The sequence below is a fragment of the Gopherus flavomarginatus genome, chromosome 10 (assembly GCF_025201925.1).
Source record: "Gopherus flavomarginatus isolate rGopFla2 chromosome 10, rGopFla2.mat.asm, whole genome shotgun sequence".
Lineage (NCBI taxonomy): Eukaryota > Metazoa > Chordata > Testudines > Testudinidae > Gopherus > Gopherus flavomarginatus.
In genome coordinates, this window is record NC_066626.1 from 12,048,175 (window position 1) to 12,109,122 (window position 60,948).

General features: G+C 50.5%; 1 protein-coding gene across 7 annotated transcripts; it reads right to left on the reverse strand.

Moving 5' to 3' along the window:
* Positions 1 to 31,502: 31,502 nt before the first annotated feature.
* LOC127030130 (zinc finger protein OZF-like) lies at positions 31,503 to 59,755 on the reverse strand. 7 transcript variants are annotated; one of them, XM_050916143.1, is made up of 6 exons: positions 59,175 to 59,755; positions 51,143 to 51,231; positions 50,437 to 50,563; positions 47,604 to 47,717; positions 44,009 to 45,501; positions 31,503 to 34,314 (listed from the first exon to the last, which is right to left on the reverse strand). In XM_050916143.1, the coding sequence occupies exons 1-6, from the start codon at positions 59,272 to 59,274 to the stop codon at positions 34,204 to 34,206; spliced, it is 2,034 nt and encodes a 677-aa protein (XP_050772100.1). In that variant the 5' UTR covers positions 59,275 to 59,755; the 3' UTR covers positions 31,503 to 34,203. The 7 variants fall into 7 exon arrangements, with proteins under 7 accessions (XP_050772100.1, XP_050772101.1, XP_050772102.1 ...); XM_050916144.1 differs by having other exon boundaries at positions 31,504 to 34,314; positions 44,009 to 45,498; XM_050916145.1 differs by having other exon boundaries at positions 31,504 to 33,330.
* Between the last annotated feature and the right edge of the window lie 1,193 nt (positions 59,756 to 60,948).

Below are 60,948 nucleotides of genomic sequence, written 5' to 3' on the forward strand. Positions count from 1 at the left end.
TAATGTATTGATAAAAAGTCTTCTTGTTTCCCTTTATTCCCATAGCTAGTTTGAGCTCATTTTGTGCCTTTACCTTTCTAATCTTGCCTCTGCATTCCTGTGTTATTTGCCTATATTCATCCTTTGTAATCTGACCTAGTTTCCATTTTTTATATGACGCCTTTTTATTTTGTAGGTCACGCAAGATCTCGTGGTTAAGCCAAGGTGGTCTTTTGCCACATTTTCTATCTTTCCTAACCATTGGAATAGCTTGCTTTTGGGCCCTTAATAGCGTCCCTTTGAAAAACTGCCAACTCTCCTCAGCTGTTTTTCCCCTCAGTCTTGATTCCCATGGGACCTTACCTATCAGCTCTCTGAGCTTACCAAAATCTGCCTTCCTGAAATCCATTGTCTTTATTTTGCTGTACTCCCTTCTACCTTTCCTTAGAATTGCAAACTCTATTATTTCATGATCACTTTCACCCAAGCTTCCTTCTACTTTCAAATTCTCAACGAGTTCCTCCCTATTTGTTAAAATCAAGTCTAGAACAGTTTCCCCCCTAGTAGCTTTTTCAACTTTCTGAAATAAAAAGTTGTCTGCAATGCAGTCCAGGAACTTATTGGATAGTCTGTGCCCTGCGGTGTTATTTTCCCAACATATATCTGGATAGTTGAAGTCCCCTATCACCACCAAATCTTGGGCTTTGGATGATTTTGTTAGTTGTTTGAAAAAAGCCTCATCCACCTCTTCCACTTGATTAGGTGGCCTGTAGTAGACTCCCAGCACGACATCACCCGTGTTTTTTACCCCTTTTAGCCTAACCCAGAGACTCTCAGCACTTCCATCTCCTATGTCCATCTCCACCTCAGTCCAAGTGTGTACATTTTTAATATATAAGGCAACACCTCCTCCCTTTTTCCCCTGTCTATCCTTCCTGAGCAAACTATACCCATCCACACCAACACTCCAGTCGTGTGTATTATCCCACCAAGTTTCAGTAATGCCAACAATGTCATAGTTGTATTTATTTATTAGCACTTCCAGTTCTTCTTGCTTATTACCCATACTTCTTGCATTTGTATGTAGGCATCTAAGATACTGGTTTGATCTTGCCTCCCAGCTTTGCCTGACCCTCCTTTCTCTCTGCCATTATAGCCCATGCCCCCTCCTGTTTCCGACCCATCTCCCAGGTCTTGTTCCCCACTTACCTGTGGGGTTTGCTCACCTGTCCCCGTCGACCCTAGTTTAAAGCCCTCCTTACTAGGTTAGCCAGTCTGTGCACAAATAAGGTCTTTCCCCTCCTCGAAAGGTGAAGGCCATCTCTGCCTAGCAGTCCTTCCTCGAATAGCATCCCGTGGTTGAGGAAGCCAAAGCCCTCCTGGAGACACCATCTTCGCAGCCAGGCATTCACCTCCATGATGCATCTGTCTCTGCCCGGGCCCCTACCTTCTACAGGAAGAATCAAAGAGAATACCACCTGCGCTCCAAACTCCTTAACCCGTACTCCCAGAGCCCTGTAGCCACTCTTGATCTGCTCAGTGTCACACCTCACAGTATCATTTGTGCCCACATGGATGAATAGCATGGGGTAGTAGTCAGAAGGCCGGATAATCCTCGACAATGCCTCTCTAACATCTCGGATACGGGCCCCTGGCAGGCAGCATACCTCCCGGGATGAACAGTCAGGGCGACAGATGCGTATCTCCGTCCCCTCAGCAGAGAGCCTCCAACCACCACTACCCTACGTTTCTTATTATCAGTGGTGGCAGCAGACCTCCCAGCCTTAGGGATACGAGTCTTCGCCTCCTTAACTGTTGGGGGTGATTCCTTCTCTCCTGTATCAAGAAGAGCATAACGGTTATCTATTACCACAGCAGGAGGGTTCGCAGCAGGGGTGGAGCACTGCCTGCTGCCAGAAGTAACCAGCTGCCAGTGTCCACCCTGAGCCATTTCCTCCTCCACTGGTGTGTCAGATACACCCTGAGCCATCTCCTCCTCCACTGGTGTGTCGGTAGTCCTGTGAACTGGGACAGCTACGTCAGCTGTCTCCACATGGATACTGTCCAGGAATTGCTCATGGATACGGATGTTCCTCAGCCTAGCCACCTCCTCCTGTAGCTCTCCCACCTGCTGCCTGAGAGATTCCACCAGTAGGCACCTTTCACATTGGATGCCACCCCCAGCCTGGATATCAGCAAGTGGAAATTGCAAGTTACAGTCTTTGCAAACCCACACCAGAATCTGGGTAAAAGCATCCATGCTTTGGTGCTCTGTCTGGCTACAGGCGCAGGTGGAGGAGACAGAAGCAGTGCTGCCACAGGTGCAGAATTTTACCTCCCAGCCCGGGGTTGGGGGATGAGGGAGGAGTGCACCGGTGTTAAGGGGGCACCTTACGTGGTCCGAGGCCGACCGCCCCACCTCTCCATGGGGTTCTGCTGCAGCCTTCACCACAAGCCACTCCACCGGCCACTCCGCTCCACCAGCCGTCCCGCGAGCCACTCCAGTCATCCTGCAAACAGCTCTGCTCCGCTCACGGAAGGTTAGAAGGGTTTTTGGTTGGCAAGCTCCCAGCACCAAGAGAAAGTGGAAGATGGGAAATCAGGACCCTGAGACTGAGAGTATCCAGGGCCAATGGAGAGAGACCAACTGACAGGGTAAGCCAGCCAACGAGAGAGTCAGGAAGCTGGGAGGGGTCCATCCTGTGTGAGCTGGGGCTGCCTGGGCAGAGCGGGCAGAGCTAAGCAGAGAGCAGATCCCTGCTGGGAGCAGAGCTGCAGCAACCAGAGTCAGAGGGGCCAGAGGAGCAGTCCAGGGAGCTGGAGGCAGAGCAGCATCAGGGCTGTGGCAGCATGGAACTGGGGCTGGGGCTGGAGCAGTCCGGAGCCAGGTGCAGTGAGCAGCTGGGCAGAGCGAGGGGGGACCCTGGGCAGAGGGCCCAGCGCAGGGTTCTTGCAGACGAGACTGGAAGGGGAGCTGTGAGTGAGATGAGAGGTGGCTGATGCTGGGGAGAAGGGCCCTGCCATCTAGAGCCTGAGGGCGTGTGCCAGGGCCTGGTCAGGAGGCCTGAGAACAGACTGTGAACTGTCCTGACATTCCAGAGATGCGTTTTGAAACTCCCCTGTGGTCACAAAGCTGGGTAATGAGTTTTCCTTTCACTGTCCCCATTTTTCCTTATTATTTTATTAGTTGCTGTTTAATAAATTGTATTTGCTTTGAACTATAGACATTGATCAGTAGGTCAGGGAAGCACCCACGGCAGAGAGCACCATGGAGTGGGGACACCCTAGCCCCTGGGCCCAGCCTTGTTGGGGTCACAAGGACTCTGCCCCACAGGAGAGTAGAAGGGGAGCCCTTGAGGTCAGGCAGGCCTCTGGGTAAAGGGAGTGGGAGCGAGGACTCAGATCCTTTCATTATCCGATTCCACTGGGGTCGTGTATAAGCCAGGAAAGTTCCCTGTGATAGCGGGACCATCTCCCGCTTACATTTACACAGCCACAAAGCAGGAGTTTTCCTTGCTACGCAGGCTGAGGGACTGGGCTGTCCATCAATGCACATCATAGCTTTGATTGTCTGCCCTTCCCTATCAGGCAGGGGACCTGGGGGGTGCAGCATGAACTATCTCTGGATGGAGCATGTGCAGTACTGGTGGGTGGGTGCAGAGGTCGGGGGGCAGTGACAGTGGCTGTGCAGTGAGTGGGGATTGGGTGCATGGGGAGCCCTGAGGTGAGTCTGTGTCACTGCCCCCAGGCCAGGAACTGTCCTTACCCCTAGGGCTGTTGCACTGGGATCCCCACCAGAGACAATTCCTGCTCCAGGAACCATGACACCATCCTGGGGCAAACGGCCAGAGCAGGATATAACCTCAACCTGCAGCTTTACAGTCCCACATCCCCAGGAACGCTGCAGGGGGACGGACTCCGGGACTTATAAACCCAGACACCCATCTGCCAATTCATGGATTTCTTCTGCTCTTTAGATGTCAGCTCCAGGGCCTCTTCCAGCTCCTTCCTCACAGGGCCCAGGGCTTCCTGGAGTTTCACCTGCATGGGTATTGTGTGTGATAAACAGCCATTAGTCTTCATGTCTAATTGGTGGGGACTGCAGGAGACAGTGCTGGATGAAGCAGAGGCCCTATAGGACCATGTCTAGCCCTGGCTACTGAAGACATGTGATTACATCAGGATCTTGGCTTCCATGAAAAAAAAGAAAAAGAAAAGGGAAAAAAAAGTATGTTTCAACTATCAGGGTTGCAAAGAAAATACTGAAAACATGCCTCCAGTGTGGCAGATGCTGTGACACCTGCCTGAGTCTGCAGAGAGTCTGAGCCAATTGCCCTGACAGGTAATTGTCAGGGGTCCCTATGGGGTGTTAATCTGCTGTGCCAACTGCACCCCAGCAGAGGGATCTGTGTGTGGCAGGAAGGGGAGAGCTCAGTGGCTCTGTCCCACCACCCAAGCAGAAACACCTCAGTTGCTGGGGTCAGTACAACAGAGAAGGGGGCTCCCTGATTCTGTCTCTCTCTCTCTCTTAGAGGAGAGAGGACCCCCCCCCTGCCCTCAGTGTCCTCAAAGTGCCCAGCTGTTCCCTCTGTCTGCCCAAAGAGGTTTGCAGGCCCCACCCCCAGCAGACAGCTCTTGGGTGGGTGACCCCATTCACAGCCAGTGGGACAGGGTCACAGCAGGGCCCTGTGTCAGGGTGTGGAGCCTGGGCCCTGGGTGGCCTCAGTCCAGCCCTGTGTGCAATGCACATTTCAGTAACAAAGCCAGAATAATGCCCTGGGCAGAGGCAGCAGGGTCAGCACTGTAGGGCCTGGGGCATCGTCTGGCTGAAGCCCCCCAAACTTTCTCATGCCTGGGGCATCTGCATAGAAGGGCTCTAATGTTCCCCTCCCATTCCCCATCTCATCCCCCACGGAACCGGGCAGGGCTGGGAGCTGGGACCCTCTCTTCCCACTTACTGCTCCTGCTGCCCCTCCCAGTCTCTCCCCTGTCTCCCTCCTGCCCCCTCTCTCCTCCCCTCGGGCTGGGGGACTCAGGCCCTGGCCCGGCCGGGGCGGTCGCTCTCCAGGGCCTGGCTCAGCTCCTGCAAGCGGTAGGGGGAGCAGAGCCTGTTGGGGGAGGGTAGAAGCTCTGAGACTCGCAGCCCCCCCAGAGCTGGGGTGGGGTCGCTGGTGCAGAGTCACTTCCCTGCCCGGTCCCAACCCTTTCCCTTGGGGTCCCCACACCTGCAGGCTCTGGGTGTGGGGCTGGTGCGGGCAGAGCCTGGGGCTGCCCCAGGGGCTGGGTCCAGCCACTGCAGAAAGTCCCCCTGACTGAGAAGGCGTTCGAATGACCAACTCTGTGTTTCAGTGAAAGCTTGGGGGACAGGGGGTGACTCAGGGCTGGTTCTGAAGGTGGCTACTGGAGGCTGAGGAGGGACAGCAGGGTCCCATCACTGTTGTGCTGTTTGGGCAGCGGCAGCCCTGAGGAGGGGGGCCCTACACCCCAGAGCAGGATTCGAGGGAAGAGCATTCCTTGGTGCTGAGTTTCACAGGTTGACTGTGCACTGTGTGAAGAAATACTTCCTGTTGTTTGTTTCAAACCTGCTGCCTATTAACTTCATTGGATGCTCCCAGGTTCTTGTGTTATGTGAAGGGGTAAATAACACTTCCTCATTCACTTTTTCCACCCCATTTATGATTTGATAGATCTGTATCATCCCTTTCCTAAGATGAACAGTCCCAGTCTTTTCATCGCTTCTTGCATGGAAGCTGTTTCATCCCCTTAATCATTTTTGTTGCCCTTCTCTTTACTTTTTCCAATTCTAATATATCTTTTTTTGAGATGGGATGATCAGAACTGCACACAGTATTCAAAACGTGGACGTACCATTGATATATGTAGTGGCATTATGATATTTTTTGCCTTCTTATCTATCCCTTTCCCAAACATTCCTTCCATTCTGTTAGCTTTTTTGACTGCTTCTGCACGTTGAGCAGATGTTTTCAGAGAACTGTCCACAATGACTCCAAGATCTCTTTCTTGAGTGGTAACAGCTAATTTAGATGCCCATAATTTTGTATATATAGTTGTGATTATTTTTTTACCAATGTGCATTACTTCGTATTTATCAACACTGAATTTCATCTGCCATTTTTTTGCCCAGTCAGCCAGCCACTGGCTATTGGCTATAGAGATACTCCTCCCTCGGTGCCATGAGCCCCACTCTTTCTCTCTATTTGCAGCCTTCCTTTTCTACACTTGAATTCCCAGTCCCTGGTCTTCTGGACATCTGCAATGTATGCCAGTCTGCTGCCTCCACAGAAGCAGTGCCCCCCAGTTTGCTGGCTTCACCTTAATTTAACTCTCTGCCTAGCACAAGTTACTTAGGCGTGTCTACAGTAAAAATAAATTGAAGTTTATTTAACAGAGCTTGAGACAGAGGTTCTAATGAAGGCTGGTATAAGGATTGGAAACATACAGTTACAGGTTAAAGAAAAACATGAGAGTTAGTCAATAGGCTGTTTTCATTTACAAGTTATTTTCTTGTCTAATAAAGCATTAGACAGTCCAGTTTCGAAAGCTGGTATCCTCTTTCATGAGACACTTCCGCTGACAGAGTCTCTGCTCCAGAATGGGTAACATCCGGTGTCCTTTCTGTTATGCAGGCAGGCCTCGACTTTACCACGTTCGAGTTACGACGAACGGGCACTTACGCCGTTTATAAAACTGACACCCTGTTTTGACTTTCCAACGTCAGTTTTGACTTTGCGGCGCTTGAGAGGACGCAACGCAACGCCAGTGAACAAGTTCATACATGCACGGCTACGTTCTGTGCTGCCCATCTCCATAACTCAAGGTGCTCAGTTGCTGTTCTGAAGCCATTTTTGCATGGTGGATCTTTGCACTTTCAAACTTTTTCTTAAAATTTAGTGTTTCTTTGCCCATAATAATGGTAGAAAAGCAGAAATCTGGTGCAAGTGGTGTTTCTTCTTCCAGGAAACGTAGAAGAATTAGTTGGGATACAAAAACTGAAATAATTAAGAGGTCCAAAAGAGGTGAGACGCCAACTGAAATTGGTAAAGCTTTGGCTATCGCCTGATCGACTGTTTCAACCATCCTGAAAAACAAGGCACAGATTCAGGAACGTGTTAAGGGTTCGGCTCCTATGCAATCAGCTGAGACAACTAAGCAGCATGTTAATGGCCAGGTTGAGCAACTGTCATTCATATCGCTGAAGGATCAAAATCAATGCTGTGCTCCAGTGAGTTCAGGCAAAATTCAGGAGAAGTCCCGGAGTCTTTATAATGATCTAAAGAAACAACAGGGGGAAAGTTCTAACACTGAGCCTTTTAATGCAAATAGGGGCTGGTCTATGCAGTTTAAAGCTAGAACCTATTTGCATAACATGCAGGTGTCAGATGAAGCTGCCAGTGCTGATGAGCAGGCAGCTCGTGTTTATCCTGAAACACTGGCTAAAATAATTGAAAAGGGTGGATATTGTGCTCAACAAGTTTTTAATGTTGCTGAAACTAGGCTCTTTTGGAAAAAAATGCCATAGAGAACCAACATGGCTGAAGAGGAGGAATCCATGCCAGGGTACAAAGCTGCTAAAGATAGGATCACTCTTTTGCTTGGTGCAAATGCTGCAGGTGACTTTAAACTTAAACCTTTGCTTGTGTACCGCTCAGAAAACCCCAGGGCTTTCCAGGGATATTCCAAGGCATTTCTCCCAGTGGTATGGAAATCCCATCCTAATGGGTGGGTCAATAAAAACATTTTTGAGGATTGGTTTAATTATCATTTTGTGCCAAGTGTCAGGGATTATTGCAGCAAAAATAATCTTGCATTTAAAGCATTGTTGATCCTCGACAATGCTCCTGGTCATCCACCCAGCCTTGATGACATGCATCTTGACATCCAAGTGGTGTTTCTGCCCCCAAACACCACTTCACTGCTGCAACCGATGGACCAGGGGGTAATTACATCTTTCAAGGCTCACTATCTCAGGAGCTCATTTGCTCAGGCCATCAGGGAAACTGAGAAGCAAGGTGGACCAACTCTGAAGGAATTCTGGCAGAGCGTCAGCATTTACCATGCAATTAAGAACATTGATGAAGCATGGAATGAAGTCAAACAACCCAATCTGAATGGCGTTTGGAAAAAATTGTGTCCTGATTTTGTGTCTGACTTCCAAGGCTTTACTGACACTGTTGAGGAGGTGACCAACGCTGTTGTTGAAATGGGCAAAGAACTTAACTTGGACATTGCCCCAGAGGATGTTGATGAGTTGCTGGCATCACATTCTGAAGAACTAACTAATGAGGACCTCATTGAATGGGAACAGCAAAAATTGGCAGAAGAAGAAGATGCACGCACTGTTGAAGAGACTCCTCCTCGTAAAGTCTTGACAATGGAAGTGTTGGCTGAGGCATTTCAACATTTGGAAGCTGCCACGCCCCTGTTTGAGGAGCACGACCCCAACATTGAACGCAGTGCATCTGTGAATAGGGACATATACAACACATACAGCTGCTACAGAGAAATTTACAAAGAAAAGAAGAGAACATCTGTCCAAATTCCCTCGGACACTTCCTTATCTCCTTCCAAATCACCTCAAAAAACCCCTGAAAGCCCCATCCAATTAGTACCATCTGGGAGCTCAGACAAAAGTGTCCCATCTCTTCTTTCATCTCTTCAGTTGTTTTCTTAGATCAGCAGTGCCCAGGAATGATGAAGACAAGTTATGTTAAAAAAATGTTAAGGCTTTAAAATGTGTCTGTGCTTTTTAGCTCATTTGTGGGTTGGGGTAATGTACGGTGTATAGCGCTGTACAGGTACTATATTTCTTTATGTATTTTTAGTGTCTGTGATTCTTTTATGTCAACATGATTGTTATTTTCAATATGAATACATTAATGGAGCTATATTACTTGTCTATAATTGATTGAGTACAAAAATCTGGGTGAAAATAGTGTATTGGACCATGGTTTAGAAACCAATCCCCCATTTATAACATTCCTATGCGAAAATTGGTTCCAGATTACGACATTTCAACTGAAGATGTGATTTTCAGGAACCAATTGTGTCATTAGTCCGAGGACTGCCTGTACAGTTACAGTCTATTGTCTCTTACCCCAGGAGTCCCCATTCAGAGACTTGTCTTGGGGTTCTTTTATCTTTGTAAATCTCAAGCCTGCTTCTTGTCCAGACAGTAAACACAGGGCTTGGGCTAGGTTCCAGATGTCCATTGTTCTCAGTGTTTATTGAGTCAGTCCTGGGTCTCTCACCCCATCCCCAGATGAGATCTCTCATCTCCAACAGTTTTGGACACTATACCCTACATGTTACATGTTAATAATGATGACAAACATTTAGACATTAGCTTCTGCAGAGGCCACTCATGACACCTTTCAAGGAGATATTGAGAAGATCGTTGGACACAGGTGTCATTAGTCGTTTCCCCAGCTCACCAGCAGATGTCAGCAGAGAACTCCTGCCCCTGCAGAACCGTGTCCACCCGGTGCTCGGAAGCAACTTCAGCCATTCGTTCTCAGGGTGCCTTTCTCTGCAGAGCCCTTCAGAACCTGCTAATTTCTCCCTGTGAAGGGGCTTGTACACCATTGTGACATTGCACTCTATATGCTTATGAAAATATGCTTGTGAATGTGACATAATCGGAATGTGCTTTTTTGCAAAAGGTCTCCTGTCTGGTATACGTACAAAGGTTATACTCTACTGAGTGTGTTCATGCTATTTGTCTGCATGTATTATTTCTGTGTCTGGAGTTCAGAAAATAAGATATAAACTTGTGGTACGGATGTAGGGATATTAAGTAGAAGCCATTGAGGATGCTTCAGAAACAATGAGTTGTGAATGGCCTTGTTCACCTACAAGCCTTCCTGTGTACCTGGGGGCTGGCCCAGGAATAATGGTGGCTAGGGTCCAGGGGTGAAAGTAACATAAAGGATTTACCGGTACTGCCATAGTCCTGAGAGGGGCGTGGCCTCATCTGGAAAAGGTGTGACATCAATCAGAAGAGGCAGTGCCTCTCAAGATTTAAAGGCCCTGGGGCACCGGCTGTGGCTGGGAGCCCCAGGCTCTTTAAATCAACCCAGGGCTCCCAGCTGCAGAGGTGGCTGGGAACCCCCCAGGCTCACGGGCAAATTAAAGGGCCTAGGGCTCCGTCCGCCGCGGAGCTCTGGGCCTTTTAAATCTCCACCACAGCTCCAGCTGGGATTTAAAGGCAGCTGTGGGAGCCCTGAGCCTTGCCGGGCTGGGTCCAGGATTTAAAGGGCCCGGAGCTCTGGGACCTGCAGGAAGCTGCGAGCCCTTTAAATCTCAGACCCACCCGGCCGCCGAAGCTGCGGGTGGAATTTAAAGGGCTCTGGGCTCTCTGCAGGAGTGGGGAGCTCCAGGCCCTTTAAATCCTGGCCTCAGCCTGGCCACTGAAGCTGCGGGTGGGATTTAAAGGGTTCTGGGCTCCCCGCGGCTGTGGGAAGCTCCAGGCCCCAGAGTCATTACTACGTATTTTTGTGTTGAGGCAAGAATATAAAATTGCACCCTCCCACAGGGCTGGTTCTTTGCAGCAATTTGGTGGCGGGTCCCTCAGTCCCTCTCGGAGGGAAGGGCCTGCCGCCGAATTGCCACCACAGAATAAAAGAAGGGGCAGTGGTGGAGCCTGTGATTTTGGGGGGTCAGCTCATGATTTTTGACTGCTTGGGCTGGTAATCTTGTTTCCAAGATGGTCTTTGGTTCCAGTCCCAATCCAGAGAGGGACTCACAGATTAAGAGAGGAGGGAGGTGCTGGATATCAGCAGTGGCCACTAGGGATTAGCCTGTGTCCTGAGAATGCTGGGAGTTCAGAATTGCAGGGCAGGATCAAGAGTGGCAGGTTTGTAGACATTTTGGTGGTGCTCAGAACCTGCCTCCACCCAGACTCCACCACCTCACCTGCCCAAGGCTCTGGGAGGGAGTTTGGGTGAGGGAGGAGGTCTGGGGTGCAGGCCCTAGGCTGGGCAGGGGACTGGGGTGCAGGCTTTGGAGAAAGTTTGGGGATGGGAGGGCGTGCAGAGGGATGGGGTGCAGGGGTGATGGCCATGGGTTATGGCTGCAGATGAGGGGTTTGGAGCATGGAAGGGGCTCAGGGCAAAAGTAGGGGTGAGGGCTCTGTCTGGGCCTGGGAATGGGAGGTTTGGGGTGTGAGAGGAGCTCAGGGCTGGGGCAGAGGGTCAGTGTGCGAGGAGAAGAGGGCTCTGGCTGGGACTGGGGATGAGGTGTTTGGGGTACTGGAGGGGCTCAGGGCTAGGGTAGAGAGGGTTGAGGGTGTGGTGGGGGGGTGAAAGCTCTGACTGGGGGTGTGGGCTCTGGGGTGTGGCAGGGCTGGGGATGAGTTTGGGTGCAGGCAGGCTGCTCCAGGACAGGCGCCAGAGAGGAGGACTCCCCCCAGCCCTTTCCCTGCCGGCAGCAGCAAGCTCTGAGGGAGGAGCCCCCCTTTCCTGCCCTCCGCAGCAGCACACTCACCCCCACCACTGTCACTGCATGTGCTCCTAGGGCCCCTCTGAGGTCCAGGAATCTCCCTCGCCTCCCCTGTGGTGGGTACCGGGGAGTGCTGCATGCGCCTCCTCCCCTGCTGTGACGGGGGGAGCCTGTGCTGGTGGAGGGTCCCACTGGAAAATGAAAGGGTCTGAGGTGGAAGGGCAGGCTCAGAGTCAGTCTGCTCTGCAGTGAAAAGGGGGCACTAGGACCCTGCAACAGCAGTTGCTTCAGGGAGGCAACATGGAGCTGCTCTGTTCCAGGTCCGGGAATGGGGGAGGGAGCAAGTCAGGGCCCGGGGACACTCAGGGAAGGCGCAAGGGGTGTGTGTGGAAGATCACCCGGGTTATAAATATCTCTGTGCCAGCGGCTTTTTTTTTTTCTCCACCACTTTCTGTGCCCCTCGACTTTGTGTGCCTGAGGCAAGTGCCTCAGTTGCCTCGCCCTTGTTATGGCGCTGCCAGGCCCTTTAAATCCCGGCCTCAGCCCGGCCGTCGGAGCTGTAGGCGGGATTTAAAGGGCTCGGAGCTCCCCGCCTCTGCGGGGAGCCCAGAGCCCTTTTAATCCCGTCCGCAGAAGCCGGTGCGGTCTGGAACAGCGTACTGGCTGTTGCAGGGGGCCCTTCAGCAGTGGGTGGGCTTCCACCTGCCCACTACCTGGAACCCAATAGGTACAGTCCCCATCAGTGCAAATCTCTCTCTCCTCAGCCTCAGGACTCTCTGTTTTGGATGTTGATAACTTTCACCCAGTGCAGGGGGCACCAGATCTGAGCAGGCTTAGGGAACTCTGGCCCTGGGATGAGTGACACCTACAGTCAGGGCCGGTGCTACCATGAGGCAAACTAGGCGGCCACCTATGGTGCCAAGATTTGAGGGCACCAAAAAGCTGTGCCCAAAATGTCTGGGATGCTCACCCGGCGCTGGGGCTTTGATCAGCTCCAGCTGGCTGGGAAGTGATGTCATTCCTCCGCCGGCCGCCAGGGGCGCTGCGCTGTTCCCTGCTGCTCTGGCTCTGCCCCAGGGACCCGCCCCTGCTCAGCCCCGCCCCCACTGCCCTGAGCTCTGCAGCAGGGCTGGGGCTGCGCTCACTGGTGGGGGGAAGTGCAGAGCTGGCCCCAGCCACGCTGCCGGCAGGACCGGCGCTAGGGGTTTGAGCGCCCTAGGCAGACGGCAATTTCGCCGCCCTGTGCACTGGTCCCACGGCTCCGGTGGAGCTGCCGCAGTCGTGCCTGTGGGAGGTCCACCGGAGCCGCACGAGCAGCCAACCGTCCGCAGGCACCACTGCGGCAGCTCCACCGGAGCCGCGGAGCACTGGACCCTCCGCAGGCACCACTGCGGCAGCTCCACCGGAGCCGCCTGCCGCCCCCTCCGGCAAAACGGCGCCCACCATTTATTCTGGTGCCCTAGGCGATTGCCTAGGCTGCCTAAATGGCAGCACCGGCCCTGACTGCCGGGGAGTGCTGGGGGTGGTTCCACCTGCCCTCAAAGCCAGCCCCGCCCCCCCGAGGCCTGCCTCCCTCCTGCCCCCCCCCACAGAGGCCTGGGGCACCACCATGCCCATGGGGGGCTGCATAGGGCCCCAGAATATCTAGGGACGGTCCTGGTACCTGCCACCCTGCCTGCACCCAGCTCCTGCTGCACCCCCTCCCCTGCCTCCAGCCAGGCCCACACCGCCTGCCCTTCCTGCAGCCAGCCCCACACCCTCTGCCCTGCCCACAGCCAGCCCCACACCACCTGCCCTTCCTATAGCCAGCCCCACAGCCCCTGCCCTGCCCCCAGCCAACCTCTCACCCCCTGCCCTGCCCACAGCCAGCCCCTACTGCACCTCATGCTCTGCCTCCAGCCAACCCCTGCTGCACCCTATGCCCTGCCCGCAGACAGCCCCACACCCCCTGTCTCCATCCAACCCTTGCTACAGCCCCCTGCCCGAAGCCAGCCCCACGCCCTGTCAGGTTATTCATTTATCTTCGTTAAATATGTAGACTAAATAATGAAATTAATAAATTTTCAAGCCGAATGTGTATTAACTCTAATAAACAATGCCACATTATGCAGTATTCATTTTTGAAAGTTTATAATAAGCGATGCTCCAGGGGGAGGGGTGGGGGTAGGGGGGTGCAAGGTGGAAGTTTCGCCTAGGGCACAAAATATCCTTGCACTGGCCCTGGCATTCCCAGCTTTTGAGTGCTTGTTGCTGCAACCTAAATGATAGTATTTTAATGTAGGGTTTTGAAAAGGCTAAAATTAGATATAACTTTTGCAGTATGAGCAGAGTTTGACCCTGAACGTGCAGCGCTGCCTGCTACTCCCTGACCTTCCCCCTCTGTATCTATTTCCCTCTCTGCTGGCTGGGCTGTTTCAGACAATGAGGATGCACCTCTAGGGGCTCCCCAATTCCCATGGGTAACTAATAACAGTATTGCCCACTCGCTTCAAGCATTTAAAAATCATGAGCCGCCCCCCACAGGATGAGATTGCTTTAAAAATCGTGGGATTTAAAACCCTACTAATAATTACTGCAGGGCTGGTTTTGTTTGCCTGCTGGTTTCTGAGCCTTCGGGCTGCACTGGGGTCATATTTTCAGTTTTTCTCTGCAATCTACAAGGCTAGAAACTTCCTTTCTTTAGCAAACAAAAGCCGAGTCTCACCTCAGCACAGACTGGAGGGAGCTGGGGCTTTAACAAACAAATCAGCCACAGCACTGCAATCAACCAAAGCAATGAAAGATTGTGAGCCTGAGGATAAAATCCCAAGAGTCGGTGACACTGCTGGCAGGGCTCCCCCTTTCCACTGAGCATAAGTGAGAATCAGGCTTTTCAAACATTGGTTCTGCCTTACCCAAGGTTTTAGCCTGTGCATTTAATATCACCCTCAGACACAGTGCCCTGCCCCTGGGAAGCCCCCCTGACCCTCCACAGTAGCTAAGGGGCTGATTGCAAGGCCAGAGCCCTGGCTGCACATTTTTTCACAAAAGCCTGCAGAACTGAAATTAACACTGGGCTCCATCCCCTCAAACAGCCTGTCAGTTCTAGGTGGGACACGCCCTCCTGCTGCTGCAGGTGGGGCTGAGTGTGAGCTCAGGAAATTCAAACTTAGAGTTTCTCTGCCCAGAGGGAGCCATGGCTGCAGAGACCCCTGTGGAAAGTCTCCAGGACCAAGCCACGTGTCTCATCTGTTTGGAGTACTTCAGAGAACCTGTCACTCTGCAGTGCGGGCACAATTTCTGCCAAGCCTGCATCAGCCAGTGCTGGGAGGGATCCGACACAGACGCCTCCTGCCCCCAGTGCAGAGAAGCTGTGCAACAGAGAAACCTTAGGCCCAACAGGTCATCTCAAGTCTTGTGTTCTGGGTGGAAAACCAACCCCTACAAACACACAGTCAGCCCTCAGAATCAAACCACCAAATCATTTGTGTGTGTCAGGAAAAGATCCAGGCCCATTTGAAGTCTCTGAGGGAAGAGAGAGAAAAGCTCCTGCGATTGAAAGTAAATGGAGAGAAAAGAAGCCAGGAGTATCTGGTAGGTGCCCATTGTTCTTCACCTGCTGGGACATGGAGAGAGGAGGCTTGTTGATAGATTTCTGTGTGGTGTGGGGAATGTGGGCTTGTTTATGTTTCTCCATGATCATGGGATACTCTGTGTGTGTATGTGTGTACACACGTGTGCATCACAAATGTTCTGTCCTTGGAGGAGGACAACAGCATCTTCTACAGCATCTAAAATTCATTTTAATTATCGAGTTAATTACTGGCCCTTGTGGCTTTCACAAAACTTCTCCTGAACTGCCCTGACTATATCCTAGCACTGCCACGTGCCGGTGTCTGCCATCATTTCTTGTATTTTTTTAATCATTTGATTATTTTTTCTCCTGATAATTCTATCAATGTGGAGCTGAGCTCTGTTGCCTGCTGTTCTGGATCTGGCGTCTCAGGATACACCCACACAGCCTGCAGCTGTGAGCCTCTGGGCCCTGCTCAGCAGAGCTGGACTCATGGGACTTGCAGTAAAACACTAAAACTAACTGTGTAGACAGCACTTTTAAACTGCAGCTCAGGTGGGAGCTCAGGTTCTGAAATCCACCCCGCTCCCTCCTCAGCTTCAGAGCCCAAACTCCAGCCGAGGCTCAGTGTCTACACAGCTGTTGTTAGTGTGGTAGCATGAGTCCCAGGAGCCTGAGTCTGCTGCCCTGGGCTCTGAGGCTCACTGTGTGGACGCACTCTCAGAGGCCATTGGGAACACAGTGTCGGAGCCACGTCTGACATGGAGACATCCCTTTAAGGGATATTGGGGCCAAATGGGAAGCTGCAGAAAAATCCTTTCCCTTGAGATCCCAAGGGTTACTCAAGTGTCAGGATGTGAAGAATTACAGATTTCACACCCCAAACCGCAGGTCCCAGACTGTCACTGCAGCCTATCAGCTCTCTGGAGCCAGCAAGGGAGTGGCTAGTGGAACTCTGGCCTGCCAGAGGATCCTCCTACAAAGCTCCTGATTGGAGCAGGCGTTTGAATACACGACTTACGCCAGCAGGCATCACAGGAAGTTGCCCAAACTACTGAGTGCACTCCGGATCTGCTTCTGGACTGGACCCTGGCAGTGGCTTGACCCTGGCATAGTTCCTGGCTCAGGTTTGATCTGCAGTACTGCTGTCTGACTCCAGCCTGACCCTTTGCATGGCTGTCTGACTCCAACTCCAGTCCTGAGCCTCACGTGACTCCTGACACTGATTCTGGCTCAGCCTTTGGTATGACTCCTAATCTTGACTCTGACTCCAGGTTTGACTCTGGTTTTAGTTCCTGGCTTCCAATTCCAGTTCTGACCACTAGGCCTGACTGCTCATGCCCTGGTCCCTGCACGGATGTCTTAGAGATTATAAAGGAGTTCTCTCTTGTAAGACTCTATCAAAGGCCCTCAGGTGCCATCCATGTTCCTGACCAGCCCTTTCCTTATTTCTTATAGGTCCAGACACAAACTGAGAGACAGAAGATTGTGTCTGAATTTCAGCAACTGCGGCAGTTCCTGGAGGAACAAGAGCGACTCTTGCTGGCCCAGCTGGAGAAGCTGGAAAAGGAGATTCTGAAGATACAGAATGACAATGCCAGTAAACTCTCGGAGGAGATTTCCTGCCTCAGCAACCTGATCAGTGAGCTGGAGGGGAAGGGTCAGGAGCCAGCAAGTGAATTCCTGCAGGTGAGACTGAGTTAGAAACATCCCAGATCCTCACGCAGGCTCCTGAATCATAAATACCTGGAGTCCAGCAGTCAGATCTCAGTGTCTGCATTCCTGAGATGTGAGTGACTATGTTCTTTAAAGAGTTACAGACACATTGATATCAGAGCAGGGAAAGCCCCATTAGCTCAGGGAATCCATGGGCCTGGAGCCAGGGCAGGGGCTCTTTTCCCCATATTTGCAAAATCTCTTCCCTGGGATCTCCTGTGTGTGTCAGAGGGGACTGAGATTATTTTCTCTCTCTCCTCTAGGATATCAAAAGCACCTTGAGCAGGTACGTGTCTCTCTCCCACTCCCCCTCACATGTCACAATGCAGGCTTGGAGATAATGTTAGCAGCACATCTCCCCAGGGCTCTTCAGCAAAATGTGTGGAGCAGGGTCACATTTTGGATATAAATCTCTCTGATTAACTTCATCCTGAAGTTCTCACCCTCTTAGAGATGACTCTGGAATTACCCATTGAATGGGAAAGACTGACCTAAATGATATTCTAGAGATGTCACATCCCTGGGGGCCTGGCTGCCTCAGGGTTGTGGGGGTGGAATATGGGCCTGTCACTACCAGGGCACTTATTACTATTCAGCCCAGGGCAGCAGTGATCACGAGCACATCCCACCAGAGAGCTGATTGGAGACCTGTGTGGAATGAGCTGGGGAGGGGGGAGTTTATGTATCAGCATAGTTCCTAGTGGATAGATTTCTACAGCACTTCACATGAGAACTTTGTATCCCTCAGAGCATGGAGGCCAAGGAGTGGATTGGCCATGGAGACTCACATCCCCTTTTATCCCCAGAGCTGGTCTCTCCAGGCCAATGGGACCTTCAAAGGGAAGGTTTCACTGCCATGGCTTGTGCTACATCTGCTCTGAGGCTGAGAGAAGCAGAGGAATTCTAATTCCAGGCCCATTAGAGCAGCAACTTTCACAAACAACAAATTATACTGTGTCACTAAATGAAATATAAGCATGTGAAATTTTCTCTTCAGGTGCGAGAAGGGGAAGTTCCAGCAGCCAGTGGAGATTTCTCCTGAACTGGAGAAGAGACTCAGCAATTTCTCCCACCAAACTGTTTCTCTAATGGAGACTCTGAGGAAATTCAAGGGTACTGAGAAGGGATCTACAAGGGGAAATTGGGATGAGCCTCTGAGACTGGGAAGAGGTGGGCTCTGTCCAGTTGGTTCATCATTACGTGACATCTCTATTGAATGAAAGGTGGAAAGTAGGGATACTGAGCAGGTGTAACGGGCCCAGGTGTCGGGATGTCTCACATTAATTCATGACTTACCAGAGGTCATGACATTGAGGCTCAAATTTAGCAAAATGGCCTAATTTTGGATCTCTGATTTCTCTCTCCCAGCTATAGAACTTACAAAGCCCTGGGGGTCAGAGAAACAGGGGCACTAGTCTGGCTGGATCTCAGGACTTCCCTAGTCTGTGCCAAGGTCTGCACAGGCCTCTGCAGCTACTGACTAGGGGAGTCACAAACTGCCCCCTCTGTCCGTTGCCAGTTGAGGGTCAGTCTGGCCCATTGAGCCGACCCTCTCCCAGCTCGAATTTCCACAGGTATAAAATGATTTTATTACTTGTATTTCAGTTTAAGGAGGACGAGGGCCCCATTGTGCTGAGCCCTGTGGAGATGCTGAGTGAATAGATCCAAGGGGTTCATAATTAAGAGCTCTGACCCTGTAAACTCTTAACATCCTGTTAGTGGCACAAAGTGTGTGAAGTTACAGTCACACTAAAGTCTCTGCAGGATCTGGCTCTAGGGCACTGTTTCTCCCAGGCAGCCACCAGCAGATGTCTTTCTGCCATGACAGTCCCTCTGGGTGAAAACTGGGGGACCAAAGCGGCAGCAGCCGCTCGCGGCAGCACCCAGCAGTTGCTCCTGAATAGCTGTTACCAAGGGCAGTGAGATGTCCTGCTGTGGTGTTTGTGCTGGCACCTGCGCCGCTGCAGCACCGCTGGGGACACATGGGGCTAGTGAGTGAGGCACCGAAGGCAGCTGCAGTGTTTGGTTGCTGGGGTGCACCCTGGGCAGCTTCCCTTCTCCCGCCCAGCCGGGGCATGGGGTGCCTGGGATCCTGCAGGAAGCCAGTGAGTTCCTGATCCACCTTCCCTGGGGCAGGCGCTCGCTGAAGGGACATGAGAGGCAGGGGCAGAGAGACTTGTTCATCAAGATTTGGTGGCCACACTCTGAGGCCACCAAAAATTTTGTTGGGAGATCCCTTGATCTGGGGTCTGACAGAATGCAGTAGGCGACTCAGACAAAGGAGGAGGTTAAGTCCATTAATGGCTATTAGCATTGACTAAAGTGCTTTTAAAAATCACTCAATTCTCATTCACATTTGTTCCATTTAAATTCTTTTTTGAGCTCATTTGGCTCAATTCATTTCCAGTTTTATGAAACTGCCCTTTTAAAAGCACAAACTATAGGTGTAGGGAGGCAGAGGCATACCTCAGCAGTTTGAGCATTGGCCTTCTACACCCAGGGTTGTGAGCTCAATCCTTGAGGGGCCCATTTACGGAACTGGGGTAAAATTCTGCCTGGAGATTGGTCCTGCTTTGAGCAGGGGGTTGGACTAGATGACCTCCTGAGGTTGCTTCCAACTCTGATGTTCTGGGTTACTGGCGTGGCCTCTGTTCAGTGCTCACATATAACAACGTGCTCAGGTCACAAGGATTTTTACTCAGACTACCTGTGATGTTCAGTTCTGTGATCGATTCTTTCTCGGCCAGGACGAGGTCGCACAGAGCATTTGTGTGGGATGCAGCAACGTTTGAGTCGGGACATTGTCCTGTGTGATCGTTAGAAACCCCCCAGGGGCTCGAACACCAGCAGCCTCCAGCACGTGTCACTCACAACCAAGTACCCGCATCACGCAGCTTTTACTATGGCTGCTCCGAGAGTCACGCACCCTGTTCCCCGGAGCCCCCTGGGACCCTCCCTGCCGCCCCATTTGATCCGCCTCGGCAGCTGCGGGGAGCGGGAGGGGCTGGCAAGTGATGGCAGCGCGGGGGGGCGCGGCTTCAGCAGCTGTTACTGCGCCCCCACCCCCCAGCCGATCCCGGGGGGAGCAGGTTACACACACACACACACGATCCAGGCTGGAAGGAGCTGTATCCGCTACTGACTCTAGGGCTCTGCCTGTCGCTAAGGGCGGGGGCGGCTCTCAGCAATTCCGGGGCTGGACTTCCCGGGTCACACGCTGCCGCTGCCGCCGCCGCCTCCATTGTGAGCCGAGCCCGGGCCGAGCCTGCAGGTGAGAGGGCCCCGGGGGAAGGGAAGTGACTTTGCACTCACGGCCCCTCCCCGCCCTAGCTCCGCTCCGGGGGGGGCTGCGAGTCCCAGAGCTGCTGTTCCCCTCCCCCCTCCCCCGGGCCTGCAGGAGCCGAGCCAGCCCCGGGAGAGCGACCGCCCCGGGCCGGGCTGGGCTGGGCCGGGCCAGGGCCCGAGTCTCCCAGCCCGAGGGGGCAGAGACCAGCAGGAGCTGGGGCGGGAGGGAGGTTCCTGGCTCCCAGCCCTGCCCAGCCCCATTCCCTGCAGCCCCCCCCCCGGGGCAGCACCTGTCCTGGGGGGAAGGGGAGGGGCAGGGAGAAGAAAAGCCAGTTCCTGCCTCTGCGGCTGCCCTCGGGACAGGGTCAGGGGATCCCCAGAGCCAGGGGCGGCTCCAGGCCTCAGCACGCCAAGCGGGTGCTTGGGGCGGCATGCAGCGGGGGGCGCTCTGCCGGGTGCTTTGCGGGAGGTCCACCAGAGCCTGCGGGCCGGCGACCTGCAGGCCAGCGGAGCCTGCGGGCCGGCGACATGCTTGGGGGGCGAAATGTCTGGAGCCGCCCCTGCCCAGAGCGGCTGCTTTGATTCTGCTGTTTGGCTGCACAATTGTATTCCTTTCAGTTGCTTACAAAGTGCTGAAAGTCACTGGATGGACCTTGGCTCTGAGCCCATCTGGCAGCAGTGCCCATGTTCATCTTCAGGGTAGGAAGTGTCTGTCCAGAGCGAGTTTGTTTTGGAAGCAGATTAAAAAGCCCCACTTAGCCTCATTTTGAGCAAGGGGGAAATGACCCATTTACCATACGTTTTTAAAAGTGTTTTCAACTTTTGAACTAATTCGGTAGCGGAAGAATTTAAGCTGGTAACTTTTCATTTAACGCAGAGAGAATTCCTAGTCAGACAGTCTCGTCTCTCAGCTCTGGTTAAAAATGACCTGTGATGTGTGTTTGCTGAGGGTTGAATAACTCTCCTTTCTGTACACACACTGTTTTCTTCTTCCATTTGGTAAGTTTTGTTTATTAACTTAGGATCTGATTTTGCCAACATTTCCACACATGGGTGTCTTTAGCCAACTGAGCGGCATCACTGACTTTATTAAATCTCTGTTACTAGCTAGATCTACAGATGTCTTACAGATTTGTTCCCAATGGCAGGGGCAGGGTCTGTGCTATAAACACATGACCAAGGCCTAGCACTTTAATTACAGGACCCTAAAAGTACATTTCCAAATCCATATTCAGGCAGCAGAATAAGTGGTAATTGGGACAAAATACAACATGGTTTTACAAAAGGTAGATCGTGCCAAACCAACCTGATCATCTTTGAGAAGGTAACAGATTTTTTAGACAAAGGAAACACAGTGGATCTAATTTACCTCAATTTCAGTAAGGCATTTGATACGGTTCCACATGGGGAATTATTAGTTAAATTGGAAAAGATGGGGATCAATATGAAAATTGAAAGGTGGATGAGGAACTGGTTAAAGGGGAGACTACAACAGGTCATACTGAAAGGTGAACTGTCAGGCTGTTGGGAGGTTACTAGTGGAGTTCCTCAGGGATCAGTTTTGGGGTCAATCTTATTTAATCTTTTTATTACTGACCTTGGCACAAAAAGCGGGAATGTGCTAATAAAGTTTGCGGATGACACAAAGCTGGGAGGAATTGCTAACACAGAGAAGGACCGGGATATCATACAGGAAGATCTGGATGACCTTGTAAACTGGAGTAATAGTAATAGGATGAAATTTAATAGTAAAAAGTGCAAGATCATGCATTTAGGGATTAATAACTAGAATGTTAGTTATAAATTGGGGACACATCAGTTGGAAGTAACAGAGGAGGAGAAGGACCTCGGAGTATTGGTTGATCACAAGATGACTATGAGCCGCCAGTGTGATATGGCCATTAAAAAAGCTAGTGTGGTTTTAGGATGCATCAGGTGAGGTATTTCCAGCAAAGATAAGGAAGTGTTAGTACGTTATATAAGGCGCTGGTGAGACCCCACTTGGAATACTGTGTGCAGTTCTGGTCTCCCATGTTTAAAAAGGATGAATTCAAACTGGAACAGGTACAGAGAAGGGCTACTAGGACGATCCGAGGAATGGAAAACTTGTCATATGAAAGGAGACTCAAAGAGCTTGGCTTGTTTAGCCTAACCAAAAGATGGTTGAGGGGGGATATGATTGCTCTTTATAAATATATCAGAGGGATAAATATTAGGGAGGGAGAGGAATTATTTAAGCTTAGTACCAATGTGGACACAAGAACAAATGGATATAAACTGGACACTAGGAAGTTTAGACTTGAAATTAGATGAAGGTTTCTAACCATTAGAGGAGCAAAATTCTGGAACAGCCTTCCAAGGGGAGTAGTGGGAGCAAAAGACATATCTGGCTTTAAGACTAAGCTTGATAAGTTTATGGAGGGGATGGTATGATGGGATAGCCTAATTCTGGCAATTAATTTGGCAATTGATCTTTGATTATCAGCAGGTAAGTATGCCCAGTGGTCTGTGTTGGGATGTTAGATGGGTGAGATCTGAGTTACTACAGAGAATTCTTTCTTGGGTGCTGGCTGGTGAGTCTTGCCCACATGCTCAGGGTTTAACTGATTGCCATATTTGGGGTCAGGAGGGAATTTTCCTCCAGGGCAGATTGGCAGAGGCCCTGGAAGTTTTTTGCCTTCCTCTGCAGCATGGGGCACGGGTCTCTTGCTGGAGGATTCTCTGCAGCTTGAGATCTTCAAACCACAATTTGAAGACTTCAGTAACTCAGACATAGGTTAGGGGTTTGTTATAGGAGTGGGTGGGTGAAATTCTGTTGGCTGCATTGTGCAGGAAGTCAGACTAGATGATCATAATGGTTCCTTCTGACCTTAAAGTCTATGAGTCTATCAGTAGCTCTGGACACTCAGAGCTGAACCCCAGGGTTGCAGGCTCAGCATTTTTGAAACTCAATTCACTTATTGTGATAACTGATTGTTGGCTCCTAACTTCATGTTGCTCATTTGTTTGCTTGACCCCAAGTAAGAGTTCCCATTTCCAGACCTGAAGTGATCTCCTGGCTGGAGTGAAGGGAGGAGCTGTAAAGCCCCAATCTCCAGGGAGAGGAGGAAAGAGAGATACTGAGAGACGACCGCAGAGGTCAGGAATTGGCAAAAGTGGCTCAGAAACCGTGTTTTACCCCCTCATGGCAAATGCCAGTTCTGAATTTTCACCAATCCTGTGTACCCATGTAGAAACAAACTCTCTCCAAACTATTCAGATGGGAATGTGGTGACAGAATTGGTTCCCTCCTTTCTCTCTCTGGGGAAGGATTTGGGGGCAGTTGTTTGGTGTGTTTCCCCTTTCCCACTCCCCTTTTGGTTTGTCCCTTTTTTTCTGCAGCAGAGGGCGTGACTCTGAACTGGATTATCTCTGTGTCGGTGAGTGAGACCGAGGGGGAGAATCCTCAGCTGAGAGTCTGGAGCAGGGGGACCCACACAGGACAGTTTGGGGAGATCCTAGGAGACGCAGCCCAGGCCATACGGGCACCCGGGAAAAGAGCCAGGGCAGAGACAGTGTGAATCAGCTCACCAGAGCAGAGGGGTTGGAAAAATCAAAGAAACTGCCCAGCAGAGAATCCTCACGGGAGACAGACCCAGTATGTTTGGTGACTGTGGGAATAGCTTCCCTGGGAGTTCAGCCCATATTACTCAGCAGACAATCCACATGGGAGAAAAATGCTATAGATGTGCTGAGTGTGGGAAAAGCTTCTCTCAGAGTACGACGCTCATTAACCATCAAAGACTCCACACAGGAGAGAAGCCCTATATGTGCCGCATGTGTGGGCTCAGCTTTGTTCAGCTCTCACAAGTTGTTAGACACCAGAGAATCCACACAGGAGAAAAGCCCTATACGTGCGTGACCTGTGGGAAAAGCTTCAGTGATAAATCACATTTCAATCAACACCAGAAGATCCACACAGGAGAAAAACCCTATACATGTCTGACCTGTGGGAAAAGCTTCCGATACAGTTCAGCTCTTACCACACATCAGAGAAAACACACTGGAGAGAAACCTTATAAATGCCCTGAGTGCCAAAAAACATTCAGTGACAGTTCAATCTTTAGCAGGCATCGGCGGGTACACACAGGAGAGAAACCCTTCAAATGCTGTGATTGTGGGAAAAGCTTTGGCGAGAGCTCAGACCTTCTTGTACACCAGAGAGTACACACAGGAGAGAAACCCTATAAATGTCTGGAGTGTGGGACAAGTTTCAGAGTACCATCAGCACTTATTGTGCACCAGAGAGTGCACACGGGAGAGAGGCCCTATAAGTGCCTAACCTGTGGGAAAACATACCGGTGTAGCTCACACCTTACTAAACATCAGAGAATCCATACTGGCAAGACATCCTTGAAGTGCCCTGACTAGGGAAGGGCCAAGTGAATAACGTCTTTGCCAATTCTCGTGAACCTCAGAGCACCAGGCCAGGCTGGAGTGTCCGTGTGATGTTATTGACATGAACTGGGACCATATACATCATTGTTGCAACCAAGGTCTTTTAGTGGCACCAGATCTTCTCTAAAGGAGGTCAGATAAGGTGTCTAAAACAAGGTTACAATTGGCTGGTTATGATTGTGCTGTCTAGGTGCATGTACCATTTTTGTATTTAAAGTTGTAAGTGTTGGCTCTAGACTGTCTATATTTCAAACTTGTGCTAGGCTTCTGGGTGACACCCCAGACAAGTTGGTGTCAGCTCTGCCTAGCCTGGTTGGTGGCCCATTAAGGACTATCAGCTACACAATCGACCCATTGAAAGAAGGCAAATACACCTTGTGACTCAGCAAGGTATGCAGGGACATGCCTATGGACAGAACTCTAAGGTTTTTTGTTGCCATGTGTCCCAGTGCTTGTCTTTGCAACAAAGAAAGAAAGGCTACATGGCAAGAGACTATAAAAGGCTGCTGCAGCTCCTCCATCTTGTCTTCAGTCCTGCTTCTTACCTCTGGAGAGACTTTGCTACAAACTGAAGCTTTAAACAAAGGCCTGAATGACCCATCCCAGCAGGAGATGTTCCAGAGACTTGATTTGAACCTGCAGTTTATTCTATCACTGCTACAAGCCTGAACCAAGAACTTTGCCATTACTGTATGTAATCGATTCCATTTAACCAATTCTAACTCTCATCTATATCTTTTTCCTTTTATGAATAAACCTTTAGATTTTATAAAAGCAGCAAAGAATCCTGTGGCACCTTATAGACTAACAGAGGTTTTGGAGCATGAACTTTCGTGGGTGAATACCCACTTCGTCAGATGCAACAGCTACACAATCGACCCATTGAAAGAAGGCAGATACGCCTTGTGACTCAGCAAGGTATCTGCCTTCTTTCAATGGGTCGATTGTGTAGCTGTTGCATCTGACGAAGTGGGTATTCACCCACGAAAGTTCATGCTCCAAAACCTCTGTTAGTCTATAAGGTGCCACAGGATTCTTTGCTGCTTTTACAGATCCAGACTAACACGGCTTCCCCTCTGATCCTTTAGATTTTAGATTCTAAAGGATTGGCAACAGCATGATTTGTGGGTAAGATCTGATTTGTATATTGACCTGGGTCTGGGGCTTGGTTCTTTGGGATCAAGAGAACCATTTTTCTTTTACTGGAGTATTGGTTTTCATAACCATTTGTCCCCATAACAAGTGGTACTGGGGGTGATACTGGGAAACTGGAGTGTCTAAGGGAATTGCTTGTGTGACTTGTGGTTAGCCAGTGGGATGAGACCAAAGTCCTCTTAGTCTAGCTAGTTTGGTTTGCCTTAGAGGTGGAAAAACCCAATCTCTGGGCTGTAAGCTTCTTGCTTTAAGCAATTTGTCCTGAATTGGCACTCTCAGTTGGATCCCACCAAGGGCAGCATTGTTACACCGTGTAATGGGGGTATGAAATGGTTATAAAGCAGAGAATAAAATCCCATTCCTGGAACAGAGTCATGTGGAGCAGGAGGCTGGGATAAGATTCCCACATTGTGATGGGATTTTATTATAATTTTTCAAGACTCTCTGAATGTCCGCTGATCAACTCCTACATTTAAGTTAATTCCCCACAGGAGAGTTGGCAACCGTCCCAGAGTGCTGGGCAATTCCCTGTGCTGAGCTCTCCCACAGGAGCTGATTGCAGACTCAGGATGATTCTAGAGGTGGGCGTGTCCCTACCTTTGTGGCTGAAAGGGGGGTTTGAGAGCCTGACACAGCAGCACAGAGTGTATGGGTGGGAACCCAGGCTGCGGGGGACAGGCACACTCAGTGGGACCCCAGCACATCCAGTGGCACCCCAGAAATGGGGGCTCAACCTGTCGCAGCACTGCACACACTTCTCCCCCAGGAAAGGATGAGAGAACAAACAGGCTGCATATTACACCACTGATAGGTGGGGATGCTCACATCCTGTGGGGATGAGCATGGTATAAGCACCCACACAGAATAGAAATGATCTGATCTTATGCTCTGTAACCTCTAATTTCTACTTGACAGTACATTGTTTAATAAAATGGATACATTCAGGAGCAATAATGGTCTCCAGGAGGTTTGAAAGGCAATGTCCTGGCCCAGGCCTTGGGATGACGGTTTATTTGTGATGTTCCTGCTCTGCAGGAGGAGGAATAACATGGGTCTGAGTTTCTCAGATTCATTCATCTGCAAAGGAGAAGAATGTGAGAATGGGCCTTCATGGGGTGAGATGGGACTTTCAGGAAAGTCTCTTTACATGTTTCTTTTAAATTACAGAGTCTAGCAGGCCTCTGCTGTTTATTCCCTGTAGTTACCATGAATTCATAGATTGAGGTGGTTTAGCTCAGTGGTTCTCAACCCGAGCCTTGTGGGCCGCTTGCAGGCTGCAGCCCAATCAGCACACAGCTGCAGCCCTCGTGACACCCTTAGGGCCATACAGGTTGTACATCGCAGCCATTCTCAACCAGGGGTCCGCGGCCCACAGGGTGTCTGTGAGCCTTTTCAAGGGGGCTATGGGGCCCTGTGGTTGAAGCCCTGATCTCCGCTGCACCCTGCAGGGCTGAAGATGAGAGGTGCTGTGCTGAATCCCCGATCTCTGGTGCTCCGTGGGACAGGTTAGCCCTAAGCACAGGAGGAGAGTTGGGGACATGGAGGGCATAGCCTCTCCACAAACACACACTCTGCACTGCAAGATCACAGCAGTCCTGGGGCAGCTCCACACCTCCCCCACCCAGCCCCTGCCAAGGTCAGAGGCAGGAAGCTGGAGCCGGGCAATGGGGGACAGCTGCTGCTCTGGCTGGTGCATGGAGCAGACAGCAGTAGTCCTGCCTCGCCTGCTGGTGCCCCAGATTGAAGCTGCTCCTCAGCTCTCAGCCCCCTTTATTCCCACAGAGGCAGCTGGTAAGAGCCACCCAAATCCATGGCTGGCAGAGCCCTCCGGGAACAGGGACTGCAGGGGAGTCCTTCCAGCACCATCCCTAATACCCCTCTCCCTACACCCTGAGCTACCCTTGCCTGCATCCTGAGCTACCCCAGCCCCCACACAGACCCTAGCTACCCCCTCCCTGTGCCCTGAGCTAATCCCTCCCTGCACACAGCCCCTAGCTACCCCCTCCTTGCACCGAGCTAACCCCTCCCTGCACACAGCCCCTAGCTACCCCCTCCCTACACCCTGAGCTACCCTTGCCTGCACCCTGAGCTACCCCAGCCCCCACAAAGCCCCTAGCTACCCCCTCCCTGTGCCCTGAGCTAACCTCTCTCTGCACCCTGAGCCACCCCTGCCCTCACACAACCCCTAGCTACCCCCTCCCTCTGCCGAGCTAACTCCTCCCTGCACCCTGAGCCACCCCTGCCCCCACACAGCCCCTAGTTACCCTCGCCCTGAGCTACCCCTGCCCTGCATCCTGAGCTACCCCGTCCCCACACAGCACCTAGCCTCCCCCTCTGCACCCTGAGCTAACCTCTCCCTGCATCCTGAGCTACCCTCTGCCCCCACACAGCCCCTAGCTTCCCCCTTCCTGTACCCTGAGCTACCCTCTGCCCCCACACAGCCCCTAGCTATCCCCTCCTTGCACCCTGAGCTACCCCCTGCCCCCACATAGCCCCTAGCTACCCCCTCCCTACACCCTGAGCTACCCCTGCCCTGCATCCTGAGCTACCCCTTGCCCCCACAAAGCCCCTAGCTACCCCTCCCTGCTCCCTGAGCTACTCACTGCCCCCACACACGCCATAGCTACCCCCTCTCTGAACCCTGAGCTAACCCCTCCTTGCACACAGCCCCTAGCTACCTCCTCCCTGCACCCTGAGCCACCCCTGTCCCCACACGGGCCCTAGCTACCCTCTCTCTGAACCTTGAGCTGTTTTCAAACTTTTTGAGCTAAGTTCCCCACCTTTAAGTTATAAATTTTGGTTGCACCCCTGCCTTCCCCCACTCCTCCATCCCAAACAGGTGGGTGGCCTGCTGAGGTGAGTCAGATGGTGGAGGTGGCTCTGCCTCCCTGGACCCAGCTATCCGGGGCCCAAGCCCCACTGGCCCTGTCCCTCCCAAATAGATGTCAAACTACACCTATGCCCAAGGCCCCTCTGCCCCACACCCCCGCCCTGGAATTTGTATAGCATGGGGGGGGGCTCAGAGAGAAAAAGGTTGAGACCCCCTGCTCTCTATGTTTTGTGGCTGCTCCCCACATAAGACAGAGCGAGCTGCCCACAATGGTCACTAGCTTGAGAATCACGGGGCTCGCTGACTGAGTTGCTGATTGTTAGCAATGGTCCCTCTATTATTTGCATCCATGTGCGTAATGAATTTTGTTATGTGCATCAATATGGCGCTGAGCTGTGGCAGGGGTGGGGCTGAGGGGGTTTGGCGTATGGGAAGGGGCTCAGGGCCAGGGCACGGGGGGGTGGGGGGCTGAGGGTCTGGCTGGTGGTGCAGGCTCTGGAATGGGGCCTGGGATGAGGGGTTTGGGGGCCAGGCTGTGGCAGGGCGTGAGGACTCTCCCCAGGCCTCTCTCATCGCAGTAGCCAAGGGCAGGGGGAGAGGTGTCACTCCCCGTCTGCACAGTCCTTGGTAGCCAGGCAGCTTAGAGGGAACAGAGGTTACAGCAGAGTTCCACACATCCACTGTCATGGGTCTGTAGTGCTCTTGCATGGCACAAGTATCGTCTCCAAAGCCCTGCCCTACGAATGTGAAATGGGATGAGGCAGGCTCCCCACTAAGAGCTGGGCAGGACAAGGGGACAGTTCAACGAGAGGCATAGGCAGAGGAAAGGGGGGGGGGCCCAGGGCACTGCCACTGTCTGTGGAGCCCCGGGGCCGGGGGGCAGCTCCTCTTCTCTCCCCCACCCCTCTTGCCCAAAAGTCGCAGCCTGGGACATGGTCCTTTCCAGTGATCACACAGACCCTACAACCATCCCTGAGGGAGGCGCATCCATCCAGCCTGGGGTAGCAGCATGAGCAATGAGACAGCCAGAGCCGGAGGGGGCAGGGGATGGGCAGGCATCCAGAGCACTGCCAGACTGGGCACAACAGCAACCACACAAGTGAAGCACCATCCCAGAGTGACACTGCTTCAGTATCTTCCCAGCTGGACTGATGCTGCTTCCCAGCCTGCAGCTGCCACCCATGTGTGCCCCCACCTCACTCCCAAGGTATGGCTGTGCTGGGGGCGGGGGGGCGAGGGGGACAGGACAACACAAGCTCAGACAAGAGACCTCACTGACTGTAACTCTAAAGGAGGCAGAAGCAAGGATCCTGGAACTACTGAGAAGTTTCTCCGGTATTACTGTGACAAAGTAGGGATTTTCCATTGTTATGTAGTACATGCGCCTATGGCCTTGGCCACACTTGCAGGTGTGCAGCACTGGGAGTTACAGCTGTCTTCGTACAGCTGTGTAGGGAAAGCGCTGCAGTGTGGCCACATTTGCAGCATTTGCAGCGCTGTTGGGAGTGGTGCTTTATGGACATCTATCCCTCAGAGCACCTCATCCCATTTTGGTGCCGTGGGTTGTGGGAAGGGGGCGGGGAGTGCAGGACATTCTGGGTCCTGTCCCAACGCCCTGTGATGCATTGCTTCACATCCCAGTAATCCCTGTTTTTCCATCCATGTTTGGCGCCATCTTGACTCTTTCAACGGTTTCTGTGCGGCGCGATTTCTGTGGGAAATGGAGCCCGAACTGCTGAGGAGTATGCTGATGAGTGTCGCCAGCACATCACGTTTGGCAGTTGAACTATTCCTTATGATCAAAAGTGATGAGGAGTCCGGCGATGATAGTGAGTTGCTGACGCGTACGACAGGGAATTGCTGCTGGCATTCATGGAAATGCTCAGCACCGTGAAATGCCACTTTTGGGCTCGGGAAACAAGCACTGAGTGGTGGGATCACATCGTCATGGAAGTCTGGGATGACGAGCAGTGGCTGCAGAACTTTCGGATGAGAAAAGCCACTTTCATGGGACTGTGTGCCGAGCTCACCCCTACTCTGCAGCACAAGGACACGCGATTGAGAGCGGTGGAGAAGTGGGTGGCTATTGCAATCTGGAAGCTGGCAACTCCAGACAGCTACCGATTGGTCGGGAACCAGTTTGGCATGGGAAAGTCAACCATTGGGACTTATCTGATGGAAGTTTGCAGGGCCATTAATCACATCCTGCTAAGAACCGTGACGCTGGGGAACATGCAGGACATTGTGGATGGCTTTACACAAATGGGTTTCCCTAAATGTGGAGGTGCGATAGATGGGAATGCATATTCCTATTCTGGCACCACCCATCTAGCATCCAAGTACATTTATCGGAAGGGGTATTTCTCTATGGTTCTCCAGGTGCTTGTGGATCACCGTGGGCGTTTCATTGACATTAACACATGCTGGCCTGGAAAGGTGCATGATGCATGCATCTTTCAGAACACTGGCCTGTTCAGGAAGCTGCAGGCAGGGACTTTTTTCCCAGACTGGAAGATCACAGTAGGGGACATCGAAATGCCCATTGTGATCCTTGGAGACCCCGCTTACCCGTTAATGCCTTGGCTCATGAAACCGTATACAGGGAAGCTTGACAGGAGCAAGGACCGGTTGAACTAGAGGCTGAGCCGGTGCCGAATGACTGTGGAGTGTGCTTTTGGCTGTTTAAAAGGGCGCTGGCGATCTCTGTATGGAAAGCTAGACTTGGGGGAAAGCAGCATCCTTGTGATTATATCCGCGTGCTGTACCCTCCATAATATTTGTGAAGGGAAGGGTGAAACATTCAGTCAGGCATGGACCTCTAAGGTTCAACGCCTGGAGGCTGAATCTGCACAGTCAGAGAGCAGGGCTACTAGAGAGGCCCAGCACAGAGCTTCAAGGATTAGGGATGCCTTGAGGGAGGAATTTGAGGCTGAAAACCAACAGTAATGTTAGGTGCCTTGCACGGGACTGAAGTGCAGTGGTTACAATGTTAGTAGGAATCTGTTTTTCCTAAGCTGATTTGCAGTGCCTGTTTCTTTCCTAGGCTAAGGTATCTTTGTACTTTCTGCAATAATAAAGACTGTTTTCAAAGCCAAGAATTCATTTATTGAAAAAAAAATAACTTTCTTGACAGACACACAATATTTTGGGAACCTAAAAGGGCAGGGGGGTGGGGTGGGGAACTGTACAGTCACAGGTTTGAATATGTCATGTCTGGAGTGCTGTGCAATGACTGCTGCACTTCAGGATGAAAATACTGCATGGTGATGGGGGTTGAGTGCAGAGGGTAAGGGTCGTAGTTCTCAGGGCTTGTTGGTGAACGTACAGGTGTTGGAGGCAGCTGGTGGTGGTGGTAAGAACCTGGATGCTGGGGAAGGGGGTTTTGAGCTGACATTGGGGCACAAGGGAAAGAGCTTTGGCACAAGGGGGTGAGGGCTGCACGGTAGTGCTCTGCCTGAATGTCTACGAGCATCTGGATAGAGTCCGCTTGGCGCGCCAGGATGCTTATCAGCTGCTTTGTGCTTTTCTTCCTGACCGCTGCATTTCTCTGGCGGATCCTGCTTTCCTTTTCCCTCCAGTCCTGCAGTTTTTTAATCTCTCTGGCAGAGTGATCCATAACTGCTTGCAGAAGGTTGTCTTTGCTTTTTTGTGGCTTCTTCTTGGAGTCTTTCAGCTGTTGATAATACGGGCATCCGAGAAGTCAAGGTTGTTTGTAGAAAGGCAAAAAAAGGCAACAGTTAACAAAGGCAGCATTGTTTATATCTCAGACAGTTATTCCCACACAGTGAAGGAGTATACAGTCTTCACAATAGCATAATTTTCCCATGCCAAAGAAAGCGCACATAACCCACAGGAGCCCCGAAACGGTGAGTAAGGGGGACTGATTGATTGCTTCTTGGCTGTACTGGGGTTTCTGTGCTTTGGGGAAAGCAAACAGCTGCAGGGGGCACCTACACTGAACAGTCTCCCAACATTTTTCACAGGAGTTGAGCCTTCAAGGTATCTCGCTCCTGCGAGTCACCTGGGAAGAGCGGGAGGGTCTTCTACAGCAATGCGGATTCCGCTCTGGCCCCTATGCAGCTTGCCTGTGTGCAGCAATGGTTCCCCCACCCCTCGTGGCACAGTGGCTCAGACGTGTTAGCCTGACTGGGACAAGGACCACAGTGGTTCTCCCTACAAACGTGCGCAAGTGCATTGCCCACGCTCTGGCTGAAACTTTTGAAGAGATTACCGAGGCCGATTACCGCGACGTGATAGACCACATCAATGGGCTATTCCACATCTAGGCATGCATGCATGCAGCCCTAACCCTCCCTCCTCTCTCGAAACATTTCCGTCCTGAAAATACAAGCCGCTTACCGGGAACCCGCTCCTCTGCTTGTCCTTCACCAAGTACCGGCTGCTGCAACTGGCTACCTTCCTCCTGGCTTGAGAAGAGCTCCTGGCTGCATGCCTCCTGGGACTCCGGGGTGTCTCCCCCCATCCCAGTACCCTCACTCTCAGTTTCCTCCTCCCCCTCCACTCCCCCCCCCCCGCTCTGAAGTGTCCATCGTGGTCCTCGGATTGTCAGTGGGGTCACCCCCAAGTATCGCGTCCAGCTCTTTGTAAAAGCAGCAGGTCGTGGGGGCAGCGCCAGAGCGGCGGTTTCCCTCACGGGCTTTGCAATAGGCACTCTGCAGCTCCTTCACTTTAACCCTGCACTGCAGCGCGTCCCGGTCATGGCTCCTTTCCATCATATCCCTTGAGATCTGCCCAAAGGTATCGTAATTCCTACAGCTGGAGGGCAGCTGGGACTGCACAGCTTCCTCCCCCCAAACACTGATGAGATCCAGCAACTCTCCATTGCTCCATGCTGGGACTCATTTGGCACGTGGAGGCATGGTCACCTGGAAAGATTCTGATTGCACTCTACACCTGGCTGAGCAAACAGGAAAGGGATTTTTAAAATTCCCAGGGCATTTAAAGGGTGGATCACCTGAGGCCAGGGTAGTAGAGCTTGAACTGATGAGCAGAGTGGCTGAACAGGCATTCTGGGATACTTCCGAATACCTCTGGAGGCCAATAACAGCACTTTTGGTGGCCACACTGGCAGAGCAGCACTGCATCACCAGTGCTGCAGTCGTTATTCCCCCGGCAGAGGTAGAGTACAGCCAGCGCTGTATCCAGGGAGATACAGCACTGGATGTGCCTTGCAAATGTGGATGGTGTGTTAGTTGCAGCGCTGCAACTCTCCAGTGTAGCCAAGCCCTCAGGCCTGTGACCACACTCGCACTTCATACCTAAGTGGTGGGAATCAGGGTGTAACTTTGGCTGAGACCCTCTGGGGCATAGGCGGTGACTGCAAAGCAGCTCCAGGGCTGAAGCACCCATGCGGAAAAATTAGCAGGTGCTGTGCACGCAGCAGCACCCAAGCTCCCCCCACCTGCTCCCCTGAGCACACTGAGTCCCCGTGCCTCCCCCTCCCACCCACCATGAAACAGTTGTTTTGCTTGCGCTTAGGATGCTCTGGGAGGGAGGGGAGAAGAAGGGATGTGGCATGCTTGGGGAAGGAGGTGGGGCAGGAACTTGGGGAAAAGGGTGGATGGGGGCAGGGTGGAGCAGGGGCAGGAAGAGGCGGGGCAGGGATGGGGCCTTGGAGGAAGGGGTGGGGCAGGGGTCAAGCACCCACCAGCCAGAGGGTAAGTTGGCACCTATGGGGCAGGTGAGGCTACCTGCACACATACTGTGGCCAATGCCCTTCATAACCTAAGACCCAGGAGGGGGATGAGACCAGGTGACTCTGTCTGGGAAGCTAGACAAATACAGGGAGGAGGAGCAATGGATAGGGCAGGGCAGGAGCCAGGCATCTGAAGTGGGTCAGTCTCAGCTGGCTTGGAGGATGGGGAGGGCCAGAGCCCTGGCTCTAAGAAAAGAGAGTATAGGATAAAAAAATCATTATACAGAGAAGATACGGAGTTTTAAGGTCAGTTTCATAGTAAACATGGTGAGCTTCAGAGTTGCAAAACATTCTTTTCAGAATTCGTTCCATAGATTCTAGGCCAATGTCCAATATCAAGGTGCTCCAGACTGGAGCTGGAGACCTCAGCCACGGACTCAAACATCCCCTGACGAAGCTCAAGCAGATCTGAGATAGCAGGACGCCGACCCAAGAGTTCCTTTTACAGTCCTCTGGAAGCCTCTTGACAAGCAGGTGTTCCTTGGGTGCAGCATTGTGGCTTTGATGTAAAACCTCCTATTTCCCATGTATACACAGGTAACTAGTTGCCGTCATCAGCATAAGCTAATTATCCATTAAGCAGTTCACAGACAGTTTACTACAAACTTCAAAGAGAATTACAGACAGTAATATTGTTACATCAAAATGTTAAAATTCCCTTTTGATCTCTGAATCAATAGACCACAGAGACAGACAGGAACCATCTGGTTCCACCGTTAACTTCTAACCCAGGGGTGGCCAACCTGGGCCTGCGAAGGAGCCAGAATGTGCCAATGCACATTGCCAAAGAGCCACAGAATTATGTCAGCAGCCCCCATCAGCTCCCCCGCCCCACCTGCCAGCTGCCCGCCCATCAGTGCCTCCCCTCCCTCCCTCCGCCTCACGCAGCATGCAGGAGGCTCCGGGGGCAAGGAGAAGAGTGGGAGTGCAGCAGATGCAGGGAAGGGGGCAGGAAAGGCAGGGGTCTGGGGGAAGGGGGGAAGTGGGGGCAAGGCCTGGGGCACAAGCAGGGGTTGAACAGTGAGCATTGGGAAGTTGGCACCTGTAGCTCCAGCCCCAGAGTCGGTGTCTATACAAGGAGCCGCATATTAACCTCTGAAGAGCCGCACGCAGCTCCGAAGCCACAGGTTGGCCACCTCGTTCTAACAAGATATAGGTAAACATACACAAATACAACCACTATCTTCTTCTAATTTTCTAACAATACAAGTCTACATTTCACAGCTCTAGTTTATCTAGCACGGAATGGCCCCAATTACCATTTACGCACTTTTAAATACAGTGAGTCTCTAAAGGCTGGATTTGGGTCATGTAACCTGCTAATTGATTAACCCTTTCTGACTCAGTAACACGAGTGCCCCACAGATTCTACAGGTTCACTAACTCATGTATGCCCCTTACAATGGACCAGGTCTTTCTGCTGTCCTCTTGGCCAGACTAACGCTTAAGGCGAGACACCTCAACATTTATAGACAGAGACACAATCTGGGGTAGAAAACATATGTACCACCTTCCGTGGTTCATGACATGTTTGTTACCTCCCTTGTTCCTGATATCTTGGCCAAAACATCCCTCTCCACTGTTCTGTCAAACCATCCTCTCTTGTACTAGACTGGGTTGTATCTGTACTAGCTGGAATATATCTATGTAAATCTCTAATGCTGAGTGCACTAGCAACAACTCTGTCAAGTTCATGGACCTAGCAGTGAACTTGTGAGCATCTGTTTTAATACCTGGCCTGACTTTGGTTCACTGCCTCTTGTTCAGGCCTTAGATCTTACCCCAGTGCTCCAGGCTTGCTACTATATTTGCTCTTAGAAATATGCACAGTGATGCCCAATGAAGACCATCTCACAGTGTTATCAAAAGTAAGTGATGAAGAGCTAAGAGTAATAAAAATAACATTTAAAAAAGTAGATAATTTAAAGGCAAAAAACTAAATTTCTAGTGAATTCCAATCAGAACAGAAGCTAAGATAAATTTGTGAACGGCTGTAGTGCAGGCCTATAAAGTGATATGGGATTCTTTGAACACTAAAAACATGTCTGACGATTATATTTCAGTGGGGGGCATATGTACACTATTTCACAGAATCAAGTCTCCTTTAGCAGCTCAATCCATCATACCAGAGAAGGAAGAGCTGCGGTGTCTAGATGCACTGAGCCATTACGAAAACAGTCCTAGGAAGTAAGTGTTCAGCTGCATGGCCCTGAAGGGTGGCAGGGGACCCCCTCTGCCCCAAACACCATAATTTTGCAACCACTGCAGATGGCCCAGCCCATCTAGGGTAACTTTTATCTCTCTGCCCCACCCTACTCCAGGGTTTTTCATCGCTGCCCATGTCTGGCAACATCTGTATTCCATTCCTAATCTTGGTGCTGCCCCATCCTGATCTTGCCCCTCAGCCCCTCACTTCCCCCTGCCTCCAGCTGTTTGCCCCTGCTGTGCAGTTTCGCCCTGCACAGACTCTGCCCATCCCATCTCTCTGATTCAACCCCTCTGAACCCCATGACCTGCAGGTACCAGATTGTCACCACAGAATCCGGGCGGCAGCTGTAACTGATGTTACTCAGCATCCACAGTTCGCCCGAGCCTCCTCACGAACAACCAAGCAGCAAATTCAGTCAGGTCTCAGCTTGTAGCATTACACAGGCACCTCACAGAGCATTCAGCAAAGGCTCGGAAATGTTGCACTGAGCAATGCTTCCCGACCGCAGTACTCTGAGCAGCCTCCTCTGTGGGAACCATAGTGTGAGCAGTGGCACAGGAGCCAGCCAACAGAGCTGAAAACAGGGGAGTTTGTGTGGCAGTTTGGATGTGGAGTTTGCCGGGGGGGGGGGGCGGAGAGGGGAGGGATGTTCTGGGTTTGTTTAGGGGGAAGGGGTTGTTTTTTTGTTTTCTTTCCTTGACAGGAGCACAGGAGGCAAGCTGCAGAGGCAGCAATGGTAGTGACCCAATGAATGGAAGAGACGATGATGACTAGATGTGGAAGCTGCGGGATGTCCATCATCCCAGAGCAGGTACCTGAGAAGAGCTTTGTTTGTAGGAAATGCCATCTGATAGAGCTGATGGAAGAGAAGATCCAAGTTTGGAGATGCAGACAGAAACTACAGTGGAGTTTCAAAGGGGATTTGAGCAGATGATGGAGGGACAGTGAGAGGAGGCTGAAGGGAAAACTCAACACTCGCAGATGCAAGTTGGATTGGAGAACTGTGAGGGGAGACTGCTGGGTGAGGAAAGTGGCCAGTGGACATTTACTAGAAGAGGGGAAGAATCAATAGATATACCCGGAGTTCGGAGCCCCAGAAGACTTGAGGACAGAAAGAACAGGAGAAAGGCCAGAGAACCACAAGGAAGAGGCAGGTCTACATGACTCGGGACTCCCCACTAAGAAGAACAGAGAGGCCTGCGATCAGAGCGGATTTGGAGAATAGAATGGTTTGGCATCTGTTGGGAGCTAAAGTCTGGGATATGGATCTGAGACTGAAGAGGATCCTCGTGGGAATAGGAAATAACCCAGATTGTCCTTCAGGTGGGAACACACAATACTGCTGGACTTTCACTGGAATGCACTCAGGGAGAGAACGCCAGGCAGGGGGAGACACTCAAAGAAATGGAGGTTCAGGAGATCTTCAGTGGGATTCTACCTGGCACTAGAGGAGGAAAGTGAAGGAGAGACAAGATTATCATCATCAGTAAATGGTTCATGCACTGGTGCAATAAGCAGGGCTTTGGGATGTTCAACCACTGGGAGACATTCATGGGATGGACTCCACCTGAGTAGGGAGGCAAATACACTTCTGGGGTGGAGGTTGGCACAACTGGTCAAGAGAGTTTTAAACTAGAAATTAAGGGTACAGGGTTGGGAGCTGCTCATGAAATCTCCAAGCTTCATCCCATTAAGCAGGAGGGAAATCAAATAATATAGGATACAGTAATGGAAAAAGGAACAACAGAGGGGAGAAGTTAGACTTCTGCAGAGTCTCTGGCTGCTGCTGTATTACAAATAATCATGGTATTAACTGAGACACAATTATTTTGTAGCCAGACAAGAATGAATTTGGGGAAAGTTGTGGTAAGAGGAACAGGCTGAGTATCAAAGAGAGACTCCCAAACCTCACAATCTAAAGTCCTAGTCCTGCAAAAACCTTATTTACATGTTTAATTTTACAACTGCCAATAGCCCCATTGATTTAAATGGGTCTCAGCTGGTATTAGGCAGGTGGTAAGACTGATTCAGTCTTGGGCTGAAATTCAGCTCAGAAAGCAGAATCACTTTACCCATGTTTTCTACATAAATTTGGGAGTATACTGCCAGTAGTTGAGCCTATGACAGGGCAGTGATGAGGTTGCTTGGGTAACCTCACTGTGCACTTCCGTACCAGACCATGCTTGCACTGCTTTTAGGAGTAACATCCACTCTGAATCTGCTGGATATTTAATGCAAACAAAGGACACTGGGAGTGGGAGAAATTAAATTCTACTTTATTATTCCAAAGGACAAAGACAGACTCCTTTCCCCACCCCCAGCCCAGCTCAGCATGGGACTTTGCATCCCCAGCCCAGTACACTGTTGTTGGGAATTGGTCCTGCTTCGAGCAGGGAGTGGGACTAGAGGACCTCCTGAGGTCACATCCAACCCTGATATTCTATGATTCTATGCACCCAAATCCCCTGTACACTAGCAACAGAGCAACATTTACAAACAGGTAGAAAAGAGCAGAGAGATGCCTAGGAGAGGTGCTGGGGCCGTCACAAAGCAAACGCAGTGAGGGCAGGAATCCAAGGAGCGGAGATTAGAGGGACGCAGTGTGGGGTGAGTGGGGCAGACAGTCTCTGTTGTCCCCACACAAGACACTGGTAGATGGGAAGGGGGTGATGACTGGGCTGTCAGGCTCCTCATTTCCCTTTGCCCTTGATGTTGGTCAGCCTGGCTTCAAGGCTGCCCAAGGCCTGTTGGCTTCCCCAGCTTCCTTCTTGTCTCTGCCCAGGCTCGTCCTAGCAGCAATCAGGAGACACTGTCCTCTGCCCTTATCATTCCTCTTGGGGCATCATTTGTAGTCCTTTAGATTTCAGAGATGGCTTCACCCACCACTCCCAGGGCAATTCCTGTCTCTCTCTGGCACTGGTACTGCAAATTCACTGTTCTCAGCCTCAGCTGTCTGGCTCCCAACAGACAAGTCTGTACTTCCCCAGGTCTAGTTCTCTGCCCTCTCTCACGCCTGTCCGCATTTCACATCTCTGCAGGGATCAGGCAAAAAAAAAATTCAAATTACGATCAGACACAGGAAGCCAGCTAAGCAATCTGTGGGGCCACTGGATGATTGAGGTGCTAAAGGAGCACTCAAAGATGATAAGGTCATTGCAGAGAAACTACATGAATTCTTTGCATCAGTCTTCACAGCTGAGAATGTGAGGGAGATTTCCAAACCTGAGCTATTCTTTTTAGGACACAAATCCAAGGAACTGTCCCAGACTGAGGTGTCATTAGAGGATGTTTTGGAACAAATTGATAAACTAAACAGTAGTAAGTCCCCAGGACCAGATGGTATTCACCCAAGATAGGAAACAAAGTGTAGGAATAAATGGTCAGTTTTCAGAATGGAGAGGTAAATAGTGGTGTCCCCCAGGGCTTTGTTCTGGGACCTGTCCTACTGAACATATTCATAAATGTAAATGGAGAAGGGGGTAAACAGTGAGGTGGCAACATTTGCAAATGATACAAAATTACTCAAGATAGTTAAGACCCAGGCAAACTGCGAAGAGCTACAAAAGGATTTCTCAAAACTGGGAACTGGGCAACAAAATGGCAGATGAAATTCAGTGTTGATAAATGCAAATTGGAAAACATAATTACAACTATACATCTAAGATGATGGGCTCTAAATTAGCTGATCCCCCTCAAGAAAGAGATCTTGAAATCACTGTGGACAGATCTCTGAAAACATCCACTCAACGTGCAGTGATAGTCAAAAAAGCAAACAGAACACTGGGAATCATTAAGAAAGGGATAGAAAATAGGGCAGAAAATATCATATTGCATCTATATAAATCCATGGTATGCCCACATCTTGAATACTGCATGCACATGTGGCAACCTCATCTCAAAAAAGATCTATTGGAATTGGAAAAGTTCAGAAAAGAGCAACAAAAATGATTAGGGGTATGGAAGAGCTTCCGTATGAGAAGAGATTAATAAAACTGAGACTTTTCAGCTTGGAAAAGAGACAACTAAGTGGGGATATGATCGAGGTCTATAAAATCATGACTGGTGTGGGGAAACTAAATAAGGAAGTGTTATTTACTCCTTCTCACAAACACAAGAACCAGGGGTCACCAAATGAAATTAATAGGCAGCAGGTTTAAAACAAACAAAAGGAAATATTTCTTCACACAATGCACAGTCAACCTGTGGTACCCTTTTCCAGAGGATGTTTTCAACCTTGCCTATAACAAGGTTCAGAAAACAACTAGATAAATTCATGGAGGATAGGTCCATTAATGGCTATCAGCCAGGATGGGCAGGGATGGTGTCCCTAACCTCTGTTTGCCAGAAGCTGAGAATGGGTGATGGGATGGATCACTTGATGATTCCCTGTTCTATTCATTCCCTCTGGGGCACCTGGCATTGGCCACTGTCGGAAGACAGGATACTGGGCTAGATGGACCTTTGGTCTGATCCCATATGGCTGATGTTCTTATATTTATCTCTAGCTCTCAGGAGTCTGGTTCAGGATCAAAGAAATCAAAATGTGATTTCCAAGTATGGAGAGCAAAGAACATTGTGGCAAGCACCATGCTGGTAGCTGGAAGGTGGAATGGGGAAAGGATAAACTCTCCAAGGCTCGGACAGAGGGTGTTGTTTCAGGGTGGTGGAAGAATAACAGTGAAGGGGGAAGGAGGGAATCCCTCCTACTCACCCCATCGTCTTCATGTAATACAGACACCAAAACACATTTTACTGTCTCTGCTACAGCACTTTTAGAATCTATTTAATTCTGGTCTCTAAGGGAGTCAGTGTACAAAAAAATAAATTTTGTTGGTATAGCCTGGCACAATGTGAGACTATCTGGGAATACGACAATCTCTCCCCAAAGGGGGAACCCAGTGACTAACAATCACTCTGCTAATGGGGGATCAGAATATATAAACTGGTTGGGGTCAGTGTAGACTAGAAATGGGGGTGAGTGAGTCCAGGGGAGATTTGCCAGCTAATACCAACCATTTTTCTCAGGGCTTTGGAGCTGTGCTCCGGCTCCACTTCAGCTCCAGGCAGACACCTGCAGCTCCACTGCTCCAGAGCTGCTCCGTGCTACAGCTCCGGCCTCCACTCCAAAGCCCTGATTTTTCTAACCGGAGACAGACCCTTGGCAGCAGAGGTGGGATCAATAGATGTTTAGGCCTCCCATTAAAGACCCTGTGGAAATCAGTCCCTCAGGAGAGCACTCAGCCATACAGCTGAAAGCACGCAGAGAGGGAGAAAACACTGTAAATTTCACTTGCTCCAATTAGCATAACAAAAGTTGTGATGGTTTCGTAATATTTAGACACACATAAAGATATAATTAGTTGTAGATTTAAGGCTTTTTTCAAGTATTACACAGGGATAGTTTAAGGTGATGTGAGCCAGAAATGACGGCTGCAATAATTTTACATCAGAAAATCAAATTGGAGAACTTAGGGAGAGTTGACCAATAGTGTATAGGCAACTAGGGTGAAGTAAAGTTCAGCAGAGTGAGATTAAATTCACTCCCAGAGGTCAGTCAGGTGAGAAGGAGGTTCCTGCCTGGGTCCGGCTCAAATGACAGGTAAAGCTGATTGGCTGAACAGGTATCACCCCACCAGGAGGGCGCTATGGTAATAACTGGTATTAAGAGAGCAACCAATCAGAAAAGGGTCAAAAATCGTATATAAGGCAGAGAGCTGACAGGCATCAGTGCGAGTGTGTAGTGAGTAGAGGAGATAAGAGAAGATCGAGAGAGCGGAACGGATAGAAGTGAGGAAGAATCCTAGAGCTGAAATCACCGAGATGAGTCAGAAGGAAAGTATGGAACTGATTAAGTAAGGAATAATTCTCTTGATTATAAGGAAATAATGGGTAATAAAGCAGGATGCCTGCATCTGAATGGATTTTACTCCACCCAGTCTATGACGGATAACTATTCATAGTATGTTATTATTTAATAATGTTATGTAATGTATGTGTGTGTAAGGGATCTGTATGTTACAATGTAATAGGCTTGGTAAAATATAGCAACATTTTATAAAGGCTTTATACATATGTATAAGGGTCTATTGTATTGTGCAACATTGTATCTGCTAAATGGGTCATGTTGTATATTGTATCCCTCTAATGTAGCTTGTGTTGCATTGTATTTTCCCTTAATTAGTGCAATAAATTGGTTTATTTGTTTAAATAAATGTTGTTTTCAAAGAATTACTGCTGGAGTGTCAATCCTTGGGGAGGGCTGTAGCCATATCTTCGCTGGAGTTCAGAGAACTAGTCTGTTCAGAGGAATCCTCCAAGGGTTAGAGACTAACTCCCGGATAAAAGGTAGGCAATTCCTCTAGGGTGGGCCGCCTCCTGTTACCCATTGAGACACACCAAATTGGCAATGCTTTGCAGGTATGGAGAGGCCATTATTGGGGTGCCCTGGGTTCAAATTTTGGGGTAACAAGATCCCTAGGCCTTTAGGCCTCCCACAAAGGCCTTTGCTATTGGGTGGATCTGAATATAGAAGATGGTTGGGGTTAGTCTAGACTAGGAAAAACAGGGGAGGGTCAAAGGAGATTTGCTAGCTAATCTCAACCACTTTTCCCACCAGAGACAACCTTGAAGGCTGATGCTCCAGAGTAGAGGTGGGATCCCAAGACCTTTAAGCCTCCTACAAAAGACCCTGTAGGAATCAGTCCCTCTCAGTGGTGCTTTCTGAATGCAGAGGAGGCAGGGAAAAGAGGCGAGTGATAGAGGCAGCCCCTCTCTTCCCTGTACTGTCCTCTATGACCCCTAATGATTTCCCCAGGACCCTCTGCTTCCCACATTCACCAATCCTCCAATTTCCTCCCCAAAACCCAGCCCTCCTGGTCCCCTCACATTTGATTCCCTGGAACCCAGCACCTCAGGGGATTTGGGGATGGGAAGAATTGCCATCCCCAGGGAATGTCTTCCTGCAGGGACCAGGCTGTAGGTAATTGGGGGAGCCCAGTCCAGAGATTGCTGGAAAATGGGGGTGTAGGGGCAGGTGTCCAGAGTGAATGTGAGGCTTGGCCCAAGTATCCCTCACCTAGTCTCCATGGAAGGGGCATAACATCTGGGAAGGAGGTGTGGGGGAGGGGATACTTCATCCAGGCAGACGGAGGTTCTGGAGGAGTTTCTCTCTCCCTCCTCCCAGCAGGTTGGCAGGAAGGCCCAGCAGTTCAGCAGCCAGGGCTGCGGCAGGGAAGAGGGGTTGACTAGGACATCTCCTCCTCTGCCTGGGCTTTGCTGATACCAGGCAAAGCCAGAGGGTTCCTGACCAGCTCAGGGTCAGCTGCTGCTGGAACCTGCCCCCAGACATGGGTGGCTGGATATCTGGGAGCCAAGTGCCCCTGCTGGGTGTGCGAATTAGGAAATAGAATTTTACTGCGGCCAGCTCTAGTCAGGGCACTGAGAGAAGTCCCTGATATGAGCACCAAATGAAGCTTCTGCCACTTTCAAGGCCTTTATTCTGTAAGTTATCATATGTGGAATAATGCGTGAGCTCAGACTGACTTTTTTCCTGCAGTTATTGAAGCTTTTCCTATCATCCAAGCACTTATAGGGTTTCTCTCATGTGAACTGTCTGATATGAAGCAAGGTTTGTCCTTCGAATGAAACTTATCCCACAGCTGAGGCACTTACATGATTTCTCTCCTGATGCTTTGAGCTCTCTCTGAAACTTTTCCCACTCTCTCCTGTGTGTACTCTCCAATGTGTATGAAGATTTGAGCTCCGATTGAAACTTTTCTCACAGATCAAACATTTATAAGGTTTCTCTCCTGTGTGGATTCTCCCATGGTTACTAAGGTCTGAGCGGCGACTGAAGCTTTTCCCACACTCCAAGCATTTATATGGTCTCTCTCCTGTGTGGATTCTCCCATGGTTACTAAGGCCTGAGCGGTGACTGAAGCTTTTCCCACAGTCCAAGCATTTATATGGTCTCTCTCCGGTATGGATTCTCTCATGGCTAATAAGGCCTGAGCTCTGACTGAAGCTTTTCCCACACTTCAAGCATTTATAAGGTTTCTCTCCCGTGTGGGTTCTCTGGTGTATATGGAGAACTGATGGTGCACTGAAGCTTTTCCCACACTCAAGACATTTATATGGTCCCTCTCCTATGTGCACTCTCTGATGGGCAGTAAGATTTGAGCTCCCATAAAAGCTTTTCCCACAGTCCAAGCATGTATAGGGTCTCTCTCCTGTGTGGATTCTGCTATGGTTAATAAGGCCTGAGCTCTGACTGAAGCTTTTCCCACACTCCAAGCATTTATATGGTCTCTCTCCTGTGTGGATTCTCCCATGGTTACCAAGGTCTGAGCGGCGACTGAAGCTTTTCCCACAGTCCAAGCATTTATACGGTCTCTTCCCTGTATGGATTCTCTCATGGCTAATAAGGCCTGAGCGGCGACTGAAGCTTTTCCCACACTCCAAGCATTTATAAGGTTTCTCTCCCGTGTGGGTTCTCTGGTGTATAAGGAGAACTGATGGTGCACTGAAGCTTTTCCCACACTCAAGACATTTATATGGTCCCTCTCCTGTGTGCACTCTTTGATGGGTAGTAAGATTTGAGCTCCGATAGAAGCTTTTCCCACAGTCCAAACATTCATAAGGTTTCTCTCCTGTATGGGTTCTCTGATGTACAATAAGGGTTGAGAGTACACTGAAACTTTTCCCACACTCAAGACATTTATAGGGTCTCTCTCCTATGTGCACTCTCTGATGGGTAGTAAGATTTGAACTCTGGTTGAAGCTTTTCCCACAGTCCAAGCATTTATAGGGTCTCTCTCCAGAGTGGATTCTACCATGTTTAATAAGATCTGAGCGCCGACTGAAGGTCTTCCCACATTCCAAGCATTTATATGGTTTCTTTTCCTTGGGATTTGTCTGCTGAGCTGTGGTTTCCTGGGGATCCTTGCCTCCTCCCCCACATTCAATTACTTCATTCACTTTATTCCTTTGGCTGTTTCCCAACTTCCTCTCTGACCTGTGCCGATGACTCCAGGATTCTCTCTCTTCCCAGCACTGGGAAAAATTCCCTTCGGCTCTTCTCAAAAACCTTCCCTGCAGTTCCACTTGCCCAGGACCTTCCTGCTGTGGATTCCCATCCTCGTTCTCACTCATTGTCTCATCATCTGCTGGGGAAGAGAGAAAGTCCAGGCAGGAGTCATTGCCTGGGCTGGTAGAAAGGAAAGAAAGGGGAATAGCAAAGAGGGAAAACACAATGCAAGGTGTGCACCTGCCTCTCATGGGCGCATCTGCAGTTTTTATTCTCTGGTGACCCCATTCAGTGGTTTTCAGGTGGTTTCTTCAACAGATCAGCCCTCCGGCTGAGCCACCACCTTGTCTGTGCGTGAACCAGAACAGGCCTCTTCCAGGGCACACAGTCCATCAGGGCCTAGCCCAGTACCCTTCTCGTGCTGTTTCTCTAGCCCTGCCTGGGCTCAGTCTTAAAGTAGTCTCAGCCCTGGTAGGGGGGTAAACAGTGAGGTGGCAAAGTTTGCAGATGATACTAAACTACTCAAGATAGTTAAAACCAAAGCAGATTGTGAAGAACTTCAAAAAGATCTCACAAAACTAAGTGATTGGGCAACAAAATGGCAAATGAAATTTAATGTGGATAAATGTAAAGTAATGCACATTGGAAAAAATAACCCCAACAATACATACAATATGATGGGGGCTAATTTAGCTACAACGAGTCAGGAAAAAGATCTTGGCGTCATCGTGGATAGTTCTCTGAAGATGTCCACGCAGTGCGCAGAGGTGATCAAAAAAGCAAACAGGATGTTAGGAATCATTAAAAAGGGGATAGAGAATAAGACTGAGAATTTATTATTGCCCTTATATAAATCCATGGTACGCCCACATCTCAAATACTGTGTACAGATGTGGTCTCCTCACCTCAAAAAAGATATTCCAGCACTAGAAAAGGTTCAGAAAAGGACAACTAAAATGATTAGGGGTTTGGAGAGGGTCCCATATGAGGAAAGATTAAAGAGGCTAGGTCTCTTCAGCTTGGAAAAGAGGAGACTATGGGGGGATATGATAGAGGCATATAAAATCATGAGTGATGTAGAAAAAGTGGATAAGGAAAAGTTATTTACTTATTCCCATAATACAAGAACTAGGGGTCACCAAATGAAATTAATAGGTAGCAGGTTTAAAACAAATAAAAAGAAGTTCTTCTTCACACAGCGCACAGTCAACTTGTGGAACTCCTTACCTGAGGAGATTGTGAAGGCTGGGACTATAACAATGTTTAAAAGGGAACTCGATAAATTCATGGTGGCTAAGTCCATAAATGGCTATTAGCCAGGAAGGGTAAAGAATGGTGTCCCTAGCCTCTGATCACCAGAGGATGGAGATGGATGTCAGGAGAGAGATCACTTGATCATTGCCTGTTAGCTTCACTCCCTCTGGGGCACCTGGCATTGGCCACTATCGGTAGACAGATACTGGGCTAGATGGACCTTTGGTCTGACCCGGTACGGCCGTTCTTATGTTCTTATCCCCAGGGCTTCCCCCTTGGAGACACTATTTTCCTGGGGCCGTCCCCAGGCTCAGTCCTCACCCAGTCCCTTCAGCCAGCCAGGAGCCCCTCAATGCTCCTCTGGTCTCTGCTTGCAGATGGTTCTTGCTCAGACTGGTCTGAGCAGCCAGCCAGGAGCCTCGCACTTCCCCGGTCCCTGCCCCCACTTAGCTGTTGTGCTGCAGTTCCCTCAGGCAGCTGGGCATGCAGTCCTTTTCCTCCAGCTCCCAGTAGCAGCTCAACTCAACAACTCTCTCTCTGCTTTGATCTGCTGTTCCTTTTTATATGCTCCCCCCTGGGCCCTGATTGGTTGCTTCCTGTGCAGCCACTCTAGCCTGCTCGGAGGACCTCTTTACTGCTCCCTTCCTGGGATGGGTGTGGCAGAGCCCCGAGGTCTCCATCAGGGGGCCCTTGGGCTTAGTCCACCCCCTCACACAATGACTGTTGGAAGACCGAGAAATTGGATTCTGCCTCCACACTCCATCCAAACACTCACAGGGAAGTGAAGTCAGGGAGAAAACTCCTGACAGCAAACAGGGTGGGTGGGAAGTCATGAGCGAGATCTGCCATGATACAACATCTGCTGACCACAGCCTGACCTGGGTGAGATGAGGCAGAACCAAGAGGGTTCACACCACATTTTGAGGATTTTCAGCCTTTTCCTCCATTTGCCAGATAGTTTCTGTGTCTGTGTAACTGACTCCTCACCTGTGCAGGTGCCTCTTGGGATCTTCCTTTCCTTGGAGTCCGGGAGATCCGGGACCCATGGCTCTTCTGCTGCTTCCAGCTGGACGATCAGGGCAGGTTTGGGAGTGGGGAGTCCTGCTCAGGGGTGAAATCAGGCATGAGCAGAGTGCACAGAGGATTGGGGCAGTATTTGTCACAAATTAAGTTTAAACTGACCCCATGATTTGCTGGGGGGTTGTGGGATCTGAACAGATGGGAACATGGTCACCGAGCCCCTGTGGGAAGGGAAGATCTCTGGGTGAGGGGGAAGTTGTCACACCCTCACTAGGCATGTTCAGGATCTGTGTGTTCTGGGGGACTTGCTGAAGCACAAACAGCTCTGGTGTTAAACTTGTTGACTTGAATTTATGGGCTAGTTTATTATGGGTCACCAATGGTCTGACCAGAAAATATTTAGAGTTCTCTCCCAATTCAGGCTACAAGGTTAGAAAACTCAGAGAGTTCAACATCATGAGAGAACCCTCCACTTGTGTGGCAAAGACACTTATACGAGGAGAATATCAAAATATTAAGATCATTACAATAACTGCTATTAAACACAGAGTCACAAAGTAGTAATGCAATTCTATGACACCATGGGGATGACATTTCTATTCTAAAAGACTACGCAAACTAGCATACTCACACCCTTCCCTGAAGACCTGGGAGTGGGAGACAAGGACCAGCCTCATCTCCGGCATCCCTGATGAATTCTATGGTCCAGGCTTCCCCAGTTGGTACGGATCAGGGCTGAGTGTTGAGTAGCTCTCCTATATTGAGCTGATAGCTTGATAGAATATAGGAAAGAGTGACCCCTCTGCATGGTTGTTCACCCTTGTATAGGGTCCTGCCCCATTCTACGTACTATGCCCAAATATCATTTTCTCATCCAGCTAAATCTTTGGGTACACTTACTCTTAGGCTAACATATCATGACATGTATTCATATGCATTGGTATCGATTATCTCATCCCCCAAACTGTTACCTCTCACCTAAATCATGACTTCCATGTTCTGTGGTGTACCTTGTGCTTAACTGGTCTGTTGAGTTCTTTCTTTGGTTCCCCATCAGGCCCCCAAAGTCAAAAGGGGTAACCAATAGGCCATTTATCTACGTCAAAGGTTACAAACACTTATACTAACTTGCTCTAGCCAATCATACAGGATAGGTTCCCTGCATTACAGCCAGCTATTATGGGTAACATACTGGAATTCAGCATAAACCAAACCCAAGAAAACAATATAATCAATCAAACCATTGAAGGAAACACATGAAATACACAAGCTGGCAAACTGGCCTTATGGGCTACAAACTCCTGCCTATGTCTAAACCTCCAGAGCCCACACACTCCCCATAAAATCATAGAATATCAGGGTTGGAAGAGACCTCAGGAGGACATCTAGTCCAACCCCTTGCTCAAAGCAGGACCAATTCCCAACTAAATCATCCCAGCCAGGGCTTTGTCAAGCCTGACCTTAAAAACCTCCGAGGAAGGAGATTCCACCACCTCCCTAGGTAACCCATTCCAGTGCTTCACCACCCTCCTAGTGAAATAGTGTTTCCAAATATCCAACCTAAACCTCCCTCACTGCAACTTGAGACCATTACTCCTTGTTCTGACATCAGGTACCACTGAGAACAGTCTAGATCCATCTTCCTTGGAACCCCCTTTCAGGTAGTTGAAAGCAGCTATCAAATCCCCTCTCATTCTTCTCTTTTGCAGACTAAACAATCCCAGTTCCCTCAGCCTCTCCTCATAAGTCATGTGCTCCAGCCCCCTAATCGTTTTTGTTGCCATCCGCTGGACTCTCTCCAATTTTTCCACATCCGTCTTGTAGTGTGGGGCCCAAAACTGGACACAGTACTCCAGATGAACCCTCACCAATGTCGAATAGAGGGGAATGATCACGTCCCTCGATCTGCTGGCAATGCCCCTACTCATACAGCCCAAAATGCCATTAGCCTTCTTGGCAACAAGGGCACATTGTCAACTCATCCAGCTTCTCGTCCCTAGGTCCTTTTCTGCAGAACTGCTTCCTAGCCATTCGGTCCCTAGTGTGTAACAGTGAATGGGATTCTTCCGTCCTAAGTGCAGAACTCTGCACTTGTCCTTGTTGATGGAGCTAATCCCATGGATGGAGCTAGTCCCATGAAGGGCAATGCACAGAGATACTGTCTGTGAGTGAGAATTAATGCAGATAATACAGCGGTTCTCAAATTCTGGGTCAGGATCCCAAAATGGGCTGCAACTCCATTATAATGGGGTCCCCAGGGCTGGCGTCAGACTTGCTGGGTTCTGGGGCTGAAGCCAAAGCCTGAGTCCCCCCAGTCTGGGGCTGAAGTGAAAACCTGAGGTGTCTTCCCCCTATCTGGGCCTCAAGCCAAAGCCCGAGCCCCTCCACCCTGGGCTGAAGGTGGGATTCAGTCTCAGGCTTTAGTTCCCCCTCCCAGGCCCATGTAGTCATGTTTGTTGTCAGGAGGGGTCAGGGTGCAATGAAGTCTGAGAACTGCTGAGAGAGGATAATGCACTGCTTCTGCACCCATGAGAGCTGGAGGAATAGGTGTGAATTAGCATGTCAATCCAATTCACAAAGGAGACTAGACTAGATGACCTCTTGAGGTCCATTCCAGTCCTATGATTTTATGACTCCCCTATCCCAGTGGAGGCGGTTTGCAGGTGAGTGGCTCTCTCACACTGGAACTGTGGACTATGGGATCCACTCCCTCTAATCTAACTGACCAGGGAAGAACCTGACCAGATGCAGAAATGCAGACCCTGTGGCTTCAAATAGCTGAGGGGACAGGAATCCTTACCCAGCGAGGTCACAGTTTCATAATTCTCCTGCATGACGTCCCTGTAGAGGGCTCTCTGATCGGAGTCCAGCAGAGCCCCCTGCTCCGCGGTGAAATACACGGCCACCTCCTCGAAGGTCACCAGCATCTGAAACAACAGGTGCTCCCCACTCAGTGCCTGCAGACCAGCCACAATCCCATTGTTCATGGGGGAAGAAGCACAACACCAGGACAGCTCTGGGAGGGCCAAAGGAGCAGAATCCCACCCCACCCTGCCCAGAGTGGCCAGGAGGCTGCAGGGAACAGAGAGAAGGGGAGAGCTCCTTGTCCTCCCAGCAGACGGAGGAGGGCAGGATCTCATTTACCACACACCTACTAGGCACAGGCTGATGTGGGAGACACAGCTCAGTGCAGGGAACAGGGACAGGAATCCCAGCACTTCTCATTTGTGTTGCACTGCAGTCTCTGCCCAGCGGGGGTCAGTCTCCAGCACTTTGCTCTGTTTTCCCAGCCATTTCTGAGGAGGGATCTGTTTCCTTTTTCAGAAATGAGGGAATGTTCAGCCCCCCCCACCCCCACAACAACGAGCCCCATAAAAGAGCCCCTAGGCTGAGCATTTCCCAGCAGATTTATCACACCCTGTCCCCCTCCTTGCCTCACCTTGTGTATTTCCTGCCCCTCCCCCTCTACCTCAACCCTCCCCAGCAGCTCCCCCAAAATCCCCTACCTGAGTTGGATCCACCACAGCCATTTCCCTGCCCCAGCCCCTAGGAAGATGGGACGATCTGGAGCGATATGGGGTCGTTATTCTGCAGCCTGTCAGGGTGTGAAGAGCAATTGAGAGGTTTCTGGATTCGCGTTAGTCCATTTTACACCCCGATTCCCCCCAGGCTCTTTAAAGAACATAAAAACGGCTCTATGGGGTCAAACCCAAGGTCCATCTAGCTCAGTATCCTGTCTGCCGACAGTGGCCAGTGCCAGGTGCCCCTGGGGGAATCCCAGAGGGAATAAGCAGAACAGGGAATCACCAAGTGATCCATCCTGTCGCTCATTCCCAGCTTCTGGGAAACAGAGGCTAGGGACAAATCCCTGCCCATCCTGGCTAATAGCCATTGATGGACCTATCCTCCATGAATTTATCTATTCTTTTTTGAATGCTGTTATGGTCTTGGCCTTCACAACATCCACTGGCAAGGAGATCCACAGGTTGACTGTGCGTTGCATGAAGAAATACTTCCTTTTATTTGTTTTAAACCTGCTGCCTATTAATTTCATTTGGTGACACCCAGTTCTTGTGTTATGATAAGCAGAAAACAATACTTCCTTATCTACTTCTCTACTCCAGCCATGATTTTATAGACCTCAATCATATTTTCCCTTAGCCATCTCTTTTCCAAGCTGAAAAGTCCCAGTTTTATTAATCTCTCCTTATACAGGAGTCGTTCCAGACCCCTAATCATTTTTGCTGCCCTTTTCTGGATCCTTTCCAATTCCAAAATATCTTTTTTGAGGTGGGGCGACCACATGTGCACACAGTATTAAAGATGTGGGCATACCATGGATTTATATAGAGGCAAGATGATATTTACTGTCCTATTATCTATCCCTTTCTTGATTATTCCCAGTATTCTGTTCGCTTTTTTGACTGCCGCTACACGAGTGGATGTTTTCAGAGAACTATCCATAGTGACTCTGTGATTTCTTTCTTCAGTGGTAACAGCTAATTATTTTATATGTGTAGCTGGGATTATGTTTTCCAATGCACATTACTTTGCATTTATCAACACTAAATTTCATCTGCCATTTTGTTGCCCGGTCACCCAGTTTTGAGAGATCCTTTTGCAGCTCTTCACAGTCTGCCTGGGTCTTAACTATCTTGAGTAATTTTGTATCATTTGCAAATGTTGCCACCTCACTGTTAACCCCTTTTTCCAGATCATTTATGAAAATGTTGAATAGGACTGGTACCGGAAGAGACCTCTGGGGCATAGGTGCCGACTCCATGGGTGTTCTGGGGTTGCAGCACCCCTGGGGAAAAATTGGTGGGCGCTCTGCACCCACTGGCAGCTCCCCATCCCGTCCCACCCCGCCCCAGCTCACCTCTGCTCCACCTCCTCCCCTGAGCACATCGCGGCTTCGCTTCTCCACCTAGCTCCCAGCGCTTCCCGCCACGAAACTGCTGATTCGTGGCGGCAAGCACTGGGACGGAGAGGGGAGGAGGGGGAACATGGCGTGCTCGGGGAAGAGGTGGGTCTGGGGTGGGGATTTGGGGAAGGGGTTCAATAGGAGCAGGGAGGGGTGGAATTGGAGCAGGGATTTTGGGGAAGGGATTGGGATGGGACAGAGCGGGGGGGGGTCGGGCTGGGGTAGAGGCGCAGCAAGGCCAGGAGTGAGCACCCACCAGGGCATGGAAAAGTTCGCACCTATGCCCTGGGGGACACCATTATTTACCTTTCTCCATTCTGAAAACTGACAATTTATATCTACCCTTTGTTTCCTATCCTTTAATCACTTACCAATCCATGAGAGCACCTTCCCTCTTATCCTATGGCAGCTTACTTAGATTTTCAGAAAGACTGTGACAAGGTCCCTCAACAAAGGCTCTTAAGCAAAGTACACTATATTCATTGGATCCCCTTTGTCCAAATGCTTGTTTACCCCCTCAAAGGATTCTAGTAGATTGGTAAGGCATGGTTTCCCTTTACTAAAACCATGTTGACTCTTCTCCAATGAATTATGTTCATCTATGTGTCTGACAATTTTGTTCTTTATTATAGTGTCAGCCAGTTTGCCTGGTACTGAAATCAGGTTTACAGGCCTGTAATTGCCAGGATTACCTCTGGAGCCCTTTTTTAAAAATTGGCATCACATTAGCTATCCTCCAGTCATTTGGTACAGAAGCTGATTTAAATGATAGGTTACAGACTACTGTTAGTAGTTCTGCAATTTCACATTTGAGTTCCTTCAGAACTCTTGGGTAAATACCATCTGGTTATGGTGACTTATGCTATTCAATTTGTTCTAAAGCCTCCTCTAATGATACCTCAATCTGGGACAGTTCCTCAGAGCTGTCATCTAAAAAAAAAGGCTCAGGTTTGGGAATCTCCCTCACATCCTCAGCCATGAAGACAGATGCAAAGAATTCATTTAGTTTCTCTGTAATGGCCTTATCGTCCTGAGTGCTCCTTTAGCGTCTCATAAGAATGGCCATACTGGGTCAGACCAAAGGTCCATCCAGCCCAGTATCATGTCTACCGACAGTGACCAATGCCAGGTGTCCCAGAGGGAGTGAACCTAACAGGTAAAGATCAAGTGATCTCTCTCCTGCCATCCATCTCCACCCTCTGACAAACAGAGGCTACGGACACCACTCCTTACCCATCCTGGCTAATAACCATTAATGGACTTAATCTTTATGAATATATAACTCTGTTATAGTCCCAGCCTTCACAACCTCCTCAGGCAAGGAGCTCCATAGGTTGACTGTGCGGTGTGTGAAGAAGAAATTCCTTTTATTTGTTTTAAACCTGCTGCCCATTAATTTCATGTGTTGGCCCCTAGTTCTTATATTATGGGAACAAGTAAATAACTTTTCCTTGTCCACTTTCTTCACATCACTCATGATTTTATATACTTCTATCATATCCCCCCATAGTCTCCTCTTTTCCAGGATGAAAAGTCCTAGCCTCTTTAATCTCTCCTCATATGGGACCCATTCCAAACCCCTAATCATTTTAGTTGCCCTTCTCTGAATCTTTTCTAGTGCCAGTATATCTTTTTTGAGACAAGGAGCCCACAGCTGTACACAGTATTCAAGATGTGGGCGTACCATGGATTTATATAAGGGCAATGGATTTATATAAGGGCAATCTTGATTGTTCTGTGGTCCCACTGGTTGTTTAGCAGGCTTCCTGCTTCCAATGTACCTAAAATTGTTTTTGCGATTACATTTTGAGTCTTTGGCTAACTGTTCCTCAAATTCTTTTTTGGCCTTCCTAATTGTATTTTTACACTTCATTTGCCAATGTTTATGCTCCTTTTTATTTTCCTCACTAGAGTCAACTTCTACTTTTTAAAGGATGCCTTTTTGCCTCTCACTGCTTCTTTTACTTTGCTGTTTTGCCACAGTGGCTCTTTTCTGGTTCTCTTACTATGTTTTTTAATTTGAGGTGTACGTTCAAGTTGAGCCTCTATTATGGTGTCTTTAAAAAGTTTCCACGCAGCTTGCAGCGATTTCACTTTTGGGGCTGTACCCTTTAATTTTTGTTTAACTAACCTTCTCATTTTTGTGTAGTTCCCCTTTCTGAAATGAAATGCTACAGTGTTGGGCTGTTGTGGTGTTTTTCCTGTCACAGGGATATTAAATTTAATTATATTATGGTCACTATTACCAAGTGGTCCAGATCTGTTCACTCCTTGGACCAGATCCTGTGCTCCACTTAGGACTAAATCAAGAATTGCCTCTCCTCTGGTGGGTTCCAGGATCAGCTGCTCCAAGAGGCAATCTCTGCAAGGGGTCAAGAAACTTTATCTCTGCATCCTGTCCTGAGGTGACACATACCCAGTCAATATGGGCATAATTGAAATCCCCCATTATTCATGAGTTTTTTATTTTAACAGCCTCTCTGTTGTCCTTGAGCATTTCACAGTCACTATCACCAACCTGGTCAGGTGGTTGCTAATATATCCCTACTGCTATAGTCTTATGGAATTATTATCCAGAGAGACTCTATGGTACAGTTTGATTCATTTTTACGTCATTTGATTTTATACTTTCTTTCACATAGAATGCCACTCCCCCACCAGACGACCTGTTCTGTCCTTCCGATATATTTTGTATCCTGGTATTACAGTATCCCATTGATTATCCTCATTCCACCAAGTTTCTGTGGTGCCTATTACATGAATATCCTCATTTAATATGAGGCACTCTAGTTCATCCATTTTATTTAGTCTTCTACCTTTGGTAAATTAGCGTTTAAAAACTGGTCTCCTTTTAGCTGTCTGCCGTTACACAATGTAATTGAATGGGACTCTTTTTATTTGACTGTTTCTGATCAGACCCTGCCCGTATTTTATCATTTTCCGTCCTCACTAGGACATAGAGATTCTCTATTAACAGATCCTCCCCAAGGGATGTCCGAACCATGTACTCCTCCGCACCTGTTGGCTTTCCCCCAGCCCTTAGTTTAAAAACTGCTCTGTGACCTTGTTAATGTTGAGTGCCTAAAATTTGGCTCCATATTGGTTTAGGTGGGGCCCATCTTTCCTGTATAGGCTCCCCCTTTCCCAAAAGTTTCCCCAGTTCCTAATAATTCTAAAGCCCTCCTCCCTAAACCATCGTCTCATCCATGCATTGAGACCCTGCAGTTCTGCCTGTCTAACTGGCCCTGCACGTGGAACTGGGAGCATTTCAGAGAACGCTACCATGGATTCCTAACTTCAAACTCTTACCTAGCAGCCTAAACTGGCCTCCAGGACGTCTCTCCTATGCTTCCCTTTGTCATTGGTACCTACATGTACCACGACCACCAGCTCCTCACCAGCACTACACATAAGTCTATCTAGATGTCTCGAGAGATCTGCAAACTTCACACCAGGCAGGCATGTCACCATGCGGTTCTCCCGGTCATCATGTCACAATCACAAACCCAGCTATCTATGTTTCTAATGATCAAATCGTCTATTACTAATACCTGTCTCTTCATAACAGCTGAAGTTAGCTTCCCCGGAGGGGTATCCTCAGTGTGAGAGGATACCACATCATCATCTGGAAGGGGAGTCCCAACTATAGGATCATTTCCCTCTGCTCCGGCTGGATGTTCTCCTTCCCTGGGACTTTCATCCTCCTCAACAGCACAGAGACTGTCCGACCAGGGGTGGGACCATTCTACTATGTACATAGAGGGACTTCTCTGTCTCCCTCAGCTCAGCCACTCTGGTCTCCAAAGTCCTTACACGGTCTCTGATGGCCAGGAGCTCCTTGCACCAAATGTGATCATACATACAAAGATTAAACTGTGAGCAGGGTGTGACCGAGAGGAGATATTTGCCTTGTAAATTCTGAGCCCTTTGGGGGAAACCCGCTGCTCATCCACCCCCTATGCTGTTCTTCCCTCCTGTCCCCCTACCCCGCACATCCCAGGGCTGGCGGCAGCTTTCCTGGGCAGGGGCAGGGGATCGCAGCCAGCTCCATGGGGAGCAGCCCGGGGCACCGCTCCCTGGTGGGGAGGGGGGGTGTCTCTCACCTTCCTTCTGAGTGGGGCCGGGGGCTCTGCCCTGGGGGAGGCTCCCGGGCAGCAGCGGGAAGGGCCCGGCTAGAGACTCCCCGCTCCCAGCTGCAGCCCCTCGAGCTCTGGGCTCCCCGTAGCAGCCGCCGGGCTTAGGAGTCTTGCCAGGAGCTGGGACCCAGAGTCACCACAGAAGCTGCAAGTCAGCGACCCTCCCAGCAGCTCCTGGGTCCTAGCGACTAAGGGATTCACTGCAGCCCTGCCCCAGATCTGCCCCTGAACCCCACTGCCACGGGCTCAGGCAGTTTCTCCCAGCACTAAGGGGCATTGGGCAGAGAAGCCAATGGAGCCCTGCGTGAATAGAGAAGAGACAGTCCCGGGAAGGGGGGTTTCTGTGGAGACTGGGCTTTGTTCCAGAGAGTCCCCAGTGTCCCAGGGCAATGGGAGTCCTGGTCCGGATCCTGGTCCTGGAGAGGCAGCCCAGAGCTCGAGTTGCAGGCGAGTCATGGCCAGGTGACATGGACTCTCTGTGTGACCCACTCCGGGAACAGACCAGCACGGGGAGGTCTATTGTGTGCACCCCCCTCACTGGCTACCAGCCCTGGGCCGGAGCCACCAACTCCGCTCCCCTCACTCCAGGGAGCTGTTAGCGCTTTGCCGCCAGGTTCCTGGAGTGACTTGTGGGGCCAGATGAACCCAACCCTGTGTTCTAGGTAAAACCCCTTCATGCCTCCCACCCCGGTTGGCTCCCTACTGGGCACTGACCACAACTCCCTGCCTGCATACCAGCCATGGCCCCTGAAGCTCCAGCTAATCTGGTTCAGGGGCTGGTGCTCTGGCCATTTAGGTTTGGCCCCTCTGACCCCCGCGTATGACAAGGGGCAGTGGTGTGGGGGACAAATGGAGTGAGCTGGGATGGGATCTGGTGCATGGGGATCACCTTGCCACTCGCTCAATTTTGGCCTCATTGACCTCCCCCCCCCCATGGGTGCAGCCCTGGGACAAAGCGCAGTGGGGCAGCCAGCACTGCTCCTGCTTGCCTGCGCCATGGGGCAGGCTCCACATACACTAACTGGGCTATAGGCATAAGCTTAGGTTGCCTCTGCCTTAACCCAGCCCTCACTGCACTTGATCTGTCCTGGGCTGGGGGCCTGCAGGGGAGTTATTCAATCGCTGTTAAAGCAGCAAAGAATCCTGTGGCACCTTATAGACTAACAGACGTTTTGGAGCATGAGCTTTCCTGGGTGAATACTCACTTCGTTAGATGCATGCTCGTGCTCCAAAACGTCTGTTAGTCTATAAGGTGCCACAGGACTCTTTGCTGCTTTTACAGATCCAGACTAACACGGCTACCACTCTGATACTCAATCGCTGTTGTGTCTAGTCGGGTCTAAGTCCTACATCAGGAGATCACATGGCCCAGGAGTGAGAGCACTGGGGGGAACTGAGCCTGGGCCTCCCACATCTGGGTGGCTGCTGTGACCATTAAGCATGTAACCCAGAGAAGAGATCGCCCCACACTCCAGTGGCCCCTTCTGTGCAGCTTGACGTTTGCCTGATCCATTCTCACATGAGCACAGCCCCCTGGCTCGGGCAGAGGGGTTCCCAGCCGTGCCTTCGCAGGCAGGGAGAGGTGCTGGGAGACTGCTCAGCGCACCCACAGCTGGGGTTCACCCAGCTTCTACCTGCCTCCGTGCGAGGGAGCTTTGACTGTCTCAGCTGAGGGGGGGAGCAGTCCCTCCCCTCCCCTTCCCCATGGGCAGGGGGAGCTGCCATTGTATCTCTCCCCATCCCCCTCCCGCCGCCTGCCCCCTGGCTCTGCCCTCCCCAGCCAGTCTCTGCTTGCTCCATATTCTCCCTCCAACCCCCCCCCCACACAGCTCCTCGCTCACATCCCCCCTTTACTTCCCTTTATCAGACACTCAGAGCTTCCCTCTAGTCCAGCTCTGCTCCCCTGAGCCACAGAATTCTCCCCCTGCCCCGATACCTGTGTGTTCCCCCAGCCTCCCTCCAGTGCCCCACATCCCCCTGTCCCCCTCCCGCCCCCCTGCATCCCTGTTCCTGCCCCCCTCCCGCCCCCCTGCATTCCTGTTCCCAATGCCTGCCCCCTCCCACATCCCTGGACACCCCCCTCCTGCTCCCTGTTCCCCAATTCCTGCCCCCTCCCACACCCCCCTCCTGCTCCCTGTTCCCCAATTCCTGCCCCCTCCCACATCCCCCTCCTGCTCCCTGTTCCCCAATTCCTGCCCCCTCCCACATCCCTGGACACCCCCCTCCTGCTCCCTGTTCCCCAATTCCTGCCCCTCTCACATCCCTGGACACCCCCCTCCTGCTCCCTGTTCCCCAATTCCTGCCCCTCCCACATCCCCCTTCCCTGTTTACCTCTCGCCCCCCAGGCCCTGGCTTCCCCCCGCACACCCCGGGGCTGGCGGCAGCTTTCCCGGGCCGGGGCAGCGGATCGCAGCCAGCTCCGCAGGGAGCAGTCCGGAGCACCGGGGGCACCGCTCCCTGGGGGGGGGGTCCTCTTACCTTCCCCCCGAGCGGGGCCGCGCCGGGGCAGGGGCAAGGCAGACAAAGCCCCCCTCTCCGAATGTCCTCCTGGGCGTTCACTGAGCATGCGCCGTACCATCTGCCGTGGCCGCTGCCCCCACTCTGCTCCTGCGGGGGCTGAGCAGGGGGCAGAAGCTCCCTGGCCCGGGGGCTCAAGCGGCTGTAGGCAGCGGCAGAAGAGGGACTGGAGGGGAAAATCGGGGGTGGGGGTAGGAGCCGAGGTAAAGCCCAGGGGAGAGGCGCTGCAGCGAAGGCTATTGCTCCTCGTAGGAATGTGCTACCGGCAGCACATTCCGATGTCCCAGTGCCATTGGGGTAACTGCTGCCCCCTCTGCCCCTGCCTGTGCCGGATTTTACCCTCTGCCAGCACCTCCCTCCTGGGCTTACCTCCGCCTCTTCCCCCCATTCCTGATTTTACCCTTTAGCCCCTCTCCTAATGCTGCGTCCAGCTGCTCGACCCCCAGACCAGTAAACTTTCACCCCCTGCTCCCATTCGCCCCCTTTGCCACTTTTTAACTCCTGTTAAAAGCAGAATCCTACGGGTATAAGGGCAGGGGGAAGGGCAGTGGCTTCAGCAGATGAACTGAGCATGCTCAATACCCGTCAGCAGCACCTTCCTCACACTGGGCGGGGCACAGGAGGTGACGCTTACCCCGGAGGGCGGAGCCACCTGCCGCGTTTGCAAAGATCGGGCGGGGCGAGGCGGGGGGACTTCCCCTCCCAGGATGCTGCACGGCAGAGCGGAGCAGGGGGTGGCTTCCCGGGGCCTCAAAGGAGGCGGGGTCCCCATTCCCAGCCTGTCTCTGCCTAGACACCATAGCGCCCGTGTCTCGTGTAACGGGCTGCGGTGCCACGTTACTGCTACAAGAGACTTAATGCTGCGCAATATTCTAGCTACACGCACGGCCGGTGCAAGGATATTTTGCGCCCTAGGCGAAACTTCCGTCTTGCGCCCCCCCCCCATACGTTATACACAATACGCGATCACGAAATTGTGCCCCAGACCTTTTTTTTTTAATCTGCCATGAGGCTGCATCAACTGTAAATGAAAAAAAATGAAATTTTATTCCTATCAGTCCTTTTTCATGTTCACTATTAAAAGTAAAGGATAGAGAATGCATGTCACTTACTATAATTAACTATTTGAATTTCATCAACTGTTTGACGTAAATATTGATTAAGAGATCAAGATGACTTTCCCTTAAAATTAAGCAATGTTGATTGTAATCAGAAATACACCTTTTTTAGTCATGTATACGTCCTTCCTTCATATCAAAATCTGACTGGGAGTGCTGCGGAACCCATTCTGCCTAACTAGCCATGCACCTCCAAATGATTAAAAACATCAAATGGTACAAACTCAATTTGAATGAAAAATTCCATTTTCTAACTAAATAGGTCACACACACTCAAATGGTTGCCAAGTGCTTTCTGTGGTGGTATGTTCATCTGCTCTAAATGCCTACTAATTTCCCTGTGAAAATAATTTTTGACTTTGATCCAATGAAAGCAGGATGGAAAAGCTCCCCCCTCCCCCAGAAGACCTAAGACATGATGGCTGGATGACATAAACAGACACCTGTCCCTCACAGGCACTACCTCACAACTTGCCAATTGTGCTCAGGACAGAACATCACAGAGGATTATTATGCATTCAGTGGTCTCTACACTGGCCAAGCAACAGCACAACTAACCTAATCAGTCCATCCAACTTTTTTGACTGCTTCTTGGGCACTGGTGAGGGGTAACGGTG

What these genes read in the sequence shown, in the direction of transcription:
- LOC127030130 (XM_050916143.1), bottom strand. Translation starts at nt 59,274, where the DNA reads ATGGTACGGCGCATGCTCAGTGAACGCCCAGGAGGACATTCGGAGAGG. An exon ending in CTGTGGTGGATCCAACTCAG is followed by an intron (nt 50,564 to 51,142) that starts GTAGGGGATTTT and finishes CTGTTGTTTCAG; the next exon opens with ATGCTGGTGACCTTCGAGGA. An exon ending in CCCAAGAGGCACCTGCACAG is followed by an intron (nt 45,502 to 47,603) that starts GTGAGGAGTCAG and finishes TCTCTTCCCCAG; the next exon opens with CAGATGATGAGACAATGAGT.